The sequence below is a fragment of the Triticum aestivum genome, chromosome 4B (assembly GCF_018294505.1).
Source record: "Triticum aestivum cultivar Chinese Spring chromosome 4B, IWGSC CS RefSeq v2.1, whole genome shotgun sequence".
Taxonomy (NCBI): domain Eukaryota; kingdom Viridiplantae; phylum Streptophyta; class Magnoliopsida; order Poales; family Poaceae; genus Triticum; species Triticum aestivum.
In genome coordinates, this window is record NC_057804.1 from 285,208,211 (window position 1) to 285,270,864 (window position 62,654).

Below are 62,654 nucleotides of genomic sequence, written 5' to 3' on the forward strand. Positions count from 1 at the left end.
AACATACTCCCTCCTCTCCGGTTTATAAGGCTCAATTTTAAAATCTCTTCAATCGAGATAGAAGAGTGGTGAGATAAATTTTGCAGTTTGCACAAGTACTTAATTAGTATGCTAATTTTTTTTAAAAAGTTATGTTTACCGTTGCATTAATTATAGCCAATACATGCATGGCCACTAAATTTTCATGAACTTCTACATGCATTGATGAGTTTTCTCTTGATACTACTTGCATCGGGTGATTTAATGCAGCACAAAATTCAAACATGGGATGGTAGTAGAATTGAGACTTATAAAACGAAAAAACAAATTTTTTAGATGAGCCATATAAACCGGAAAAGAGGAGATATGTATACGACGCAAAGCCGATAGTACTATTAAATAAGAACATACGTGGCCCCACTCCAGAGAACCAGATCACAGATCGCTCTGGCGGCTGGGCCCCTCGTCGCTCGCCGTCTACCCACTGGATCGTCGTGGGCAGGCGACCTGTGGTCCGCCTGTAGGCGAGAGTGAGGGCGTGGACAACCCCTGGAGGCAATGGCGGCGGAGGCCGAGGAGGAGGTGCGGCTGGAGGTGGAGGCGGTGGCGGCGGTGTACGGAGAAGACTGCCGCGTGTACTGCGACTTCCCTCCCCACCTTGTCGTCCACGTTCGCCCCAACACTGCCGACGACTCCTCGCAGCAGGTTCGCCTTCTCCACATCCCCTCCACATCCCCTCCACATCTAGACCGGCTTCACGGCATCCGATCCCTCCGATTGGTCAGTTATTTGCGATTAATTACATGGCCCGTGCGGTTGATCGATTGTGAAGCAGCTGAGTCTGGAAGTCAGCTGTGGTTACTGGCGGTCGCGTTGCTGCTTCAGAACCCTAGCACATAGTAGTTTTTTTTTTCTTTGGCGATGATAGCATATAGTGTTAGTCCTCTCGTTATTAGTTAGTTATAAGCTACTAGTTCTCTAAGGATGTTTAGTGCTTATCGCGTTAGTTCTGATCAACTGCTAGGTTCTTAGTCACCGAGTCGGGATGCCTCTGATCAGTTATTATTATCTATGCCATAATCGCTCTAATGCTTCTGTAGAGAAAATGCAGTTCACATAAAAAAAATCCCCTTACAGAGTTATACTTAGTGCAGTGTGCGCAAAAAGCTTAATCGGTTTATTGTTAATAACCTTTTCATGTAATCCTTGATAATTATTTTTTTAAGATGATAGTATTGTAAGTAGAAATTTAACCGTTTCATCAATGATATTTGCTCTTAATCTATCCAGTAATAATTAATTTGAGCCAACAACCCATGCTACCACTGTAGTGGTAAGTTCATGTTGATACAGACATTCATAGTATTGCACTAGTAAGATGCCTGTACAAATGCACGGAACACTGAAATGCATTGATCCAAGAGTTGTTTATTTGACAAAAGTACGTGGGGGTAATCTCATGTGTACAAATATCAATAAGTTTCTTCGGATATTATTTCTTCTCTAGAGCTCACAAGCATCCGAGTGAATAGTAAATGTAGGCAAAATAGATAAAAAAAAATCTTTTGCAAACAAAAGCATTCAAGTGTTCAACCTGCATCCAAAACTTTTGAAGAAATAACACTTATTGTGCTTTGTAAAAAATGAGCTTTAAGAATAATTTTCTGAGTATCGATTTTGTTTATTTTCTCTAGACCACCATGAATGTAACTCAGGATGATTTGGAAGGGGGCAGAGGAGATGGCGAGGAGGAGCGGGTCGCGGTGGTGGTCGGTAATGCAGCCTGAGAGAAGGGATGAGAGGAGTTGGGGGCAGACGGGCGCCGAAAGCAGCGACCTCTCTAGATCCTTCTTATTTTTTCCTGAGATGGCTAGATGAGGTGAGTGGGAGAGATGGCTGAACGTGAGAGGCAGGGGGTTATCTACAAACGAGGAGTGGAGTACGGGGGTCTTTTTGCAAAACTGACATAGTTTGTCTCAGATGCGTTGGATGTAAATCGAACGGTTGTAAATGAAGGATGGCAGGCACACCATCATCACCAACTCAGTTTTTTATAGGAGTAGAGATATGATACTGAACGAATACATAACTGCCAGCCACACCTACATTACTTCCACCTTGGTGCTGCTAAAGTGGTGGTGGCAGGGATGGGGTGTTTTTGGGAGGCCATAGTGGATGCGATCCACAAAGGGATAAATATAGGTTTTTCTAATGGGAAAAAGGAAGGGTAAGTAGGGGAAATACGGAATAAGGGGAGGTTGCGAGGAGGAAGGGGAGGCAATGGGGTGGCTAGTGAATCCAAAGTGGAAGCGACGTGAAAAGTTGTGGTCCTCGTATGCCAAGTCACAAAGAAGCCCACATTTGTCCTCATATGTATAAGTATTTTGGCTCGTTGAACTTCAATCAATGATATGATAGCCAGTAATTGTCAGCATGTCCATGATTCGGGTTGAACAAGTTAGGTTAAAAGCTGTTCTGTCTTCCTACCATGAGCTTTCAAGTATTAATAATTGTTAGTTGTGGCATTAGTTTGGTTGTACTGTATATTTGATCTTGTTTATATATGAATCATGTGTTCGTGGCATCCAATTGCAAAATTGTACTGTTGACCAATATCACCTTATCTTTTTATTACTTGCCTCTGTTAAAAGGGGTTATACAGATTTATTCGTATATCAATATCCGCTTTCTCCTTTTCAGTTCGTGGAACTCTTTCTTGGAATTAAAGCATCCTCCCAGGTATGAACCTGTATGGGTTACCACCTTTCTAGATTTTGATATATCTCCCATCTAACTTCTTTGTTAATTTGAACTAAAACCAGTGACTCTTATTTTGGAATGGAGGGAGTACCTCTCTATTTTGGAAACAGATCTTCAACTGATTGACTTACATTGTTTTTCTTTATGTCGTGAATTCGAATAGGTTATATTTCCTTTGTTTCTCTTAGAACCTTGTTTCGTTATTTGCCTTGCTCTGTATCCTAAATGTGTGCATCATTACTTGTTAGTCCGTTCATCTTTTTTTTGCTTAGGAATAGCTGTACAATTATTTGGAGTTAAGTTGGTCAGCCATTTGAAAAATAATACATGTGAGTGGTAACTGCTTTTGTACAAGGTACATTATATCCATTTGCTCTACTAAATTTCTTGATGACATGCATACATCTTGCTGTTTTGGAAACTGCTCATTCTTGGGAATAATGCTATATCTTTCCTGAAATGGTTCACTGTATTAATGTCTTGAAATCAGTAAGCCAGTAATAAGGTTGCATTTCATCACATTGAGACAACATTCTAATTTGTGCTATCGTAAGTTCAGAAGAAGGTGGATGAAACCTGAAGGATCAGCACCTCTTGGTTCAAACAACCTTTCACATGTGTTACTTAATTTCTGGAGAAACTGCAAAATTTCATTCCAAGGCTGAATGCCTAAATGTTGATATCTAGCATGCTTGTAAATTTACATCATGAATCATTTTTATGCCGCTACCTTTCTCCCAGGATTTTTATCTCCTTAGTAAGTCTACCTGTTCACAATGGTTATGTATTGTCTCAATACTAATTCATTACATTTTATGGCATTGTACTTGTAGTATCCAAAAGAACCACCTCATGTTTATGCTGTGGAAAGTAAGGGCCTCGATGAGAATAGACAGGCATATCTTATTAGCAGTATCCAAGACAAGGCAAAAGAGCATTCCTACTACCCAATGCTTGTGATTCTGTGTGAGGTATTTCCTTGTTTCTTGCATTCTGTACAGTAGACTAGCAGTGAACAAGACTTGTTCCATATCATAATGTTCAAGAGGATTGCATTTAACTCAAGAGTCAAAGTATTTGATAGTCGCATACGTGTTTGGAGTGCCCCATGTGTGTCGGGCCCAGTGTTGGACTGATTGAAATATTCAGTAGTACACACTCACAACAGCAGGGGATAGCAATGATAGAGGTTGATCGTGAGGAATTTAGATGGATTTCTGTTGAATCGAGGGAGTGGTACCTCCAGACTGGATCAAGCTTTTGTCTGGTGGCTCGCGCGAGTGTGTCACTTGTGTGGTGGCTTGCACGGGACTGGGGAGGGGGGGGGGGTCCTCTCCTAGATCACCCCCTCTCATGGGCTTGGGCCCAAGAGACAGATCTAGATGGGCCAGGGGCCCAGGGCCCATACCGGTTCAACACTCCCCCTCAAGATGGGTGGTAGATATCTATCAATGCCCATCTTGTCACACGCCATGTTACAGTCCTTTGTTCCCAGTCCCTTTGTCAAGCAATCTGCAAACTGCTGCCCAGAGCTGACATGAGTAAGGCTGATGATCCCAGCATCAAGTTTCTCTTTAATGAAGAAGCGATCAATTTCCACATGCTTCCTCCTATCATGTTGAACTGGGTTATTAGCAATGGCTATAGCTGACTGATTGTCACACCACACCCTCAAGGGTCCCTTCCTCAAAAGCTTGAACTCGCACAGTAGGTGCTTCACCCAGAGCATATCACACAACCCTTGAGATAATGCTCTATACTCAGCTTCTGCTGTTGATCTAGACACAACAGTCCGTTTCTTGCTTCTTCATGACACCAAATTTCCTCCCACGAATACACAGTAGCCTGAAGTTGATCTTCTATCATCTTGACAGCTAGCCCAATGAGAGTCACTGTAGCCATCCACCTCAAGATGTCCACTCTTCGCAAACCACAACCCTTTACCCGGAGTCCCCTTCAAATATCTTAGGGTTCTGTGAACAATATCAAGATGCCTACTCCTTGGTTCATGCATGTATTTGCTCACCACCCCCATGGCATACGTAATGTCCTGGTATGACACAAGTACAATAACCTCCCAACCAGCTTTTGATAATCTTCCTTATTCACTAGCTCACCTGATTGTGCTGTTACTTGATGATTTTGTTCAATCGGAGGAGGGGCTGCACGACATCCCATCATGCCCATGTCAGCCAAGAGATCCAAGGTGTATTTTCGTTGGCACAAAGATATCCCCTTCTCTGTCCGAGCCACTTCTATGCCAAGGAAGTACTTTAGATTGCCATGTCTTTTACCTCAAACTCCTTGCTTAGACACCCCTTCACTCTCTTTATTCCCTCCTCATCTCCAGTGATGATGATATCATCAACATACACTGCAAGAATGGTGATCTTCTTATCAGTGTGTCTATAGAACACCGTGTGATCACCATTACGTTGGCCATACCCCATATTCCAAACAGACCGTCTGAACCTATCAAACAATGCCCTCGGCGATTGCTTCAGACCATACAAGGATTTCTTCAGCCTGCATACCTTCCACGTAGTCTGTTCTGTGCCAAAACCTGGTGGTATCTCCATGTGTACCTCTTCTTCAAGTCACCATGTAAGAAGGCATTCTTGACATCTAACTGGTGCAATTTCCACCCAAAGTTTACAGCACACGAGACCAATACCCTTACTGTGTTCATCTTTGCAACTGGAGCAAATGTCTCATCATAGTCAATTCCATAAGTTTGACTATATCCTCTGGCGACCAATCTAGCCTTATACCGTTCCACCTTGACCTCAGGATTCTGCTTCACGGTAAAAATCCACTTACAACTCATTGCTTTCTTTTCTGCCGGCAATGTGGTTAGCAACCATGTCTTGTTTTTTTTCCAGTGCTTCTAACTCCTCTATCATTGATTCACGCCACTTCGAATCTTGCCTCGCAGCCTTCCAATCCTTAGGGATAGTCACAGTTTGTAGAGAGGCAACAAACGCCTTGTATGAAGGTGACAAAGCCTTGTAAGACACAAAATTGTTAATATCAAGGTCATCGCAAGCATCATCTTTTGGCAGAGCCTTCCTTGCTACCTCACCCTTCCTTGCCGCTTCACGTGTAGGTTTTCGCAACGCAATGGGCAGCTCCACTGTGTCAGATGAGCTTGCTTCACTGCCTTGCTGCCCCCCCTGCACTCTTGCCTCATTGCCTTGCTGCTCCCCCTGCACTCTTGCCTCATTGCCTTGCTGCTCCCCTGCACTTGTGGTTGCCGTCGAGAGTACACCAGGGTATTCGTCTGCCATCGATCTCGAACAGGAACATGGAGAGCACCAATCTTAAGTGTATCGACAGTTGGCTCGACATGAGCCTGCACATCATCATCAGTGAGGGTACTAACCGGAATTGTACCCACTTGGTTGAACCTGAGCCCGCACATCATTATCAGTGTTAATGTCCACAGAATCACCATGAGTATGAGACACATCCTTCTCCCTCTCTTGACCATCACGCATAGGGTGTAGGTGGTCAAGCTCTGCAAACAGTAGACTGAGATCAGTCGGCTAACCATACAATGGCTCAGACTCCCTGAAGGTAACATCCATACTAACAAACCTGCGTTTTTCAAAGGGACACCAACATTTATACCCTTGCTGACTAGATGAGTATCCCAGAAAGACACACTTCACTGCCCGAGGATCAAGCTTTCCAACAGAAGGTCGGTGATCACGAACAAAGCAGGTACTGCGAAACAACTTTGGGGGAACAACAAACTTATTATCTCCAACGAGCAACTCAGACGGAGATTTCATGCCTAGTATCCTGGAAGGTGTCCGGTTGATCAAGTATGTGGCTGTCATAACTGCATCATCCCACAAGAACTTAGGCACATTCATGGTAAACATCAACGACCGAGCAACCTTAATAATATGACGATTCTTCCTTTCGGCCACTCCATTCTGAGGGGGGGGGGGGTCCGGACATGAAGTTTGGTGTAGAATCCCTTGGTCAGCCATGAAAGCCCCAAAACTGTTGTTCACATACTTTGTGCCATTGTCAGTCCGGAGCATGTTGACCTGCACCTGAAATTGGTTCGTTACAAGAGCAAAGAGCATGGAAGTTCTGAAAACAGCTAAACACCTCATCCTTGTGACGCATCAAGTAAATCCAAGTCATACGAGAATAGCAGTCAACAAAGGTAGCAAAATACTTCTTCCCATTCATTGACACCACGTGGCTAGTCCATACATCCGAATGAATAAGCATAAAAGGAGATATGCTCATGAGCCCCTTACTCACATATGAGGCTCGTGTGTGTTTTGCATATTCGCAAGCATCACACGTCAGCTTGCTCTTGCCTATGCCACACATAACTTCCAGAAATATTCTACTCATCTTATCAAAAGATACATGCCCCATCCTACAGTGATGGATCATCGCCTGCTTCTCCTTGTCCTCCATGGTCGCAGCACACACCAAGTCCGGCTGCACCTCCTGGTCCATGTACACCAGAGCCCCCTACGCCTGTGCCAGTCCCAACCGTCTGGCTCGTCTGTCGCTCCTGAATCAAGCAACCGAACTTGTCAAGGATCACATGATAGTCTATTTGATCAATGAGAGCTCTGAAAGAGACCAAATTGATAGGAAAGGCTGGCACATGTAAAATTGACGATAGAGAAATGGTCGGAGTGCACTTTGCTGTACCAACCCCTATGGCAGGCTGTTTTGTGCCATCAGCCGTTTGTATGGTGCCCGTGTGAGAGGGAGGATGCTTATTGTAAGACTCGAACACGCAGGATTTACTAGCAACATGCTTAGATGCTCCAGAGTCAAGAACACTCTGGAGCACTCTCATTAGTAGTAAGAGATGCTCTTTCCGGATTACCTTCATCAGTGGAGGCCCAGTGAGCAAAATCTCCATAGACAACATCATCTACATCTTTGTCTTTGGACGTCCCAGTGTCTCCTGCAACGGCCATGTGAGCCCTCTGACCCCCTGAGTGTCCTGAGTAGCCACCTCTGCCTCTAGCAGCTTGGCCCCATGAGGTCTCTGAGTATCCACCTCTGCCTTTAGCACTTCTGTCTCTGCCTTTAGCACTTCTGTCTCTGCCCGTTCCCCCTCTGTTATATCCCCTACCTCTGCCGCGAGTTGGACATTCTATCTTCCAGTGACCTACCTCTCCACAGATATGACATTTGGTGGGATCTCCCCACTCCATGCTTTCAGTGACTGCAAAGGTCGAAGCTGGCACAACCTTCACGTCTGCATGCTCAAGAGATAGGCACACCTCCTCTTGAGTCATCACTGCAATAGCCTTGGGAATGGTAGGCATACTAGGTTGGTGCAACAGGGAAGCCTTCCTGGCATCAAAGACTTTTGAGGCCAGCCAAAAATTTCAGCACACGCCTGCGTGCCATCCACTTGTGCCCTGACTCGATTGAAGCCGCGTCATAGAGTTCCAGGGGATCACAGTTATCCTGGTCAGCCCACAAAGCCTGCAGTTCTGCCACGTATGTCATCACTGATATGCCATCATCTTGGCACAGCAACCTAATCTTGTCCTCAGTCTGAGCAATGAGCATGACTTTGCCCTTGCCAGAGTACTGGGTGGATAGAATCTTCCATATCTCAGCAGGTGTGGATAGCCCCTCCACTGCGTCCAATGGAGGGCACCACGGAGTTCAACAACGACACCATAAGTACAGAGTGGATGACCTTCCACCTCTTGCCCTCTGCACTACTCTTGTCCCCTGGTTCTACAAGGTGCCCAACAAATGTCCATCAAGCTCCTTCTGCTCCACAGCCCACAAAGCCCTCCTGGACCAGCTCAAATAATTGGTGGCCCCCTCTAGCTTCATGTCCAGGGGCGACATTTCGAGCTTTTGAGCCACTTCCTGTCGAGGAACGATGGCCCTAGAGTTGGACTCGGCAAGGATCTTAGCGAGCTTCTCGAAAGCCTCGGCAAGAGCATTTGGTTCAGCCATCGTTTGGCGGGATAATCAACAGCAGCAACCCTCAGGACTACACACTTCAGCTGTAGCAGCTCTCAACAGCAGCAGCAGAACTTAGCCTCAGCAAGTCTTCTTTCCCAAGCAGCAGCACCACCACAACAGCACCAAGCACACAGCAGCAAGTCCACAGAAAAAAAAAATCTTAGTAAAGCACACAGCAGCAGCTCACAGCCCCTCACGAGCAAGCTGCAGAGTCAACAACTCTTGGAGAGTAGGAGCAGTAGCAGCAGCACACTCCAGCAATCCAGCCCAAGCTCTTCCTGTTCCAGATCGAGCACTCTAGCAGCCTGCACCGGGTCACCCCCGCCAGCCGCCTCTCCTCCTAGCGTCCCCGTTGTCCTCCTCCTCCGCCTGGCCACCTGGGCCTCCTGCCTGTCCCGCTCCTGCGGGAGCAGCTCCTCCTCGTGCACCCTCAAGCGCTGCCTCTCCTTTATCCTCCGCCTCTCCTCCTGCTGGTCCCATTCCTCCGCGTCACAGCTCAGCCGCCTCGCGCGCGCGCACACAGCCCCGCATGCAGCCGTCTCTCGTTGCCCCTGGCCCCGACGGACCGTGCCACCTCGCCGGCGAGCAACTACGCCGCCGCCTCCATTGCCTGGTCTGATACCATGTTGAATCGAGGGAGAGGTACCTCCAGACTGGATCGAGCTTCTGTCTGGTGGCTCGCGCGAGTGTGTTACTTGTGTGGCGGCTTGCACGGGACTGGGACAAGGGGGGGCTCCTCTTCTAGGTCACCCACTCTCATGGGCTTGGGCCCAAGAGACAGATCTAGATGGGCTAGGGCCCATACCGGTTCAACAATTTCAGATACACCTAAAGGCCAGCCAGGAACACTGGAGGCTAGGGTTTACCCAATACAACCAGAATGACCCAAAAGTCTCAAGATCCATGGCTTTATAGCCTTATAGATAGCATAATGCAAATGAAAAGTAGAGGGAGCAAGTGAATAGCTCAGTGGAGCGTACCGGAAACTAAACAAAGACGTCTTGGGGCTTGGCTGCCGTCTGACTGAGGATCGATGTCACTAGCATCCTCTTCTTTCGACAAAGTGGTAAGTTGATTAGAGGGACATCAGATGGCAGATGGACGACAACGGACAACTCCCACCAAAGCAAAACGTTATTTAAACTTAACTGAACTTTGATCAAATGTCGACTCTTCAGAGTCCTCATGGCTGAAAGTGTGGAAACACCTTCTGGATAAAAGTTGTATCTTCACAGGTTGCTTCGTTCTCGGACAAATTGCTCCGTTTGACCAGCCATCTCCCCACAGGGATGCTGATTACCCCTCGATGGCGTGGGATCAGCTATCTTTCCATAAGTTTCTCAGGCTCCAACAAGATAGTTCCATCAGGGTGAAGGAGAGGCAGTTGGATGGGATAGCTTGGGGGCCCCAAATGGTTCATCAACTGACTTGTATGAAAAGTATGGTGTACTTGACTATCTTCTGGTAGTCAGAGCTTGTAAGACACATTGCCAATTTCCCGAGAAACCTGAATGGTCCATAATATTCGGAGTGCAATTTCAGACATTTTTGGATACTTAAGGATGTGTGCCTGTAAGAATGGAGTTTTTAATGTACCATGTCCCTTACTTCCAAAGTTCTTAGTCCTCTTCTTATTTGCAAAGTGCTTTACCCCCTCCTGTGCTCTGAGCAAATTGTGTTTGATTTGGGATGCAGTTTGCTCAGAAGTGATAATTGAAGGTAAAATGTCCACACTATCAGAAGAGTAAAGAGCAGCTTCAGCCAGCATGTTTAGAGGCTTGTCGTAGAGAGCTTGAAAAGGTGTCATCTTGATAGCACTGTGCGAACTTGTATTATATACCACCATTCAGCTAATAGGAGCCATCGATGCCATTTCCTTGGTTTCTTCAGTACTATTCTCTTCTGATTATTCAGTAAATATACTAATTCAGCATTGCTTCTTGCAAAGCTTGAGTTTGAGCTTGATTAGCAAGTTTATAAACTTTCTTGTGGCCAGCGAACCACGGTTCTTTGCATTTATAGCATATTCCTTCTATCCTTGCTTGTTGAATGACAGCTGCTATCTTAGTAATGGCAGGTTTCAGTTCTTCTCACAGAAAGAGGTAATTGCTGAACATATCGTCTCTTTGGTTGTTGGGCATGTTCAATTCTTCTAGCAAGCCAAATTGCTCTTTGCAAGTCTGCAGGCTGGTGACACACATAATGATGTATGCTATCATTCTGGTGACACATAATGATGTATGCTATCATTCTGTCCGGAGACAAAGCTATCCGAGTAGTAATCATCACGCAAAGCTGGATTATCCTTCTCATTAGATTCATCAAGTGCTCAAATTTGAGAATATACTACTACACTGGAAGTCTGAATAAGTGAGTGAAAAGCTCTGACATTGTCACACATAGAAATTTCAGAGAATCTGTCACCTATATATATATCTGCAAAATCTGTACTAAGGTAAAGTGGCAGTCACAATCCCTGCACCTCTCCACCATTCAATTGCAGCTCCTTTAGAGCATCTCCAACCATAAACATCAAATTAGGCCCCCATGTCCGTGGACAGCAGTTGGTCGAGCACCATTTGTCCGCTCAGGCAACGGCACCCCCGTTTCCACTCCCCAAATGATATTGGGCAAGCCCTAGGGTGGCCCAATCTTCACAATTTTGAGGTGGAAATGAGGGGAATCTCAAATAGCAGAAAGAAAACAAGAGGAAACACACAAGAACAAGGTTCACAACACAGGTTTACTCAAATCACAAACAAGGAGAGATACACCTCAAGATCCAACATCAACAAAGGTAAAGGTAAAATAGGCAGGGTTCTTTCTTTTAGACGATCAGGGGAGGGGAAAACCCCACCCCCAGTTCCATTGCAAGAATCAAACCAGAGCAAGTCGATACAAAGCATGCCAGGCATGTTCCAAAATAAAACTAGGCAGGGAAAACAACTGAAACTGGACAAGAAAATAAACTGGGAGTGGCAGCTAGAGGGGGTCCCAGCGAGAACAAAAACGACAAGGACTGCACACAGGCAGTGTTTTTCACCATCTCCCTCTGATTACATCATGACTTCCAACAGCGAATCCGTAGACTTCAGTGGTGACGCCTTCTTGATCCTCATCATCGGAGCAGCTCCATGTGAAGGAGACCACACTCCCACCCCAATAACAGAGACAGGGCTCAGGATGGAGTGCTTCCCGGTCAGCTTGCCGCCAGTTGGAGAAACTGGCTCTTCATCGTCAGTTAGGCTGAGATCACCCAGGTCATCAGGCGCGTCCAGGGAACTTAGCCACTTCCTACCAGCAGAGGTTGCTTGAGGAACTCCAGTAGATATGCCAGGAAAGCTTCCATGTATTCCTTCAGTTGTGCCGGCACCAAGATCAGCCATGATCTGAGTGTTTTCAGTATCCTCCATCAAATCTGTTTGATATCAATCCAAGAGAGATAATCAAAATCATGCTGTTTCTATATTTCTTTTTTTTTCGAGAAAACGCAAAAGCCTTGCGTTTCTTTTCATTGAAAAGGGGGAGGTTCAGTTACAGACATCTGAGGATGTGTGGATTACAGCAGGTGGATTAATGCACATCCCAGGTTTGGGGCAGCACAAGTCGGAGACCAGGTGCCCCAGCTGCCGCCCATGAGCGGGCCTCGTCCTGAATGCTATCTAGGAGCGTGTTAAGGGATGGAGTCGTATTGTCGAAGACGCAGCTGTTCCTGTGTTTCCAGACCATCCAAGGCACGAGCAGCGCGACAGATTTCAGGGCCTTGCGAAGGATCGGCGGCGTGTCTTCCTTGGCATGGTTCCACCAATCCGTAAGCGACAGTTCCTGTGTTGGGATCGGGGCCGGTATGCGTAGCCAGGCCAGGGTCTCGTGCCATGCCTGTCGGGCTAGGGGGCATTCCAGCAGCAGATGTCGCATCGTCTCCGGTTGCTGGTCACATAGGAGGCAGCGGGGATGATACTGGAGACCGTGGCGCGCCAGCCTCTCTGCCGTCCAGCAGCGGTCTTGGTTATTTCCAGACACACCAAAGAACAACAGCATTGACCGTGTTTAGAACTAGGCGTTTTTTGTTAGAAGAATTTAGAAACCCACATTCTAGCATAATTGGCGCCCACTGGCTTTTTTAAGAAACTTTGCACAACCTCCCAGATAGCAGAGGAAACCACACAATCAAAGAATAAATGGGTGGTGTTTTCATCACAGCCACAAAAGAGACATTCTCTACCTTTGTCTATATGTCTTTTGAGCAAATTGTTTTTAGTCATTAATTTATTATGTCCTAGCAGCCAGAGAAAAAAATGAATCCTAGGAGGGACAGACAGCTTCCAAACTGCAGGAATGTGAACTGGTTGCACACCCCAGAAATTAATAACTGAATAGAGAGAGCTAGTAGAATAAACACCATTATTCTCCAATTGCCAGATCAAGGCATCTGAATCACCAGAGAAAGTAATGCTCTTAGCTATTTCTACCAATTCATACCACTTCTCCATCATATGGGGAGTAACGGACCTCCTACAGGTAATTTTAAGGTTGTCCCCATCCCACACAGTTTTGATACTAACATTCTTCTCCATGCAAATGAGGTAAAGATTCCAATATTGGACATGAAGGGTAGCTGTACCAATCCAAGTATCTTCCCAAAACCTAATTTTAACCCCATCCCCCACCATCCATCTATAACCAAACTTGATGGCTTTGATTAAAGATGTGACCCCTTTCCAGAAGGTGGAAGCATTGGTGGAGGAGCTCATCAAAATGTTTGGGGAGGTATTTGAGTATTTGTCATCAATTACTTGTTTCTAGAGTTTCCCACCCCCGTGGATATATCTCTTAATCCAGGAGCCTAGGAGACACATATTCACTTGGTTTGGGATCCCTAAACCCCCAAATTCCTTTTCATGCAAATCATCCCCGAATTGGCTAGGTGAAGCTTCTTGTTCCCCTCAAAATCACTCCACAGGCAATAGGTAGGGTTCTTCCCAAATCTCTAAGTGAGATGAGGGCCTTGAGATATAGTCTTCTCAAATCCAAAGGACATGGAGGTCTTGATCCTCTAGGACAAGATAAGATGAGCAAAGCTCTCTCAAGATCTAGTTTTGCTTTGCTAAGCCTAGAAAACGGGAGAAGTATGAAATATATAGGTGCTTGAGGTGGGGGAGGAAGTTTCCCGCTCACTGCTCGCATGCAAGCACATGCGCACGGGGTGTCCAGAGAGTTAGCGAGGGACCCCGTGCGCACGAGATGTCTAGAGAGTTTCTGGGTTAGCCCGTGCGCACAGGGGTGCAGGGCTGTGTGGGCACGGGGTATGTAGAGAGCTTCTACTCGTCTTCAATCTTTGGGCATCTTCTTCAACGCCTCCTTGCTCCTCCTCGTGGACCTGGCGTACTTTCTCGCTTCCCTGTGGTGGTCTTCATCGTACCTAATCACACATAGAGTTCCACTTTGAGGTAGTAGCCAAGTCTCATCCAAATGTAAAGGGAGCTCAAGTAGGAGAGAATTCACCTCAGTCTATGGCACGTGAGCGAGCTCTAGTCATTGACCCATTTGGAGCTTGTGGGGTTGACGGTGATGTCTGTAGGGTGCTCCGCACCACCAAATCCATGCAAACGATGTTTGTAGATCATTCAACAATAAATATAGCACAACAGTTAAACAATTCAAACAAGGCGACATGATCAGCACCACCAAATCCATGCGAACAATGTTTGTAGATCATTCAACAATAAATATAGCACAACAGTTAAACGATTCAAACAAGTCAACGTGATCCACGACAAATAAAATTCAACAATACAAAGATAACAAATAAAACAAATGAATCAGGCACTTTTGTTGCGCTCGTTGATGTCTTTGTGCATGTTGGTGAACATCTTGGCCTCATCATCCATGAGGCTAGTGTCGGCTAACATGATCCTTGACTCCTCGGTGATCCACGCAGGCCTCACATTCTCTCTATCAATCTCAATTCTCCCCCTCGCCTTTGCCTTCTGGAGCTCTATATGCTCCCATGCCTTCATCTTCTTGATATCCATCTTCTCCTGACCCTCTCCTTATGGAACTCCATCCTATCCCTCTGAACATCCAAGTAGAGTTGCATCTCTCCTTGATGCCCTTTTTTTTCAATTTGACGCCTTTGTTGGAAAGGAGTTCTTTCCATGTGGCCGACATTTTGCTCGCCACTCTGCCACCCGGGACCCTATTCTTCTCCCACTTCTTCCCCACCATGATCCTACTCTGCGGTTCGGTCCCAAGTCTAGTTGCCGCTCGACTTGTTTCATCCTCTTCATCTACCCCAATATATTGGTGGGAGCTTGAGCCATCATTGTTTCCTTCTTCTTGTCAGGGTTCTTGAGATCTTGAAAGAGGGTTGCCCACTTAGGTTTCCCTTCCAATTCCAACCAACAATGCGACATAGTGAACGACTTCTTCTCAATTTGATTGTACAATGTGTCTGCCAACCTCAAACTATAAAAGCCCACATGTCAACATATTGCAAGATATGGAACAAGCAAGAAAGATGATGACCATTGAGCAAACAAAGCGTACATGGCTTCCAACTCTAATGCCACTTTGGCTCCTATTCACCACTAGAGCATAGGCACCACAAAACTCTTAAGAAATTATTCCATCGAACGTACTCCCCTAGGTACGGGTTTGCTATCCCTGTTTCTATTCTATTGCATTCCATCTCATCGTATCACTATTCTATGACTCCTCTTGTTCGTCGACTCTTGGATGGTGGCCCATCTATGCTGGAGAGAGCTTGCACTGTGATCACTATGGATTGGATGTGGTTCCATGTAGTGCTTGTGTTCGTGGAAGTACTTGTGGATTTTCCCCATAGTTCTGAATAGAGGGCTATGCCAAATAGAGGCAGTTCCCCAAATAAGCTATAGCGGGGCTATAGCCTGCTATTTTATAACTTTATTGGACAATTGTACATGAATACCATTTAGTGACACCCTGCTCAAACTTTAGCCGGCTATTTAAAACTTCTTTTCCCAATATTTTTGAGCCCTTTTGCTTGCTTCCACATATTGGATCCATGCTAGTATGCAACCAAGTGTGACACACCAAATGATATAGAGCAAACCGAAGAGGTGGCCCGATCGTGAATTGGAGGTGGATTTGAGGAAAGAACATGAAGAACACAAGGTAAATCATGAGAAAATCAAGGGAAAACACAAGAGAAACACATGGATAACTAGTGATGCCAATGCGTACCCTCTTGTAAACGTAGATCCACACCACACGGTTCATGTGGCCTCTTACAAATCCAAGGAAGAGCAAGAACAAGGTGGGAGGTTCTTCCCAAGTCCTAAGAAAAGGAGCTCTTGAATTCCATTCCATGGAGGAATCTACTCCCTTAGGAGGTCTTCTACTCCTATATGGAGTCTTCGCCATGAAGATGGCCTCGATCCCACTAGGGGAGGTAGACCCCACAAGGGGAGATAGATGAGCTAACTCTAATGTCTCAAATCTTAGCTAGCCCTAAATCTAGGAGGGGGAGGAGTATATATAGGTTACCCATGAAGGGGTAAGTGGGTGAAGGGAGATACACGGGCGATGGCCCTTAAGTTGCACGTAGGCAGTTACTTGGTTATATCATGTTGACTTGGCCGGTATAACGGGTTGTTGGGCGAGGCGCGAGATGGAGGAAACGGTGGTGGCGCAAACTTTAGGGGGCCGGTGTAACCGAGGTAGAAGGCCAGTGTAACCAGGCCCGGTACAATCGGGAGAACTACCGGGGGGCCTCAGGCTCCAACCGATGTAACTGGGCGGGCTGAGCCGGTTAATACCGATCACATGGTATGGGTTATCCTTAGCCATCTTGCGCCATGTGAGTGTCTTGGCATTTCTTCCTTTGCTTCCAGGCTTACCCTGCGGATGGTGTGGGCGCTTTCCTATGCATGATCTCCTCCATTGCGTGTTCGTCATTCAACTCAAGCCTATTGGTGCAAAGGGAAGGAAGGCAAATAGTATTCCATCCATGAGAGAACCAAGTAGACACTCATAAAGGATAGAATTAACCTTTGTATATGACTTGTGCGTGTCCCTTGGCCGTGGATCCATAACCATGGTGATGACCCTAGGTTGCCCCGTATCGACAAAGTATCTTGTTTGTTGTGCACACAATTCTTCTCTTGTCATGTTCTTTGCTTGTCCCGCTGCTTGTGCAACCTCAAAGGTCAATGAATTTTGATCATCATAATTTGAAGGCTCTTGACCATCATTAATCATGTCTATCATAAAATCGTCCTAAACATGCATGGCAATGAGCCTAGCATCTTAAATTTGCTCCTAAAAATGCATATGAGATGAAAAAAATAACGTGAGTTGGGGGCGCCATATCCCCGAACAGTTGGTGGGCGTGTCCGTCTTCGAAGCTTGTTGTCATTGTCAGCGTCCGTTGGAGCTGCGCCAACTCGCAACCCGTGTCCGCGGAGGATGTGGAGGCCTCCGCGTCTTGGGTGAACCCATCCGGGATGCCCCCACCCCACTGCGAAGACATGGTGATGTTAAACCACAAGCGCCGGCGAGGGCGTGGACACCGGCATCCTTGCGGGTGTGGTCGAGGATGACACCAGTACGAACACGGCCATGTCCATGTCCAGGTCGACGATCTTCTTCACCGCAGCCGCCTTCTCGGCTAGCAAGTGGGCGTGCTGGCGTATATGGCGGTCCTTGCGGGTGACGCTCTCCACGTTCGGCGCCGGCGCATTGGGCATTGGGCAGCCCCACTGACTCCGCTGACCCAAGATCCATGCGGGTGGGTGGATGGCGAGGCGGCTATGAGGGAGGCGAACGACGGCTACGACAGGAGCAGACCCCCCTTGGAGATGCTCTTCAGATATACCACTACTATTCCAGTTTTCTACTCTGGGGGAGTTCTCGCATCACATTTGGGGATATTCATGTTGGTACGTTTCACTAGAGCATGTTGTCTTCTATTGTCAAACTGTTGCTCTCTAGGCACTTGCTCTCATATTCTAATGATCATGATGTTTGTCCACTTGGTTCATGTTTGTTAGTAGTTTTAGGGAGAGCCAACTGATTTTGTATCCCGTTGGGATTTTTGTTTTCAGCTACAGGAGGTGGTGGTCTGGATTGAGCAAATTCGTGGTGTCTATAGGTTTTTTTTGCTACTGCGATCCAGCTGAAGTTCTCTCCCTGTTTGCACATCATGTAGGACTGCAGAACCAACAGTTATAGGTGTTGGCAGACCATATTGGCTTTTTATTTAGGTAGATCAAATTCACCGGAGAGGTGCAGCAACACACGTACGTGTAAGCTAGCTCAAAGAAGCAACCAAAGCTAGTAGCTTAATTGATCTATAGGGAACTAGTTGTACGTGCGTCTAGCTGTAGCCTCTCGTACGCGAGTATGCATGGAGCAGGTCTAGCTGGATCGAATCAATCTACTCTTTTCTGAACACTTGCAGCGACTTTCGTAACTTGCGAACGATAAAACTGATTGATGGCCAAAGGCTCATATCAAGCCTTTCTTTGCTTTATTGCTTTTCTCTTTTGCGTTGTATATCGTGGGGTTGCATGGGTATATAAAGTAGCTAAACAGCCCAAGCTAACCTAGTCGGTTCCTACTTAGGAGTTACTCGGATACGTACATAGATGTGTACTTGGACGTCAGGTTTATCCCACTATTCATCCCTGTTGGTGTATTAGAGTAGGGGTACCCTAGTATCCCGAACTTGTGCACGGGCAGTTGCAGCGCCCCGCGGCAAGGCTTACCGGGTGACCGCCAAGGTCCATTCAAGAACAAAGTATTTAGGCCAAGAAGACAAGGCCTCGGCAAGAGGAGCTTGCCAGGAAGGCCAACCAAGGCATCTCAAGGAACTTGCCGTGATGCGCCACGAGTCCCGGCAAGGCCCGGTGAGCGACAAGCTTCCGGACGCGACAAGACAACGACCGCGGCAAGGCGCTTGCCGCGGCAAGCGACCACTCTGTACCCACGCTCCAGCACATCCATCAACGTGTCGCCCTAGGGCCTTTTCAGGCGCGCGTGGCGAGAGGCTGTGCAGCCAGCGGTGTGCGGTGGCATGCGACGCTGACAAGATTGCCATCGTGGCAAGCGGTGGTGCCCCTGACGGTCTTTTTCTGCAGTGTTTGGGCGACACGGACGGGCATTTAATGCCCTTGTCCCCTGCCGTCAGGGTTAGGTAGGATGTACTGTGCAAGTAACTGTACCAACCACCCCTTTTTTTCCATTTTTACCCTTGCCTACGTTGCCACCTGTCGGTGACCTCTTGAGCATATAAAAAGAGGCCCATGCGCAACGTAGAAGGGGGTTCGAAAACCAGAAAACACTCACGCTCGGTCTCGTGTGTACTGTAGCACTCAGTGCACCCGAGCAAGAACTCAATACAGTCAGACAAGCAGCAGTAGGAGTGTTATCTCTCCGGAGAGCTCTGAAGCTGGGTAAACTGCTCGTGTGCTTCGCCTCGATCCGCTCTTCGTGCGATCTCCGCCCCCCGCCGAACCGAAAGGGGCTCGATCCGCCGGTCCCATAGGTGTTCGTGGATCAGTTTCCCCGACATCTTTGGCGCACCAGGTAGGGGGCGTCGAGGTTGTGTGAACCTGATCCGGCGTTCACACGAGCCAGATCTTCTTCTTCATCGACATGCCACCGAAGAAGAAGACTTCGGCGGCAGCTGCTCCGTCCACGTCGATCCCACCACCACCGGAGCAAACGAGTGGTGGGGTAGACGCTGGCGGAAGAACGTACATCGACGAGGGAGCTCACGGCGCTACCAGGTCCAAGGACAAGGCTGCGCAGACCTCGGCGTCCGTACATGTTCCGCGCCCATCTTAGGAGGCGCAGGACCGACATCGTCATGGTACTCGCAGTACCATACGTTTGTTGGGCCAAGATCAAGCTGGTGGATCTCGGGGTGCTCAAGACAAGCATGCACGCCAACATGCTGGCACGAGCGAGGCACGGTCGCCTGGACAGGATACTGCTCCTTCTAACATAGTTAGGAGTCCGAGCATATCCCGCTCCTCGTACTGTTCGCCACTGCCACCCACTACTCCAGCAGAAGTTTTGGCGCGAGCTCAACTGCTCCTGGATTACCCTCCAACGGAAGACAAGATTGACGGATGGAGGGCCACCATTCAAAGTCTCATCGGCTTTGCCAACGGCGACACTCCGCGGCAGCCAAGTACATCGAGGCCGAGGCAGGACTGCCACGCGCGAGCCGATGGCGACGAAACCTGTAAGGGTGCAACCACCATGCACTCTCCACCCCGAAGGCCAAGATCGCCGACTCGCCGGATCCACCTCGACAATGACTCCACTGCATCATCGGATCCACGAGCTCGTCGCGATCAGCGCCAAGTTCTTCACGAACGACAGCAAGAAGACGCTCGCACTCGCATCGAGCGCCGAAGAGAAGCGCGACGTCAATCCGACCAGCGCGCTGGGCCCTTTGTCGACATGCGTGCGCCAGGGGAACCAGGCGACTTGCCGTACGCGGTAGGTTGTCCTGCGTTCACTCGTGAGCTGCGGCAAGTCCAGTGACCCAGCACGAAGAATTTCAAGCCAGACGTACCAGAGAAGTATGACGGCAAGTCGCATCCGTCGGAGTTCCTCAACATCTACACCATCGCGGTGCAAGCTGCCGGGGGACGGGACGACAAGATCCTTGCCAACTATTTTCCGCTGGTGCTCAAACCCAACGTCAGATCCTGACTCATGCACTTGCCGGACAACTTCATATCCTCTTGGGCAGATCTATGCCATCAGTTTGTCGGCGCCTTTACAGGCAGCCACAAGCCTCATGGCCAAGAGAGCGATCTTCATCTGCTCGCCCAGAAGGAAGGAGAGCCCTTGCGCAAGTACATTCAGAGATTCAGCCGCGTGCAGCACAACATCCCAGATGTCCACCCTGCCGCGGTAATCAGCGCGTTCCATCAGAACGTGCGAAACCGCAGGATGCGGGAGGAGATGGCGATGTGCAAGATCAGAGACGTCAGTGAGCTATACGCCCTGGCCGACAAGTGTGCACGTGCTGAGGAAGGAAGGAAACTTCCCGGAGAGAATATAGGAGCGGGGGGATCTGATTGTGAGGAGACTGCCCCGGCAAGGAAAAACCGGCGGCGGAACAACAGGAAGAAGAAAGGCAAAGAGGTGCTAGTCGTTGAGCAGTCCGGCAAGAAAGCCAAAGCTTGTGGCTCTGACAAGGAGATTGCCGCGGGCACCAACCACCAGGCTGTGGCGGTCACCGACAAGCAGGACAGCACCAACAAGCAGTACTGCAAGATCCACCGCACCAAGGTCCATGACCTCCAGAGCTGCAAGAAGGTCGAGCAGCTTGTCGAGCAGCAAAAGGCTGAATACGAGCGATGCGACAAGGAGAAAGCCCAGGAAGGTGCTGGAGGAGCCGGCAAGAAACGTCCCGGCCGAGGAGGACGCCGCGACAAGGCCAAGCAGCGGCAAGGAGACAGACCTCCCCGCGGCCGCGACAAGGATGAAGATGACGACGACAATGAAGATGTGGATGATGACGAGACCGATGAGCAGGAGTTGCAGAAAGCCACAGAGGTCCTGTGCGTTGATGGTGGTGCTTCTCTGCATACTTCACACCGCCAGCTCAAGTAGTGGGTGCGAGAAGTCAATGCAGCAGAACCACCCGTCGAGTCACGCAAGCCTCTGAAATGGTCCAAGACGCCTATCATCTTTGATATTGAGGACCACCCTGATCGCATAACTGCGGTCGGGTGCTTGCCGATGTTGGTTTCACCAACTATCCGCAACCTCAAAGTCACTAAGATGCTAGTTGACGGCGGGGCCGGCTTGAACCTGATCTCCTCCCCGGTGCTCCAGAAACTCCAAATCCCTGATAGCGAGCTCGAAGAGACCGGCACATTTCAAGGAATCAATCCGGGAAGGAGCAGGCCGAAGGGAAAGATCACGTTGCCGGTAACATTTGGCAGCGAGTTGAACTTCAGGACTGAGAGGGTCACTTTTGACGTTGCTGATTTTCCATTACCTTACAATGGGATACTCGGCCGTCCAGCACTCGCCAAATTCATGGCAGCCTCTCACTATGCATACAACGTACTGAAGATGCCAGGCCCGATAAGTGTCATCTCTGTCCCTGGCGACAAGAAGGATGCTCTTATCTGCGCCGACAAGATCTACCGGGAAGCAGCAGCAACAACAGATCGCAAATCACTTGCCGTTGAAGCTCCCGGGGCGAAGAAGAAGACCAAGTCCGGCAAGAGTTCTGATGCCCACTCCGGCAAGCGCACCTCTTCGGAATGCTGCGCTACCGTCGAGGACGCACCATCGAGCTCCACCGGCAAGTGTAAGAAGACAATGGCAGCTTCACCAGAGACCAAGGTGTCCGCCAAGGAGGATGGCACTGGTGGTACCTTCACCATCAGCGCCACTCTCGACCCTAAATAGGAAAGCGCGCTCATTGCTTTCCTGCGGGCAAACGTCGACGTGTTTGCCTGGCAACCGTCTGACATCCCCGGTGTTCCCAGGAAAGTAATCGAGCACCATCTTGCCGTCTGTCCTCATGCGCGGCCCGTCAAGCAGAAAGTCAGGAAACAGGCAGTGAAGCGCCAAGAATTCATTGCAGAAGAGATCAAGAAATTGAAAGCAGCAGGCCTTGTCAGAGGAGTGCTCCATCCTACGTGGTTGGCCAATCCTGTAGTCGTGCGTAAGGCAAACGGGAAATGGAGGCTTTGTATCGACTTTACCGATGTTAATAAAGCTTGTCCCAAAGACCCATTTCCCTTGCCGCGCATCGACCAGATTGTTGACTCCACAGCCGGATGTGACTTGCTTTCATTTCTTGATGCATACTCAGGATACCATCAAATCTTCATGGCAGAAGAGGATGAGGAGAAGACCGCATTCATCACCCCATGTGGCACATACTGTTTCGTACGGATGCCTTTCGGTTTAAAAAATGCTGGTTCAACATTTGCAAGGGTAGTCCATGATGCTTTTGAGCCGCAAATGCACAGAAATGTGGAAGCCTACATGGATGACATAGTGGTCAAGAGCAAGGACAAGGCGACTCTGATTCAAGATTTAGACGAAACCTTTGCAAGTCTGTGCAAGATCAACCTCAAGTTTAACCCCGAGAAGTGTGTGTTTGGAGTCCCTTCCGGCAAGCTTCTCGGGTTCTTCATGTCTCAGCGGGGAATTGAAGCCAATCCCGACAAGATCAAGGCCATTGAGCAGATTGAAGCACCAAAGCGCGTCAAGGATGTACGAAGACTTGCCGGTTGCGTAGCTGCTCTCAGCAGGTTTATCTCTAGGTCTGCTGAGCGCGCCCTGCCATTTTTCAAAATTTTGAAAAAGGCAGGTCCAATGAAATGGACTCCGGAGGCGGAGGCTGCGCTGCAGGACTTGAAGAGATACCTGTCCTCCACTCCAACAATTGTCGCACCTAAGCCACAAGAGAAGTTGATGCTATATATAGCGGCAACCAATCAAGTGGTTAGTGCTGCGTTAGTAGCGGAGAGGGAGGCAGATGATGAGCCAGCAACCACGGCAGATGCATCCAGCGACAAGCAGGGGACTTCGCCGGCAAGCTCTGGTCCCGACAAAGATGGATCTGTGCAGGAGCATGAGAAGATGCAGAAAAGAATGGTGCAGCGCCCAGTTTACTTTGTCAGTTCCCTTCTGCAGGGGGCTAGGTCAAGGTACTCTGGTGTGCAGAAATTGCTTTTCGGCCTTCTCATGGCCTCGAGAAAGCTGCGCCATTACTTCTAAGCACATGAGATCACAGTCGTCACTCGTTTTCCGCTGAAGAGGATACTGCAGAATCCAGAAGCGACAGGCAGGATTGTCAAGTGGGCACTGGAACTGTCAAGCTTTGGCCTCAAGTTTGAGAGCACTTCAACCATCCAAAGCAGAGCATTGGCAGAGTTCATAGCAGAATGGACGCCAACACAAGATGAAGAAATTCCAGAGACGAGCATCCTCGTCAAGGAAGCAAGCAAAGAGTGGCTGATGTACTTTGATGGTGCTTTCTCGCTGCAAGGCGCCGGTGCGGGCGTACTGCTTGTCGCACCCACCGTAGAGCACCTCAAGTACGTAGTCCAGATGCACTTTCCCAAGGAGCAAGCAACGAACAATACTGCAGAGTATGAAGGTTTGCTTGCCGGTTTCAGGATCGCAGCAGACCTTGGGATCAAGAAGCTCATTGTCAGGGGTGACTCACAGCTTGTCGTCCGCCAAGTGAACAAGAATTATCAGAGTCCGTTGATGGAAGCTTACGTTGATGAAGTGAGAAAGCTAGAAGAGCGCTTTGACGGCCTACAGATGGAACATGTTTCAAGAGCTCAGAATGACATCGCCGATGGCCTGTCGAAGTGCGCTGCACTTAAGTTACCTGTGGAACCAGGGATCTTTGTGCTCAAGCTGACTCAACCATCCGTAACGCCATCAACTGGACAGAGCAAGAAGAGAAAGTTGATTACTGATGACTATTTTCCTGCAGAGCTCCCCGAAGCCGCCGCCAAGAAGGTCATCAAAATCAACACCAAGGGTGCTGAGGAGCAGTCTGCTCCGGCGAGCCCTAGGGTTTGTTCCGTTGAAGCAGACGCTCCCGACAAGTTTTGCTCCGGCAAGCTTGCCGGGGAACATCAAGCTCCGGCTGAGCCACAGGTTCTCGCCGTAGAAGCGGATGTTCCCGCAGCAGCAGATGTGCCTTTAGTTCTAGTTGTCGAGCCGCAAGCTCCAGCATGGGCATAGCAGATTGTCCGTTTCCTTCAGACAGGAGAACTTCTCGATGAGCAAGAAGAAGCGGAAAGAGTAGCCCGGCAGTCAAGTATGTACCAGTTTGTCGACAGCACACTGTATAGAAGAAGACTCAACGGCGTGAAATTGAAGTGTATTCGCCGGGAAGAAGGACAAGAGCTGTTGGCAGAGATACATGGAGGCATATGTGGTCACCACATTAGCGCAAGAGCACTTGCCGGCAAAGCGTTCCGGCAAGGTTTTTTTTGGCCGACAGCCCTCCAGGATGCGACTGCACAAGTAACCAAGTGTGAAGCGTGCCAGTTCCATTCCAAGCAGATACACCAGCCAGCTCAAGCTCTCCAGACGATCCCTTTATCTGGCCATTTTCGGTCTGGGGGCTCGACATCCTCGGCCCCTTTCCCCGAGCTGTTGGGGGCTTTGAGTACTTGTACGTTGCAATCGACAAGTTCACAAAGTGGCCAGAAGTGGAAGCAGTGAGGAAGGTGACAGCACAGTCAGCAGTCAAGTTCTTCAGGTCGATTGTTTGCCGCTTCGGGATCCCTAACAGGATCATTACCGACAATGGCACGCAATTGACGAGCCGCACCTTCGTGCAGTACGTCCAAGATCTTGGCGCCAAGGTCTGCTTCGCTTCTGTTGCTCATCCGAGAAGCAACGGTCAAGCGGAGAGGGCAAATGCTGAAGTGCTGCGCGGGCTCAAGACCAGAACTTTCGACAGGCTGCACAAGTGCGGAAAGAACTGGATCGAGGAGCTGCCGGTGGTTCTTTGGTCGATCAGGACGACGCCAAATCGAGCCACTGGCCAGACACCTTTCGCTCTAGTCTATGAAGCAGAGGCAATTCTCCCCACGGAACTCGTATACGGGTCACCTCGAGTGCTCGCTTATGATGAGCTCGAGCAAGAGCAGCTGCGACAAGATGACGCGCTGCTCCTTGAGGGGGACCGTCTTCAGGCTGCTGTACGAGCTGCTCGATACCAGCAAGCTTTGCGCCGCTACCATAGCCGCAAAGTTAGTGCCAGAAGTCTCGAGGAAGGCGACCTTGTTCTTCGGCGCGTTCAGTCCGCCAAGAATTCCAACAAGTTGACGCCGAAGTGGGAAGGCCCTTATCGGGTGAAACGAGTCACTAGGCCTGGCGCTGTCCGCCTTGAGGCCGAAGATGGCAGTCCGGTGAGCAACTCCTGGAACATTGAGCATCTTCGTAAGTTTTACCCGTAAGGCGCGGTTGCCGGCAACCACCTTTTGTACAAGTCTTGCCGATGTTGCACGTAATCCTTTGTACAAAGCCGGGCGCAGACCCCGTGCATAAGTAAAGCTCATGTGCTCCGCACATCTTGTCAATTTTATGCTTTTTATTTTGCATGCGTTATCTGACACTTTGTGCAGCACCTACCCCCGGTAAGCAATAACGAGCCGTAAGGCTCCATATCTTTATTTTCTCTTCTTTCTTTTTCTCAAAAAAGAAAGGAAGGTTCCCTCGCACACAAGTTTGCCCGAGGGAAAGGAGAAGATAATGGTGTGGACCAGGCGTCGTTCAAGCAAGTTTTCGCCTTACCGGAAAGCAAGTGACAGAAAAGCTAAGTTGCCAAAGTTTGAGCAATCAGTTTTTAAATTTTTAAGTTATCTTCCTCGAACGACCGTACTTTCTATGGGAAACCTGTGCGCGGAGGAACCAACTCGTAGCTAGTTGCGCCCTTACTTTGTTTCGAGTCCGCTCAACAACTTAAGTGAGCTGCGACTAGTTGCGACAAGGTTTCTTGTCGGAAGCGGCACCGCCAGCAGGCTGCTGACGTCCCGCTCAGCGCTCGCGGCTCAGGTGCCTGCGCCGACAAGTTCCCTAAAAGCGTAGGGCAAAAACATACAAAGGAAGGAATCAAGTAAAGGAAATAACACAGCAATCTCTACCCAAAATAAAGTTATATTACAAGATAACTTGTCGCAGCTCTAACAGATTGTTCTCATGACATGACCAACAGCGACAAGGAAAAAAGAGAAAACGGGCGGCCTAGTCTACGCGATCGCCCTCAACCCTCTTGATTTCGCTCACCTTGTCCACAATGGGTGCGACAAGGGCCTTGAGCGCCTCCAGATCAGCATCCGGCGGCAAGGACCTGAGGACGTTGGTGAGGTTGAGGCTTGGGTTGCGGAAGGCCACCTTCACCAACACCTTCTGAAGAACTCCCGCACAGATCTTGCGCGACTCGTCGGCCAGTTGCTTTGGGATCTTCTCCCGGAGTCGCTGGAGGGCCGTCGCCACGCCTTTGAAGAACAAGCTAGGCTTGGCGCTGGGTTGGAGGTGCTCGTCGGAGGAGTACCCGAGCTCCTCCATCCCCAACTGCGCCAACTCTCCGTCGATGGCTGCGGCAAGATCCACAAGACCCTCGGTCCAGTGCTCCACGGTCTCCCTGAAAGCGCCGTGGGCGGCAGCGGCACTCGCCAACAGCGCCTCGTCGGCCTTGATCTTCTCCGACAAGGCCACCTCCCGCTCCCTGGCGCCGTCCAGCGTCTGAGTCAAAGTAGCCAACTTCAACTCGAGATCTGCATTGGAATCCTTGGCGGCGTTGAGCTCCTTGCTCCTCTCAGCGAGAAGACCCTGCAGCTCACCATGACCGGCAGCGTCCTTCTCGCGCTCACGCTTGAGCGCGGCAAGCTCCTCGCCGCTCGCCCTGAGATCGGCTTCCAGCTGCGCCACCCTCGTCTCCAGCTCCTTCTTGGCGGCCTCGGCAGCTGCGGTAGCATCCCTTGCTTCCTTGAGAGCCCCGCCGATTGCTTGCTCGCGCGCGACAAGCTCCTCCTCGTGGCTGTCAAGGTTCACCTTGCGCTGCGCCAACTCTCCTTCCTGCGCAAATAGATTTTCGGCGACAACCCGTTGCTTCTCTTCAACTTCAGCCTTCTCGAGGAGGAAGGCTTTCCGCTCCTTGAGAAGTTGCTCCCGCTCCTCCGCCAGGGACCGGAGAGCTTCCTGCCTAAGACCCCGGAGCTCCTCCGCACGCTTCTCGATATCCATTCCCGCCTTCGCGACAAGTGCTTCTCGGGATGCCAGCTTTGCTTGTCGGGCGCGGTAGAGCGACAGCAGCTTCCGCAGCAGCGGCTCCTCCTCAGGCTCGTCACTGCTGCTGCTTGGCGCGTCAACCAGCGTCAGCCCAGCGGAGGCGAGCACTTCTCCATCCAAAGTCTCTCCTTCGACAGGCGCCCTGGAGCTTGACGCCCAGGGGAGCTTGATGAAGATGCCATCGCCGGCCTTCAAGTAGGCGCCGGGCTGGGTCTCCTTGGAGCCTGGCTCTGCAGCAGCGGCGGAGGGATCGGCGGTCGGCGCAGCGTCTGGCGCTCCTGCGGCCTCGGGGCCGTCAGTGCGATCGCCGGACCCCTCGCCAGCTTCTGCGGCGGCAGCCTTGGCGGCCTCTTCGCCGGCGGGATCATCAGCACCGGCCTCCCCTTCGGTGGCAACGGCGTCGTCGGCGTTGCTGCGCGCGTTCTCCTCAGCGTTCTCCTCGCCAGCGGCCTCGGTATCCATTGGCTCCGCGGCAGATGGATCTGACGAACGGAAAAAGGAAGAGAAATCAAGCAATTATTTAAAAAGAAAATCAGAAGAAGAAGAACCCAAGGGAACTTCTCAAGCAAAAGGGGTACCTGTGCTAGGATCTGCGGTCGTGGCCTCAATCACCGGAGGGTCGCTGGTGCTGTCCCTTGCCGGAGAACTGTCCCTTGCCGGAGAACGCTTCCTTGCCGGGGAAGCCTCCCTTGGCGGTGTAGTCGAAGCAGAAGGCATTTCAGGAGCGGCTTCCGGGCACTCCTGGTGAGGCTGCTCTGCTCCTACACCAACCAACAATCAGATATCAGCAAAGAGAGAGCACCCATGCGCGCCTGACAGAATGAAGTAAACCATATACTTATGTGGAGGGCTGCGCTGGGGGCTGCTTTCAGGAATGGTTGCCGGGTCCGACAAGATGGTCTCGGACATGTCCTCTGCCGTCGCGGTGGGGTCGTCCTCGATGACAATCACCGGGGCCTTGGCTCTCTTCGCCGCTCTCTGGGCCAGTGTCCTGAAAAGGAGTAGGTTCAGAATGAAGTAAGTCAGATACAAGACAAAGCAACAAAATTGAAGAACTACAAGAATAGCAAGGAATCTTACTCTTCTTCTTCCTCGTCGGAGCTGAGCGCGGAGAGATCGAAGTCCGGCTCGCCTCCGGTGCGATGAGGCAGAGGAGTAGGTTCCCTTGCCCGCTTCGCAGGAGCAGTAGCGGCGGACCGGGAAGACCCCACTCCAGTTGCCGCAGCGGCGTGAGGCGCTCCCGCGGCAATGGTGCTTGCCGCGGTAGAGCGTGTCGCGCGGCTCGGCGGCTGTTGGCTCGTCTCCCGCCCCGCTACGTCCGCGGCCTTGCGGAGACGCCTTCTTGGCGGGGCTGGGGGCTCCGCCTGCGGCAGGCTGTCTGAAGGTTCGGGCCCGACGAGCTCTCCCTCACCGGGCTCGCTCGGCTCAGCTTCAGGCCCGGCAAGCTCTTCCTCGCCGGCGAACTCCTCGCGCTCGGCAAGGCTTGCCGCCTCTGCTGCCTCTGCCTCCTCCACGGTGAACCCAAACTCACCCGCGGCAGCGGCTGCAGCCGCCTCCTCCAGCCTGGTGGCGATGCGCTGCATCTCATCATCGGTGGTGTCGCGGGTGAGGCTCTTCTGTTCATCAGCGCGGACCGGCACTTCTACCAAGCCGTCAAAGAAATCCCGCACGACGTCATCTGCAGGCTCTTGCCAAGTCGGGACGATGCCGTGCGAGTCGCATAGCGGTATCATTGCGCGGATGCGGTCGAGCGAAGAGTTATTGCACAACGGAACGACCCTCCTCGGCAACATGAATGGATGTTGAGGATCGCGCTTGAACAGCTCCAGGAGCATCGCATCCAGCTCCAGAACGGTGAAGTTGAAGTTGAGGCCCGGGCGCAGCCTCATGATATCCGCCGAGTTCTGAAACTCCCAGGCGGGTCTCCTCCTCTTCTGCAGGGGGGCGATGCGACGACGAAGAAAATCTGCGCCAACAGCGCCTACGTGAGCCCGGCAAGCCTGAGGCGTAGGATCCGGGTGACGGCAATCTTCAGTCTGTCGTCTTCCGGGGCCACGTTGCACCAGTCATTGCCACGCACTATTGGGGCTTGGCGCAGGGCAATAAATGGCTGCGGATTCTCCTCGACAATCCAACACCACTCTGCTCTCCATTTCTCCCACTTGCTGCGGAGCTCTCCCTCCAGATAAGCTTCCTTCTTGCCGACTCTCGAGATCCAGGCGATCCCGCCGGTAAGAGGCTCTCCTCTCTCGACTCGGGGCATAAAGAAGTGGCGAAAAAGGGCTACGTTTGGATGGACTCCGACAAAGTTTTCGCAGAGATGTGCGAAAACTGCCATGGTCAGAACGACGTTGGGGGTGAAGTCAAGGAGGCGGAATCAGTAGGTGTTCATGATGTCGCAGAAGAATTCAGAGAAGGGCGGGCAGAGCCCGCAGTAGAAGAACAACGCGAAGAAGGGGTACCCGTTTGGAGCTAGTTCTGAAGCAGCGGCCGGGAGTACCCTCGTGCGCGGATGCGCTCGCGTCTCCGTCGACCAGAAGAGGTAGTAGTACTCCCTCAGCTCCTTCGCGCCAAGCTGAGGGGGGAAGATGGCCCGCTCCTTCCGCAGCGCCGCGAGCCGCTGCGCCTCGACCGATTTCACGCCCTTTCCCTTGTCGGCTTTCGGAGCCATGGCAAAGGTGGTGGGGGAGATCGGCGGCGTTGGTGGTGCTGGTGGCAATGGGGGGCGGAGCGCTGCTCCCTTTCAGCTTCGGGAAGAAGGGGGGAGCGGCGGAGATTTGTGAAGTTGGAGTAACAACCGGCGAGATGGGCGAACTGCCTCTGTTTCCCCTGCTTATAAAGAGGGAGGGGGCGGATGTTTCGTCCTTCCGAATAAAGAAACCACCCACGATCTCTCCCACGACGCTGCATTCGCCGCATGTCGTTGGGGGAGGGCGCGGCGGATACGGAGTAAGATACGGCATAAACCAGGCCGCGCGTGCTCGTGCCCTGTTTTGGGCCTGGCCCAACAGCGCTCGGCACCGTGTGTGGCCCAGGCCCGGGGGCTCCTGTCGGTGTACTAGAGTAGGGGTACCCTAGTATCCCGAACTTGTGCACGAGCAGTTGCAGCGCCCCGCGACAAGGCTTGCCGGGTGACCGCCAAGGTCCTCCGTGGCTCCTTTGGAGCCATTCAAGAACAAAGTATTTAGGCCAAGAAGACAAGGCCCCGGCAAGAGGAGCTTGCCAGGAAGGCCAACCAAGGCATCTCAAGGAACTTGCCGTGATGCGCCACGAGTCCCGGCAAGGCCCGGTGAGCGACAAGCTTCCGGACGCGACAAGACAACGACCGCGGCAAGGCGCTTGCCGCGGCAAGCGACCACTCTGTACCCACGCTCCAGCACATCCACCAACGTGTCGCCCTGGGGCCTTTCCAGGCGCGCGTGGCGAGAGGCTGTGCAGCCAGCGGTGCGCGGTGGCATGCGACGCTGACAAGATTGCCATCGTGGCAAGCGGTGGCGCCCCTGACGGTCCTTTTCTGCACTGTTTGGGCGACGCGGACGGGCATTTAATGCCCTTGTCCCCTGCCGTCAGGGTTAGGTAGGATGTACTGTGCAAGTAACTGTACCAACCACCCCTCTTTTTCCATTTTTACCCTTGCCTACGTTGCTACCTGTCGGTGACCCCTTGAGCATATAAAAGGAGGCCCATGCGCAACGTAGAAGGGGGTTCAAAAACCAGAAAACACTCACGCTCGGTCTCGTGTGTACTGTAGCACTCAGTGCACCCGAGCAAGAACTCAATACAGTCAGACAAGCAGCAGTAGGAGTGTTATCTCTCCGGAGAGCTCCGAAGCTGGGTAAACTGCTCGTGTGCTTCGCCTCGATCCGCTCTTCGTGCGATCTCCGCCCCCCGCCGAACCGAAAGGGGCTCGGTCCGCCGGTCCCATAGGTGTTCGTGGATCAGTTTCCCCGACAACCCCCTAAACATGACGTCCTTGTCCTCGGTGCGACCTGGATCCCAAACGCGACTACTACTACTACCCATAGGCATTATCTTTGGCAGTGCTTTTGCCGTTCTTTGTAGCATTTCAAGGACCGTCGTCTTTACTATCGTCGGCTCGTTCAATCCTTGGTGCCAACGCTCTTTGGTTGCGTCTTCAACCTTCACCTGTTCTTTGGTGCTTGGATCCTTGAGGGAACATCCTTTGAATCCAAGCGAGACTAAACTTTGGTCTAACTTTGAGTTCCAAGCTCTTGGCGCTTGCTTCAGCCCGTGAAGTGCCCTCTTGAGCTTGTTAACTTTCCTTTCTTTGTCTTTCTTCTCGTAGCCGAGGGGTTGTTCCACGTACACTTCTTCTGTGAGGTCGCTGTTGAGGAAAGCGGATTTAACATCCATATGATGAACCTTCCAATCTTCTTGTGTTGCCAAAGCTAGGAGCACCCTCACCGTCTCGAGTCGAGCAACCGGCGCTCCTAGTCAACTCCTTGACATTGTACGTAGCCCTTTGCAACAAGTCTTACCTTGTACTTCACAATGGCACCCTTTGTGTCTTTCTTCAACTTGTAAACCCACTTCAAACCTTATGGTCTTTTGGTTCGGAGGTCGGGTTACCAAAGTCCATATGCCATTGCTCTCGATCACCTTCATCTCCTCATCCATGGCATGCATCCAACCTGAACTTTTGCTTGCCTCTACGAAGTTCGCTGGCTCCTCAACTCCGAGCAAACATAGTCTGGAGTACTCGAGCGTAACTGGCTTTGCGTACTTGTAGACTTTCTCGAGGGGCTTGTAGCGACGAGGCCCGGAAGAATCCGTTGTGGCTTGCGAAGGAGGCGACACAAATTGTGTCGGCGTCGATGCACTTGAGGAAGACGGCCGAGTCCCGAGTGTGGTAGATACCGGATCGTTGGCATCCGCGTTGTTGACATCCGCGTCATCGGCTTAGTCGTTGTGACCGTGACTATCATCTTGATTGTCGTCGTCACTACGTGCCTCGTTATCGATGTTGTTGCCGAGATGTCCACTCGTTTCGTGCACGTCGTTGTTGCTATCACCTTGCGACCCATGCGTGTTGTTGTCGGTGTCGGCACCATGGTGATCACTGTCGTTGCGGTCACCTTGGTTGGGCGTCTTGCCAACCACCTGGACGTCATCAGTTGGAAATTCAACTGTGAATATATTACCATTTGGAGCATCGGCGGCTGTTGCGCTCCAATTCCACGCTTGGTTTTCTTTAAATACAACGTCGCGTGAAATTCGTAGACGCTTGTTTTGTGGATCGTAGAAGCGGTAGGCCTTGGTGCCGGAACTCCTCTCGTATCCGATGAACACCATCTTGGTGCTACGATCGGCAAGCTTTGAGAGATGCGGCTCCGCTATCTTCACGTGGGCCACACACCCGAACGTCCGTAGATGAGACACATTCGGCTTACGTCTGTAAATTGCTTCATACGGAGTCTTGCCGATCACCGCCTTCGTTGGAGCCCTGTTGAGAAGATAGACATCCGTCGAGACAGCTTCTTCCCAAAAAGTCCTCGGCAAGTTCTTGCTCTTGAGTAAACTCCTTGCCATGTCAACGATGGTTCGATTGCGCCTTTCAACAACCCCGTTCTGCCGCGCTGCGGCGTATAAGGTGCTATGAGGAACCTCTTTATGCCAATCTTCTCGCAGTAGTCGTTGAACTCGTTTGACGTAAACTCTCCGCCGCGATCTGTCTGTAGAGCGCGAACCTTCAGCTTGTGTTTCATCTCCGCTGCAGCCTTCAGCTTCTTGAACGCTTCAAACGCCTCATCTTTAGATAGTAGAACAACCCACATGTATCTCGAGTAGTCATCTACCACAAGGAAGAAGTACTTCTTTCCTCCGTGAGTTGCTGGGGTGATAGGGCCACATAGATCACCATGGAGCAGCTCGAGTGCATCACTTGCACGATAGGTAGACTGAGCAGGGAACGGCCTGCAGTGATGTTCTCCAACCAAGCACCCGTCACATACTCGATCAACATGGTCGATAAACGGCATTCCAGATATCATCTTCATCTTCGACATCTTCTTCGAGGCGTAGAAGTTAACGTGTCCAAATCTAGCATGCCATAACCACGAATCATCATCACTCTTGGCGAGCCAACACTCTGGTTGAGATTGATCAAGGTTGAGGATATGGAGCCTGTTCCGCGTGCGACTTACACACGCTTGCACGTTTCGGAGGTTGTCGAAGATCGTCATCACTCCGTTCCCAATATCCACCTTGCATCCATTCTCGTCAAGTTTCCTGACAGAGATGATGCTATTGCGAAGCTGTGGGATGTAGTATACTTCGGTGAGTATGCGATGTTCTCCCGTGAGACCCTCGAAGAGGACAAAACCTTGCCTGCAAATCTCGACATTTGAACCATCACCGAACTTGACCGAGCCTTGAACATCATATTCCAGCTCGAGGAACTTCTCTTTGCACCCTGTCATGTGGTTACTGGCACCCGTGTCTAGATACCATGACACATTATGGTTTCCGGATAACTTCGGTATTACTTTCTTCTCATGAAGTAGCACCTTCCGACTTGGTTTCACAACCATCGTTTGGATGAGATCACAAACTTCGGCCATCAGAAGACCTGGATGATCGCCTCCCGCTTGTTAGGCTCCGGACAATCCTTCGCAAAGTGACCCATCTCGTTGCAGTTATAGCACTTGACGTTCCTTGGCTTTCGCTCTTTAGATCGGTGTTGCTTACCACGACCTTGTGGCTTGCCTTTTCCTTTGCCTTCTTTGGTTTGTCCGCCGCGCTTCGCTTTGCTTGAGCCTTCACCACCTCACGCCTTCCTTTGCTACTTGGGGCCTCCCAATCAGCGCGCGAGTACATGAGTTGGTCACCACCTCCTCCTTTGCCTTTCCGACAACCACGAGCATTCTCTTCCCATGTCTGCAAGCGTTTGATCGCCTCCGTTATGGTCATTGTCGTCGATGTCGTAAAGCTGCTCGAGCGTGCCGATGATGTGCGTGAATTTATCAGTCACCGAACTGAAAAATTTCTCTGCGATCTCGGCTTCCTCGAGCTTCGCACCAAGCGCACGGATCTCTCCCGCCAAAGTACTCAGACGCATGGCATAGTCGTTCACCGATTCAGTTTCCCCCTTCTGCAACTTCTGAAATTGGCGCTTCAACACTTGTGCCCGAGCCTTCATGACACGATCTTCTCCAATCCTTCTCTCCTTGAGTGCGTTCCACGCCTCTCTTGCCGTCTCGAACTCCGCCAATGTCATCAGCACGGAATCCGGCACAGACTGGGCCATGGTACCTTCGTCGAACTCCTTGTCGACGTCGTCGTCCGTGATGGCCTCCCACACTCGAAGGGTTCGGAGAATAATCTTCATCTTGACCGCCCACACGCCGTAGTTGGCGTCGGTGAGCATCGGGTACTGGATGGGGATGTTGTGATGCGCCAGTATGTTGACACCTCCTGTTCCTCCACCATTGGTCGCTGACTTGCCGTCCTTCTTCACCTTGGAACCACCGTTGCCGGACTTGTTCACCTTGGAACCGCCATTGCTGGATTTGACTGACTCAGCGTTGCTGTCCCCCATCATAGATCGTAGATCGTCGAGGCTCTAGATACCAATTGTTGGCTTTTGATCTCGGTAGATCAAATTCACCGGAGAGGTGCAGCAACACGTACGTGTAAGCTAGCTCAAAGAAGCAACCAAAACTAGTAGCTTAATTGATCTACTGGGAACTAGTTGTATGTGTGTCTAGCCGTAGCCTCTCGTACGTGAGTCTGCGTGGAGCAGCTCTAGCTGGATCGGATCGATCTACTCTCTTCAGAACACTTGCGGCGACTTCCGTAACTTGCGAACGATAAAACTGATCGATGGCCAAAGGCTCGCCTTGCTTTTCTCTTCTGCGTTGTACATCGTGGGGTTACATGGGTATATAAAGGAGCTAAACAGCCCAAGCTAACCTAGTCGGTTCCTACTTAGGAGTATTACTCGGATACGTACACAGATGTGTACTCGGACGTCAGGTTTATCCCAATAGACCACCTACATGATTCCTCGGGGGGCTTGTGGAGTGTGATTTTGGACACTTGTTTGGCCACCCTTACGAGTAGTGGGCGAGTTTTCTCTGGGTTTGGGGAAAGTGGTAACAAACCGAGTCAGAGAAGTTGGCAAATCAGTGAGGGTTTTCTGCATGTGCTGAAAGTTTTTGGTGACATGCTCACTGAACTCTAGGAACTCTTTCCTGTCAAGCTCTCAGTTTGTTTGCAAGGTTTTGACATCCAGTTGGAGATTGCAACTCTAGATGCTCAGTACTGCCAGAATCTGCATCACCACCCATTGTAAACCAACAAGATCAACTGGAGGCCTGCAAGATACCTTGTAACCTCACTGCTGGTATGATCTGCACCGCTAAGGAAGGAATTTGACAACAGCCTAAGTTTGTGTAGCAGATCTTGCCACCGCCGATCCCTGCCTCCTGGGCCGCCCGCTACCAAGGTACACCAGAGTGGGAGGCGGGTGTGATTTTACCACTAAAGCAGTAAGCTTAAGTAACAGTACTCCCTGACCAAATCTACACCTGAAAGAATCGCCGCCGCCGGACCAGGGACCAAAGAAGAGGATTTACAGGAACCCTAACTCCTCTCTGTCTCCAGATCCAGCTTGCTGCCAAAGATTTACCTAGCTTTGAATACCAATTGTCAGGTCCAGTGTTGGTTGGACCGAAATATTCGGTAGACAGTCACAGCAGCAAGGGAATAACAATTTCAGAGGTTGATTGTGAGGATTTAGATGGATTTCAGATAGGCCAGCCAGAAACTCCGGGTCTGGGGTTTAACCCGATTGGTAGGTACGAAAAGCTTGATGGGTGGGATTAGTGGCTTGTTAGTGCGCTCAACATTGGGAGGTTTTGGATCTTTAGATTTCGTACTGACGGTTGAGATGGTTTGGATCAGCCCCTTTGGTTCTTTTATAGGGGTAGTATATTAACTGAACTTTGATCAAGTTTTGATTCTTCAGATAACACTGTCAGGGTCCTGACATGTGCTATGATGGTGGTATTACGTGCAGTTCACATCACTTCTTGCACAATATATAGTAAAGGAAGGGGTAAGATGAGGTGCCATCAAAATAATACTAGTCTGCTCTGCAAACTATGATGTCTTGTATCTTTAGGAAGTTTCAGTTGATATTTGCAGCTGTTAGATATTTTCAAAACTCAAACCAGGGTTGTGTATACAGATTTTGTAATACACAAGAGCATACCTTCTGTAATTCCCATGTGCCCAGTTCCACTGCTCGATGGGTATTACGGTATTACCGGACTCTGTTGCAAAAAACTCTGCATAATATGATTGTTGTTGTCGAAGAGGCTGCATAATGTTCTGTTTTCACATGATGGAAGTAACTTCATGTGCAGGAAGCTGGAGAGATCCTCTCGAATATGAATCATCCAGCGGGGGATTGTCCAATGTGTCTGTATCCTTTAGTCTCAGAGAATAATCATGATTCTGCTTTGCCATTTATGAAGTTGATGTCATGCTACCACTGTTTTCACAGGTCTGATGCCATTCCTTTTGCTACAGATATGTACAAGTAGCTTATTCTCTGCCCTACCAAGAAAAGTGCTCCCTCCGATCCATATTAATTGTCGGAGGAAGTAGCTTATTCGCTGATGATTGATTGATATTTTGCCACTGCAGTGACTGCATTATGAGATGGTGGGGCTGGCTCCAGCATGATGATGCCAATTCTAAGAAGATAGACACAACAGTATCTACCGGAGGTGCGAGAAGGATTATTTTTAGCCTTTTTCCTTTCTTTAAAAAACACTTGTTCTTTGTGCATATTGCCTGGATCAGTTTCGCGCACTTCAGAACTAGTACTCTACAGATATGTTAGGTCCAGTGATTAATATTTGAATCACACATTGTAAGACAATAGGTTTAGGGAACTGGCTCAACCCTCTAGGGGTGGCCTATCTCATATATATATAACAAGGGGGTACAACGTTACATCGTACGTATTCATATACGTACACATATACAGGAGCTATACAGTCTAACACCCTCCCTCAATCTTAGCCACTTCCTAAAGAATCTAGAAGGGTAAGATTGCGCCGACAATGCTCAAACTGTGGAAGAGGTAACGGCTTGGTGAAGATGTCTGCAAGTTGATCTTTGGAGGAGATGAACTTGATCTGTAGTTGCTTCTGAGATACCCGTTCCCGTACAAAATGATAGTCCACTTCGATGTGTTTCCTTCGGGCATGAAATACTGGATTGGCAGATAGGTATGTAGCACCGATGTTATCACACCAAAGAATAGGAGACTGTGATTGAGATATACCCAACTCCTGAAGTAAAGACTGCACCCAGATAATCTCTGCAGTTGCATTAGCCACTGCCTTATACTCAGCTTCAGTACTGCTACGTGAAACAGTAGCTTGTTTCCGAGCACTCCAGGCGATCAAAGTAGAGCCAAAGAACACAGCATAGCCCCCCGTGGATCGCCTGTCATCCGGACTGCCAGCCCAATCCGCATCAGAATATGCTGAAATGATCCCAGAGGGATTCGGCCGAATGTGTAATCCATAGGACAATGTGAAACGAATGTAACGCAAGATGCGCTTAACTGCAGACCAATGAGCATCACGTGGTGCATGGAGATACTGACATACTCTGTTGACAACAAATGAAATATCTGGACGGGTGATCGTCAAGTACTGCAACCCACCAACAATACTTCTGTACTGTGTCGCATCAGCAGAGGGAAGGAGCTCACCATCTATAGCAGTAATCCTGTCAGTAGCAGACATAGGTGTAGTAGTTGGTTTGCACTTAAGCATTCCATCTCGCTGCAGCAAGTCCAAACAGTACTTCTTTTGTGTCATAACAAGACCATCAGAGAGAGAAGCGACTTCCACACCAAGAAAGTAGTGAAGCTTCCCAAGATCTTTGATTGCAAAATCAGCACCAAGGGACCGAACAAGAGCAGAAGCAGCCGACTGAGAAGAACTGACAAGTATAATATCATCCACATAGACCAGCAGATACATGATAACTTGGGGCCGTTGGAGAAGAAATAACGAAGAGTCAGCAGCCGAGGATGCAAAACCATGAGCACGGAGAGCTGTCGCAAGACGAGCATGCCAAGCACGGGGAGCCTGCTTCAGACCATAGAGTGCTTTCGTAAGACGACACAGATAATCAGGACGATCAGGATCAGAGAACCCTGGTGGCTGCCGCATATAGACCTCCTCCTCCAGGACACCATGCAGAAAAGCATTCTGCACATCAAGCTGACGAAGAAACCATCCCCGAGTAACTGCAAGAGAGAGAAGAAGCCTGATGGTAGTCGGTTTAACAACTGGGCTGAAGGTGTCATCATAATCAAGACCATAACGCTGCCGAAATCCTCGAGCAACCAGCCGCGCCTTGTAGCGCTCAATAGAACCATCAGAATGCTTCTTCACTTTGAAAACCCATTTGGAATCGATGACATTAACTCGGGGTGGTGGAGGAACAAGAGTCCATGTCTTGTTACGAAGAAGAGCATGATACTCCTGTTCCATAGCCTCTCGCCAATGAGGTATGCTGAGAGCAGCTTGATACGTACGAGGCTCAGAGGTAGGATCACGGATGGCAGCCAGGCATGCAGCCAACCAGGCAACCGTACCATCAGTACGCTGTTTGGGCTGAAATACTCCACTGCGACTCCGTGTATGTGGTCGTTGAGGAGCCACAGGAGGCACAGGTGGCGGTGATGGCGACGCCTCAGAGTGTACAGACGGCGAAGCAGGCGATGACGATGATGGAGAGGCCTCGACCACCGATGGGGATGCCTCAAGGAGCAACGGCGACTGGACTCCAGGGGCAGGTGAGCTCAGGCCAGGCGAGCACGGCCCAGGCGAGCACGGCCCAGCCGCACCAGACCGAGTGGGTGACGAGGTCGGCGTGATGGTGGGCCGAGAGAACGGCGAGGCCTCCTGGCGAAGCGGCGAGGCCGGCTCAGCAGACGTGGTGACAGGCCGAGACGACGAAACCTCCTGGCGAAACAACGAGGCCGGCGCAGAAACTGACTCCGGGCCCATGGGCGACGAAGATGGCCCGGTGATCAAGGGCGCCGGTCCAGAGGCCGGGGGCGCTGAAGCAGTCAGCGTAGGCGGAGGTTCGGCCCGATGTGCATGAGCACGATCGCCGAGGCCATGCAGGGACACCTCACGATCATCAGGAGGAGACGATGGCTCCTCCAAAATCTCCAACCGAGCCCCACGTCCAGTGCCTGCACCATGGTTAGGCAGCAAAATAGGAGAGTATGCAATATCATCAAATTGGTCAGATGCAACGGAGGATGAATGCAAAGGCAATGGTTCAGCAGTGGACATAGGAAGCTTCGCAAAAGGAAAGACTTGCTCATCAAACACAACATCCCGAGATATGTAGACACGATTTGTGGGAACATGAAGACATTTGTAACCTTTATGAAGAGAGCTATAACCAAGAAAAACACACTTCTTGGAACGAAACTCAAGCTTGCGTTTGTTATAAGGACGGAGATGTGGCCAACAAGCACACCCAAAAACCTTAAAGAAGGTATAATCAGGTTGTTCGTTAAGGAGAACTTCGAGTGGAGTCTTCATATTCAGAACACGAGTGGGAGTGCGGTTTATGAGAAAACATGCAGTGGTAAGGGCATCACTCCAGAACCGAAACGGAACCGATGCATGGGCCAAAAGAGTAAGACCAGTTTCAACAATGTGACGATGCTTACGTTCCACAGAACCGTTCTGTTGATGTGTATGTGGACATGCTAAACGGTGAGCGATCCCAAGCGACTGAAAGAAGGAGTTGAGGTTGCGATACTCACCCCCCCAGTCCGACTGGACATGAACAATTTTGTGCTTGAGAAGGCGTTCAACATGTTTTTGGAACTGAACAACAATGTCAAACACATCAGATTTGCGTTTAATAAGGTAAAGCCAGGTAAAGCGACTATAAGCATCAACGAAACTGATATAATAATTGTGACCACTGACAGAAGTCTGAGCAGGACCCCATACATCAGAGAAAACAAGTTCTAAAGGATGTTTAACCTCACGACTGGACTCTGAAAAAGGAAGTTGATGACTTTTCCCTTGCTGACAAGCATCACACACTGCTACATCTTTATTACTAGACATGCTAGGAAGCTCATGACGACGCAAAACATGACGAACGATAGGTGTGGCCGGGTGACCAAGACGAGCATGCCACTGTGACGGAGATACCCGAACTCCACTGAACACGCGAGCGACACCAGGATGCTCCAAACGATAGAGGCCCTGGCACAACCGCCCGCTAAGAAGAATGTCCCTCGTGCCCCGATCCTTAATAAAAAGATCAAAAGGATGAAATTCACAAAGCACATTATTATCACGTGTGAGTTTAGGAACAGAAAGAAGATTACGTGTCACAGAGGGAACTCTAAGCACATTACGAAGCTGAAGACTCCTATTTGCATGCCTAGTAAGAATAGATGCTTGACCAATATGAGATATATGCATACCTGCTCCATTGGCGGTGTGGATTTTGTCGGAGCCATGGTAGGGTTCGCGAGTATGGAGCTTGCCCATCTCACTCGTCAGATGCTCCGTTGCCCCGGAGTCCATGTACCAGTGAGGATCAACAGAGTAGGACTGAGTGTGCCCTTGCTGCTTTGTGGCCGTCGGTTTTTCTGCCATGGCCACTTGGCGCGCAAAGTTGCGTGTGTCCTTGCCATCATTGCCGAGGCCCAGCAAACTCTTCTGAAAGCGCTTGTGACACTTAGAGGCCCAGTGTCCATCACGACCACAAAGCTGACACACACGAGGACCGCCAGCCCCCGGTAATGTTGCAGTAGGAGGGGGGGCCGAAGTGGGCGGTGGTGGCAGCCCCGAAGGGGCCCGAGATGATGAAGATGCGCGGCCACCCTTCGTGGCGGTGTTGGCCGAGAGGGAGCCGCTGCTCCTGGAGCGACGCGTCTCAACCCGTTGCTCAGTGAGAAGGAGACGGGAAAAGACCTCGTGCGCCATCATGGGTGTGGAGTTGCCCCGCTCGTTAATGATCTCGACTAAGGCATCATACTCCTCATCAAGACCATTGACAATAAACGAGTTGAACTCGGAGTCAGTAAGGGGCTGTCCAATAGAAGCCAGCGTGTCGGCGAGGCCCTTGACCTTGTTGTAGAACTCGGTGGCAGTGGAGTCAAGTTTCTGACACTCCCCAAGTTGACGACGGAGCGAAGAAACACGAGCCTGCGACTGTGCTGCAAAGGAGCGCTCAAGGATGGTCCAAGCCTCATGAGACGTCTTGGCGAAGACAACAAGACCGGCAACGGCCGGAGTGAGCGACCCCTGGATGGAGGAGAGGTTCGCTTGGTCCTGCCCCATCCAAACACGGTGCGCCGGATTGTAGACCGGGCCGTGCACGCTGTCAATAAGCGCAGGAGGACAGGGGAGAGAACCGTCGACGTAGCCAAGCAGGTAATGACTCCCAAGAAGCGGGAGGACCTGCGCACGCCAGAAGATGTAGTTGTCCGCCGACAACTTGATGGTGATAAGGTTTCCGAAGTGAAACGGCGGCGGCGATAGAGAACCCGTGGAGACTGCCGGAGGCAAAGGCGCCAATAGGGGCAGTGGCGACAGGCACAGCCGCGGAGATCGATGGCGCAGGAGCCGCGCCCGACGCGGCGAGACCGGCCATCAGGGCCGAGTCAGAGGCCTCCATCGAGGCAGCAGCGTTGGCGCTGGCGAAGGCGGGCAGGGAGTCGTCCGTCGTGGCGCTGGAAGTGCGGACCACCGGGAGAAGGAGCCGACGCTCCTCGTCCCGATCGGGAGTGAAGCAGCCGCGGCGGAGTCGAGGGGCCGGGAGAGGAGGGCCACCAGGGAGGCCGGCAGGTAGCTGGCCGTGGAGGAGCCCAAGGCGGCGGATCCCGACATGGTGGCGGCGGCGCGATCGAAGATGGCGACGGCGCGACGTGGGGCGGCGGCGGCTTGGGGTGTAGCGGAAGCGTAGACCTAGTTTGATACCATGTAAGACAATAGGTTTAGGGAACTGGCTCAACCCTCTAGGGGTGGCCTATCTCATATATATATAACAAGGGGGTACAACGTTACATCGTACGTATTCATATACGTACACATATACAGGAGCTATACAGTCTAACACACATGAGTTGTTCATTCAGTAGTTTCTTATAGAAAGTTGTTAGTATGGTCAGTTTGTGTGTACGTGTGCACGGTTGCTGCACACATTTTCCCCTTGTACGTGCTCTGCCCAGTGCGTGAGTGGGCATCGTGCTTGATATGGTAGTGGCACACGGTCAGCCCTGGTTGAGGCCTGCAACTGTACACATATACTCCAGAGAGCTAATACATATCAGACGCTGAGGACCTTTATCACTTCACGCTCGATCCTTCTGCCGCTGCCATGGATTTCAACCCCATCTACTCTCCTGCTTCCTCCCGTAACGGTGACGATGCCGACGGTGTCCTCCCTGCCGACCCGCCTCCACCCAAGGTCGCTGCTCCTCCAGTGCTCCGCATTGCGCCGGCTGCTGCTGTTGGTGTAGCTCTGCTCACTCCCGCCTCTGTTCTTCAAATGGTTGACATCCGGCTGCTGCTGCTGGCTTAGCTCCGCTCACTTCTGCCATTGTTCTTCAAATGGTTGACATCTGACACCACCGACCTCAATGCTGGCAACTACGCTCAATGGCACCAACACTTCGATGCCATCCTTGGCATGTTTGGCCTGCGCGACCATGTTTCCACTACTCTTCCCCGCACGGATGATCATGAGTGGCTGATGACCGATCACGCGATTGTGCACGGGTTGTATACGACCGTCTCTCGGGACTCCTTGATGTTGGCATGCAGCTTGGGGACTCTGCACTCGTTGTTTGGACCACCTTGTTCATGCTCTTCACTGCCAATCAGTTGTGCCACGCCGTCTACATCGGTGTCGTCTCTTCACTGCCAATCAGTTGTCCCACGCCGTCTATATTGGTGCTGAGTACGACACCGTTGAGCAGGGCGACATTCCACCATGCAGTACTACAAGCTGAAGCTTTACACCGGTGAACTGCCCGATCTCGGCCAACCGGTCACTGAGACCCTCCATGCCTTCCACCTGCTGCATGGTCTCGGTTGTCAGTACCACAATGCCATCCATCACATCACCTTGCCTGTGAGCGCTCCTTCATCCTGCTCGAGGAGCACCATGTCGACTAGTCCGCACACGCCTTATCGCCGGTCGCGGCGGTACCGCTTCTCCAACACCTACTAGCGCTGACACCTCGTCTGCTGTTGGCCGTGGGTGCGGGAAGAAACAAGTCCGCGTCAACCGGGGGTGGGGGCTCCCTCGTCAGCTCCATCACCAGCACGGGCGCCGTGGTATCCCGCTCCTGCCCTTCACTCTAGCTCTTGGATGGGACTTGTGCAGGCATGGCCTTGCGCGTTCCGAGCGCCGGCGTGCTTGAACCTCGGCCTGGTACCCTGCACCAACACGCCATGCTGGCCTTGGCTCCACCCATGGCGCATGTCATGTATGGCTACCACAGCTTCTACCCTGCTAGGGACCCTCTGACGTCGCTCCTGCTAGCCCTAGTGCCCTGCACCCACACCGACATTGGACATGGCCTCTCTGCAAGCCACCCTCCAGAGTGTCAAAGCAGGGCCCTCGTCATCGAGCAGCATGCCAGGTTGGTACCTCGACACTGGCGCATTCTCGCACATGTCCTCGTGCCTGGTAGTCTTGAACACTTCTGTCCCTCCTTTTCCTCCATCATCGATGGTAACGGTAATCACCTCCCCATCATTAACATTGGTGCCGACTCTGTTGCCACCACTTCCTCCCCTTTTTGTCTTTACAATGTGCTTCTTTCTCCCTTCTTTAGTACTCCCTCCGTTTTTATTTACTCTGCATATTAGAGTTGACTGAAGTCAAACTTCGTAAAGTTTGACCAAGTTTATAGAAAATAATGTAGACATTTATCATAATAAATCTATACGATGTGAAAGTATATTCAACAATAAATCTAATGTTGTTGATTTGTTATTGTATATCATAATATTTTTGTCTATAAACTTGGTCAAAGTTTGTAAAGCTTGACTTTGAGACCAAAGCTAATATGCGAACTAAATAAAAACGGAGGGAGTAAGAATCTTCTTTTTGTTCATCAGCTTCCTCTCGAGATAATCCTATCATTGTTGAGTTTGAGGAATTGTTTTTTTTTCTGTTAAGGACTGCCGCACTCGAACGGTGATTCTGCGCAGCAACTGCACCATCAACCTTTACCTGTTGCTAGCATGCCCATGGCTCGCTCCTGTCCTGCTTTGGTCATCATGGATCTCTGGCACTAGCGTCTTGGGCATTTGAATGTTGCCTCCCTCTTTTAGTACCCGATTAGCCGCAACAGCTCTGTCACACACCTGCCACACTTGTCGCTGTGGCAAACACACGCCTGCGTTTCAGCCGTCTTTTTGGCGTGTAGTTTCATTCCATTTCAGTTGTTCCACGTAGATATTTGAACTTCTCCAGTTGTAAGTGTACCAGGCTATGAATCGTACCTTGTTACCCTTGATGATTTTACACATTATATATGGACATCTCCTCTTCAATGCAAATTTGATTTACTTTCAGTTATGATCTCCTTTTTGCCTATGTTCAAAGACAGTTCCAACGTCCCATTCTCGCTCTGCAAACCGACACCGGCTATGAGTTTGATAACGCTACCGTGCGCTCCCTGCTCGCCACCAATGGTACCGTGCTCGTCTCCTACCCGTACACTAGCCAACAGAATGGCATAGCTGAGAGTATCCTTTGTACCCTCAATGACGGTGTGTGCTCGCTCCTCTTCCATTCCTCCATGCCACTGTGGTTCTGAGCCCAAGCACTCAGCATTGCCACTTTCCTCCAAAATTGCAGGTTGTGCCGCTCGAGCTTCTCCTCGGCATCGCACCTGACTGCTCTCTCCTGTTTGCTTTTGAGTGTTTATGCTTCCCCAACATAGCGTCCACTCCCCGGCACAAGCTCACGCTTTGCTCTGCCGTAGTGCCGTGTGTGTGTTCCAGGCAATCACCGTGGCTACCGCTGCTTTGATCCGATTACCCTTCCCGTGCTCACCTGTCGGCATCTCCGCTTCGACGAAACGAGCTTCCCGTTTGCTAGTACTAACCCAGCTTCCGCTCCTGCCCCACCTGTTATGCAGGTGCTTTCGTACTCTGGTGTTGCTCCGGCTCCTTTGCACATGGCACGTAGGCGCATATACAAGCGCCACCGCTTGTGGCGGCTCGCGTGCGCCATCGCCTGACGAAATCCCTCTACAGCCTGAAGCAGGCGCCACACGCTTGGTTCCTGTTCGTCGTCAGGTTCCTGCGCACCATCGGCTTCACTGCAACACACTCCGAGACCTTACTGTTCGTCTACAACCGTGACGGCGGCGTTGCGTACCTGCTGCTGTATGTTGACGACATCGTCCTCACCGCCTCCAGTACGTCGCTTCTCCGATTTGTTGTCACCGAGCTCATCGGTGAGTTTGGCATGAAGGACCACAACCCGCTCCATTTTCTTCCTCGGCATCAGTGTTACTCGATCGTCCACGGGCTTCTTCCTCTCCCAAGGACAGTATGCCAGTCCCATCGTGGAGCACCCACCATGGACAACTGCAAACCGTCTACCACACTGGTGAACACGAAGGCCAAGCTGCCCTATGTCGATCAGGGAGAATATCTGGTGCACCAAGCCTTGTGGTGCTACCGGGGCACCAAACTCGCGTAGCACATTTTAAAATGTTTGAAAATTTCTGTTTTTTTATCAGATTCACACAATATCAATGTATGTTGTCCTAAGATTTCAAACCAAAATGCGGAACATAGTGTGGAATACAAAAATTGAAAAATTCGACACTAAATAGTACATAACATAAGTTGGGCTTTAGATATGGCCCATTATCACATTGATGTCAAATTTGTCATTTTTGTATCCTGAACAATGCTTTGAATTTTGATCTGAAATTTGTGACAACCTACATTGATTGTGCCAATGCGCTAGATTTTTTTACATTTTTAAAAGAGTTTTAAAATATGTTGTGACATCTGGTGCACCGGTAGCACCACAAGGACGGGTGCACCAGATACATTCCCCTGTCGATGGTCCCCGTGTAGCCGATCCCACTTCCTACGGTAGTCTTGCTGACACCTTGCAGTACCTGACAATTACGCGGCTCGAGCTCGCCTAGATCTGCCTCCACATGCATGATTCGCGCGAGTTCCACCTCGCGCTCCTCAAGCATGTGTTGTGCCCACGTCCGTGTCACCATTGCTCCTGGTCTTCACCTCCATGCTTCATCGACGCTTTATCTGCGCACCTACATCAATGCTGACTGGCCGCTGCCCGGACACGTGCTGGTCTACCTCTAGGTTCTGCATCTACCTGGGCAACGCACTTGTGTGTTGGTCGTTGAAATGGCAGTCGACTGGCTCTCGTTCGTCCGCCGAGGCTGAATACCGAGGTGTGGCCAATGTGGTCGCCGAATGTGTGTGGCTGTGCCAGCACCTTGGTGAGCTTCTCTGTTCAGTGCGCTCTGCCACGCTGGTTTTTTGCGACAACATATCGGCCATCTACCTCTCCAGCAACCCCGTGCATCATCTGCGTACAAAACATATTGAGCTGGATGCTCACGTGAGCCGTCTTCTCTTTGGCGCATTTTGTCCCTCTCCCTTGTCAGACGCCGGCCTTTGTGTAGCCCGTGCGCATGACCAGCTACACGCGTCTGGTCATGGCCGCTGCACCCTCCCGTTGCAGCACAACTCACGCTTCATGGTCGAAGCAAGTGTCCTCATGGCCTCGCAGCTCTCCTGCAGAGCCGGTCGCAGCTAGGCACACTGCCTGCCACAACACACCATGTAGCTGGTTCCAGCATCCAGCGTGCAGCGTCCGCGGTGGTGGCATCACCGTCGGCCGGTTCCAGCATGTGGCGACTGCGGTCGAAGCATTGCAGCCGATCAGTTGCAGCACATGGCGGGTGAGGTCGCAGCATCACTATTGTCTGTTTTCGGTAACACCGTCCGCTCGCTGCAAGAACCCCATCGCAGCCCCTGACGGTTGCAGCTTTTGCCGTCGGGGTTGCAACTTTGCCGCCGGCCTGTTCCAGCATGTGGTCACCATGGTCACGGCATCCCCATGTTGTCATCTTTGGTGTTGGTGTTGTCATCTTTGGTGTTGGTGTTGCCGGTTGCAGGACGAGTGGCCGTCATCTCCAGCACCACCGGGTGCCGGTTGTAGCTGCGTCGAGCGCAGGTTGAAGCTCGCCGCAGTGCCGGATGCAGCTATGTGGGACACCGATTGTCGCTCGTCGCCTTGCCGGATGCAGCTCGTCAGGCGTCGGTTTGTAGCTAGCCGTCGTGCCGCACGACCCTTGCAGCACCGTCCCCGCCCCCCGAACGTCTCCTCCGTCGCACGGCGGGGTTCCGTGTCTTGCTGTAGTGGTCGTTACCAGGGAGGGGGGATTGAAGCAGATTTAAAGGATTAAATTCCCTCCGACATTGGGGGGGGGGGGGGGTGCTGGGGCAATGGATTTGGTGTGAGGGAAAAAAGATGTGGCAAAGGGGGAGGTGGTGCTTTGTGTGGGGGCCCATGACACGATGTGGCGAGTGTGGGAGCAACTGGCCCGAGATGTGGCCGGTCTGCGATTGTAAACGTTTTCCAATGAACAATAGTCATTGTCAATCTCTGTCCACGAAGGGAGGTGAGTTCGGTTATTGGATAATTTGGGTCCGGAAAATCTTTGGTTTGCAGTAATGCTTCGCCATGTTCCAAATTTCAGGCCATTCATTCAATAAGGTTATTATCTTAAATAAAACAAATGTAGTTTCGACTTCCAGTGATTGCTTTACATTCCTGATCCCTATTTCTTGATGACCACGTTACATGACATCTTTTCAGCGTATCAATTATTGGCCATACATGCTGTTACCATTTTGTCCGTTGGTTACATGTCACTACTGGTTAATCTTCTCTGTTGCTACTTGTTATTGATTCTTCAGAAGGATTGAGATTGTCCAACTCAGACAAGCTATATAATGCAAATCATCACAAAGGATTTTGTCCAGTTTGCCGCAAAGTGTTTGATGAAAAGGACATTGAGCATGTTCGTGATCTGTTGGATGCAAACACTTCTCAGCTGATGGTATGTGGTGGATATGATTCAAATACAAGTGAACCATCTAAACATTTCCAGGCATTATCAGTTTCTTATTTAGAGATAAAATCCCTTGCACTCCATCATATTTGCATCGTTGTTTTGGAATAATTAGTAAATTTATCATTTATCATAGGGATATAATTTCCTTCAGTGACTTGTTAGTTCTTACAGTTGCATGATTCTTAGTGCAGTTTATTTATTTCTAATTTATTTCATCCTTTAGAGATATGCTACACCTAAGGGCGTGATTGGATTGTCGTTTCAGGGACGATTACAGGCGTAAAACATCCAGCCGGAAAATCAATACGTGCTTTTCGAAACAGCTGCTTGGTTGGTTGTTTAGATCCGAAAAAAACGGCCAGTCAGTGCCTTCCGCCTGGAAAACTAATACACAGCTCCCACGCTCCGTTTTCTTTCCGCCCGGTTTTTACGGGTGGCCAGTTTAATACGGGTGTAAGAGGTTACAGGTGGAAAATAAATTCGGCGGAGAAACGACGAACCAAGCGCGGCCTAAGTGGAATCCATCATAAATATCCTTTTATCCGTTCACATGTAGGCATGTTTAACAGTTGACCTGGGAGTAGATGATAAAGAGTTGCTCCATTCCGAGGCAGAGAAGAAGAGGAGAGAGAAATTTGGGTCATTGTTTAGTCTGCAACAAGAACGGAATGGTTTAATTGAACCAAAGAAAGACCTTGCCATACAGCCCGGAATGTATGTTCTTCTTCCTGCTAGTGAGCCAACCACAAGTGCAGGAGACAGCACCAATTCTTGGGAAGCAACCGCAAGCTCAACTTCAGAAACAGATCCACCCGGCATGGCAAACATCAGCGGCGGCAGCAAGAAGGAAAACAATTCAGGTCTTCCAAGGAGAAACCGAGCTTATGCTCCCAGAAGACAGCCTCATGGCCAACCTGCTGGAAAACAGTGGCAGAGAAGCCAGCCCGATAGGCAACAGTGGCAGAAGAAAGACGCAGAAACTTGTCAATAGCATTTTTGCAGCTCTATTTTATCGAACATGTATATTGACGGAGAGTACGGTGGTCAAACAAAAGTGTGACAACTCATTAGAAAGCAGAGTGAGTTCGTGCCACTTAGTCGAAGCCACATTCTGATGCAGAGGCAGAACATGTCCCTCTCTCGCGACCCGGTAGCCAACCAGCCCCCTGCTGCCGCCGCAATGGCGTCGTTGTTCAGCCTGTTGAGCCAGTCCCAGCCCGCCTTCCTTGCCTCCCCGCCGGCCCTGGCGCCCGGGGTGGATCTTGATTTGGTGATGCCGTCGGGGCACCCTGCTCGTTGTGCGGGTGAGGTTGACATTCCTTCCGGAGATGCATCCCAAGCTGCCTTTGAGGCGCTCGCCGGCCAGTTCTTTTTGATGCCTTTTTTTTTGTCTTCTAAAATAAGCTCCCCTACCTAGTTAGCTTATTCTAGGAGCCCAATCAACTTTTTTTTAAGCCTAATGAGCTTGGTAGGGGCAGCTTATTCCAGTTTATTCTAAAAGTCATCAAAAGAACTGGCCGTAAAAGCGTCCCCATTGCCGGTGACATAGCGTGACGGACAACTAAGAGGGGGCCAATTTTTCCTTAAGCTAAAAGGGCAATAATAGGTATTGGTCGGCCGGCCGTCGTGCAGCTGTCTGATTTCCCCCCTCCAAACCGTCCTATGCAACCCTCAATTTCGTCTAACTCCTTTCTTTCTTGCCCGCACATGCGCGCGAGAAAAAAACAGAGGATCCTCGTGCTAGCTGGCCGCCTCGCACTTGTCCTTGGCCGCCCCATGCTCGTAGGCCACCTGCACTGTTTGTGCTCACCCTCGGCCGCCTTACTCGCTGCCGCCATGGTATCAATTTTTGATGCTATTTGTAGCGAAAACAAAAACATTTCAGCAAAAAAATGGTACGGTTCCAACAAAAAGATTGCGCAGTTTCAGCAAAAATGAGATGTTTTCCAGCAAAACATGGATATGCTTGTCGCAAAAATATGCATGGTTCCAGCATCGGTGGACGCTGGTTCCAGCTTTGCAACACACGGGTTGCAGCTGCAGAAAAAGAAGTTGATGCAGCAAACCAGCAAAAAATACAGTAGCAGAAAAAGAAGTAAATGCAACAAAAAACCTAGCAAGTTCCAGCAACAAATAATGGTGGTTCCAGCAAAAAAACACATCGGCGGCGAGAGGTGCGTCTGTTCTCGACGCTAGTTCCACCTTTGCAATACACCGGTTGCAGCTCTGCCGACAAAGATTGCAGCAATCTGCCCGGTCGGCAGTGGCAAGACATGGCACCAGTGCTCCCCCATGGTTCCAACACCACCCTCCAATGGTTGCAACTCCATTAGGTGTGGGTTGTAGCACCGCCATCCCCGCCGTGTGTTCCCCCATCGCTGCCCATATGCATCACCATCACATCTTTCATGCCGGCCGCCTTGTGCACCATGAGTCGCAACGCTTGTGTGTACGGGGTTGTTAGCAGGGGGATCTACACGAGCTGCGGGTGACCATCATTGGTGACGAGAGAGATGAGTAGTGGGCAGCTAGGAGTGATGCGGTGGAGGGGCGCGAGGCAGCTATATGGCTCGCTGGTGAGATTGCAGCGAGGGATTGGGGGAAAATGAGTCCACGAGTAGATAAGGTAGAGGAGATAAGAATGGTTGGAAGGGAGAGTTGGCGCATGGGCCCTGGTAGGCATGTGGCTGCGTGGGGATGTTTCCTTGAGCGAGCGAGTTGAGCATGTGGCTGCGTGGGGATGTTTCCTTGATCGAGCGAGTCGAGGTGACCGGCCCAATGCGGACCGGCTCGCAACGTTGTCCAAACTAAAATCAAAATATACGTGAAAACACGTGTGATTAATATAGTACTCACTGTAATAGAATGTATCCGCATGCCGAATAAGAAATGATAACTGAATTTATGGCAATCGAAATTACAGTAAAGAGTTTTGCTCATGCCCCGGGGGGGGGGGGGGGGGGGACATCCCTATTCACTCTCTGCCTCACATTGGAATTTTTTGCCTCAGATCTAGCAGCCATGTAGCTTGTGTAGGGAAAAATGGATCCATGCTGGCAAGCAATAGAGGAATTTGAAGGCGATGGCCCATTCGTGATGGCTACCTAGGGACTCAAATAATAATTGGAAGGCTCTATGGAACCAACGGAGTCCACTAGGGTATGTTTGGTTCATGCGATAGCTTTGAGTGGCTATGAGTATCACCTATCACATGGTTAGGGATAGCCATTTTTTCTGGGATGTCAAATGGTTAGAGATAACAGGAGTAAATTGCTGAAAGCCACCACATTTGTGGCGCGGATACTCTAAAACCACCACTTTTGCCAGAAATTTTAAAAAACCACCACTTCCGTGGCAAGTGAATAACAGATTGCACTAAACAAGCTGTGAACCGCGACTAACAGCAAACCTGACAAGTTGGGCCCACTTACGGGTCCAGGGGCGTGGATGCACAGAGACGGACACTAGCGGCGTTTGCAAACAGGTTCGGGCCCACGCACACACCGACCAACAGCCGCTGGTTCCGCCCCCACAGTAGATCTCGCCATGGCCGCCGCCGGAGCTCTCTGCTCCTCGCCGCCGTGGGAGCCTTCCCTCCTGCAGGCTGCCTCCGAGTTGGGGGCGCTGCCGTCGGAGATGCGAGTGGAGCCAAAGGATCCCAGCGGGCCCGATGAGCCTGACCCCAGGGACGATTCATACAGCCTCACCCTCTCCCGCCCAGATGCGCCGGCGCTGTTCCACCACCGACGACGCTCCACAGGGGGAGAAGTAGGGAGCTCCGATGGAGAACGCGCGGACGAGCTCCCTTGCAGTTGTCCCTGGTGTCGTCGTCGGGCTTGGTTCATGGCCGACGCCAGCCGGAGCTCGCCGTTGAGCGCGTGTGCGGGTACGGGAACTCGGCTCCGACCAAATCAACGGCGACGGCCATGGGCAGGAGCTCGGCTCCGGCCAAATCGACGACCACGACCATGGGCGGGAGCTCGGCTCCGGCCAAAATCGACGACCACGGCCAAGGGCGGGAGCTCGGCTCCGGCCAAAATCGACGACCACGGCCACGGGCGGGAGCTCGGCCCCGACCGAATCGACGGCTACAGCCATGGGCGGGAGCTTGGCTCCGACCAAATCAATGGCTATGGCCTAGGACGCCGCCGCCCCGCACCCTGTGCTGCGACTGTCCCTCTTCCCGCCCCGAGTCGTGGCGCCGTCACCGTCCCTTGCGCCACCGCCAGTGTTGTTCCTCCTCCGGTCGCCGCTGCACAACAGGTGGGCCACATACCACGCCCTCCCTCCGGCTAACGTCCGTCTCCTCGCCCCCATTTGCAAATGCCACGTGGCCCCGGCAGGTGGGCCTGAACGGTCAGTTTTGCTGTTAAAGGCAGCTCAATTTCGAATCAGTGCAATCTGTTATTCACTTGCCGCGGAAGTGATGGTTTTTTGAAACTTCTGGCAAAAGTGGTGGTTTTGGAGTATGCGTGCCACAAATGTGGTGGCTTTCAGCAATTTACTCGAGATAACAGTATATCCGTTTGGTTCGAGGGACAAGTAGTGGATAGGTTGTTGCGATAACCTCTTTTTTCGGGTGATGAGATTACCCTTTATCCGAGCAATTTGAGCAAAAAATATGCCTGTGAGTATTCATGTAATTAAACTAACCTTCAACATCATATACATATTCTGTAAAATCAATTTTTTTTCTTTCAAAACCACCCATTTGACAATATTATCTACAACAATCTAGAAATCATTTAAACTAGAAAAAAAACTGCTATGGCCCTGAAGCATTTTCACTGAAGAATTATAATCAAAGACGTGCACAACGCATCACCCCTATAAATTTTGCTGATACTTGCTTGCGTATTCAGTGCAGTATATTAATGAGTGCTATCTCTTGTCACAATAGATAATTATTTGGTACATGACTACCTCATACAAATTAAGATCCCAAATGATAAGTGTCACACGTGTGGCACGAATCTTCATTACCATCCATTTTGTCGCATCAAACAGATGACATCAGCGAAACTTTTTTGATGTTTGGATTTAAAAAATATTTCATCGCTTAAGTAAAACATCTAATTAAAAATCCGCTTTCATCGTTAAACCGGTCTCGAAGAGAACTTCAAAACTATATCCCATATTGATATGTTTCAATGACCTTTTTTTGGGCCAAAAGCTGCCATGATGTTACAATGAAGTTACCTAGTGTTTACAATAAAGTTGCTATGATATGTTTCATTTATTTTTTTCTTCTAGATTTAAAGCTACCATTGCATTTCAACTACTTTTCATGGCAAATTTTATTAATTGACTATGGCAATTTTTAGTAATTAACCACGCCAAATTTAATTCATGGATCATGGCAAATTTAGTTTATAGATCACGGCAATTTTAGTATTTTGACCATGGCAATTCTAGTATTTTGAGCATGGAATTTTTTTGTATGAATCCTGGCAAATTGTAGTGCATGTATCATGGAAAATTTAAGTAATTCACCATGTCAATTTTAGTTTCTGATTCATGGCAAATTTGAGTCACTGACTATGCATTTTTAAAGTAATTGACGACGAATTTATTTTTAATTATGAACCATGTCAAAATTATTTCATGGATCATGGCAAATTTTAGTAATTCTTCATGGCAAGTTTAGTTTATTAATTATCCTTTTTATAACATGTCAAAATTTACTTTTAGAAGAAAAAGTTTTTGAAACATATCATGGCATTTTTAGTGTAAACACCATGACAATTTATGCGCTGTATACATGGCAACTTTTTACCACCAAAAAATATCGTCAAAACATATCGATATGGGATCTACTTTCGATGACGTTGTCACGGCGGATTTAATGGTGAAAACATATTTTTAATCAGATTTTCTATTTAAGAGATAAAATATTTTAAAGTTTGGAAAACGTAAAAGATTCTTACTGCTATCATCTGTTTTTGTCCTTGTTTGCGTGCATGTGTGAAAGAAATAAAAAAACCGACGTCTCACAATGGGTGGCTAGAAGAGCGTTTAGCCTGACCTCCTTCAGCCCTCACACGTGTGGGCGAAATTGCTTCATGCCACACGTGTGACATTTATCAGGGTCCATTAAGATTTGTTCGTTGAAGGCGTAGTAGAGCTTGAGGTCGTGCCTGAAACATATAAGGCACAAAGAGACATATCAAGACCGGACAAAATCGGCATCGTGAACCCACAAAAGAGCTCTTGTGCGCCATGAGGCCACCGTCGGCGCAATCAGGTCTGCACCATAAGTCATCGCCCACCCATAAGCGAGCCCCCCCACGCCTAAGAGAGGAGAGGGTGCGTACGTGCATGGATCCATTCGCCGCCGTCGGCGCCGCCGACGACGACTCTGTTGTTGGTCCGGCTGCTGCTTGCCGATCTGGCAACGCCATCACTAAGAAGAGAAACGAGGGGAGAGAGAGTATAATTTTTCTGCTCGACCAGGGGTGGGAGGAGAGAAAAACGATTCGGGGTGAGACTAAAAAAAGGTGGTTGGCGACGACCGTGACTTTTCTGCGGCTGGCCATAGCCATTCATTTTGACGAATATTCCAGGAATCTTGGCTATCCCCAACAACCCTCATCATTCCTGATCCTTGAACCAAACGGGTGGCATCCACCCTAAAACAAGGCTATCTTTGTCTCACAAGGGACATCCAATGAACCAAACGCACCCTAGTCTTACTAGTAGTCGCCAGTATGTAGCCACTCCTGGACGGCTTGGTGCTGAGGTAGCTCTTTTGGCGACTAGTATACTCTTTTTTGATAGCTAGTATACCTAGTAAAAATATTATTTACACTTTTAGAGGAGGGTGGGGGTGGTGACCCCCTTTGGCCTCCATGAAGCTCCGCCACTGCCCACTACAGCAAAGGACGGTCGAGTTAATGTTGACACTCACATTCATCTACTTGAACGCCACATATTCATCACCTATTAGGCTCGAGATGACGGAGGGTGACGCGGCTAGGTCCAGTCCCGTCGAACATGCCTGCTTCATCCTTTCTTAAAGCCTCCCTCACCTCACACTTCTGGATTCGCCGCACAAATGTCTGCTGGTATCATAAAATGAGTTATCAAGTTCAATGGTACAACTCTCATTCTCTTCATTGAACAATTTGTCAAAGTACTCCCGCCGTCTATGCTTAATGTCTTTGTCCTTCAACAGGAGTTGATCTGTTCGGTCCTTGATGCATTTGACTTGGTCGACATCGCTAGTCTTCCTCTCTCGGATCTTAGCCATCTTATAGATGTTCCTTTTGCCTTCCTTCGTGTCTAAGCATTGGTAAAGGTCCTCATACGCCCGACCCCTTGTGTTGTAAGGTGGAACCCTAGTTCATGATCTTTTCGCACTTGGAGGGGGAAAAGGGAAGAACAACAAGAACAAAAAGAGGAACCACTCAAACAAACCCAAATCCCTCGTCCACTAGAATAGTATACATGAGATCCACAAGTATAACATGAACAATCAAGGGAAAATAGCACAAGGTAAAGGTTCTTCTCAAATCCAAAGGAGATGAGGTCTTAATGATAGTCTTCTCCGAGACGAGGTCTTGATATCCACTTGGGGATCTTCTCCTAAGAGGTCTTGATCTCCAAGAGGAGTGGTAGATGAGCAAAGCTCCCTATAGATCATATCATACACTTTGCTAATCCTAACAAATGGTCTAAGAGCGAGGTATATAGGTGGCTGGAGGTGAGGGACGAAGAGAGGGGCAAAACAGTCAACTTCAGCCATGTCCGCTGGAAGGCCCGTGTGCACGGTACACGCCCGTGGGTACGGGGTGCCCAGGAAGCTACAACGAAGGGGCCCGTGGACATGGAGTCCTGGAGGCCCATGCGCACGGCGTCCTGGAGGCCCATGCGCACGGCTTCCTGGAGGCCCGTGCGCATGACGTATGTCTAGTATCTCTTCGGATGGTCCGTGTGCACATGGTCCAACAAGGGCCATGCGCACGGGCTCGCCTGAGCGCGTCTCCTTCTTGATACTGGTCTTCATCTTCCATGCAGCCTTCCCGTGCTTCTTCGTGGACTTGGTGAGGTTCCTTAGCTCCATGTTGGGGGTTGTCCTAGTGCCTAATGATACACAATGTTCCATGATGAGGTAGCAACCAAGTTCCATCTATATTCATGTGAAGCTCGAAGAGGAGTGAGTTCACCACGCTTTCGATGGCACGTACACGAGCTCTTGTTATGGGTCTACTTGGTGCTTGATGAGTTAGTGTGGTGTCCATGGGGATGATTGAAGGATGCTCTGCATCATCCCCCCCCCCCCCCCCCCCCCCCGGGAAAGATTCACGCTCAGATCGGTAACTTCATCACCATGGTAGGTACATAGGTCCTTGACATTGAAGATGTCGCTCACGTTGTACTTATCGCGTGGGATGTCGATCATGTAGGCATTGTCATTGTAGCGTGCTAGCACCTTGAATGGTCCATTAGCACGAGGTAGTAGCTTTGACTTGCGTTCATTGGGGAAACCGTATTTTGAAGGTGTAGCCACATAAGATCTTAGGGGTTGAACACCATAGGATGCTTGGTGGATTTGAGCTTGGTGGCGAGGCATTGTACTTGGCGTTCAATCGTGTGCCTTGTATCTTCTTGCATCTTCTTGATGTAAGTAGCTCTTGCGCTCATGTCCAAGTTCGTTCGCTCTTATAGTGGTAGCGAGAGGATGTCCAATGGCGGCAATGGGTTGAAGCCATAGACCACCTTGAAGGGGGACTTACCGGTATTGGAGTGTTGTACTCGATTGTAGGCGTACTCGATGATGGGCAAGCATTCTTCCCACTCCGTGAGTTTTTTCTTGATCAACACACGAAGGAGTATAAATAGTGTCCGGTTGGTGACCTTTGTTTGGTCATAGGTTTGTAGGTGATATGACGAAGAGAATAAGAGCTTGATTTTGAGCTTGGTTCATAGTGTCTTCCAAAAGTAGATTAGGAACTTGACATCGCGGTCCGATACAATAGTCTTGGGCACTCCATGTAATCGCAAGATTTCCCTACAAAAGAGATTGACAACATGTGAAGTATCGTCTATCTTGTTTCAAGGAATGGAATGAGCCATCTTAGAGAAATGGTCCACAACAAAAAAGCACCAAATCTTTGCCATTTGGAGTTTGAGTCAAACCAAGCACAAATTCCATACTAATGTTTTCCCATGGATGATACGGAATAGGAAGTGGCATATGCAGAGCATGAGATTGAGTTGAGACTTAGCTCTGCGGCATGTGGAGCACCGGTTGGTATATCACGCGATGTCACAAAACATCTTTGGCCAATAGTACTTGTTGGAGAGCGCCACAAAGGTCTTGTCGCTTCTAAAATGTCCCATAAGTTCTTCGCCGCGAGCCTCTTGCAAAAGTAACAAGCGAAGAGAAGACTCGGGTACACAAAGTTTGTTAGCTCGCATAAGATAGCCATCCTTGAGATAATATCGCTCCCAAGAAGTGTTAGTTTGAAATTTAGCACATGGAATCGCAAATAACGTGTCATGCGCATACAAGTCTTTAATGTGGTCAAAGCCAACAACTTTCAATTCATGTTGAGTTAGTAATATGCACTTGTGGGAAAGAGCATCTGCCACTACATTCTCTTTGCCCTTAATGTACTTGATGACATAGGGAAAATACTCAATGAAATCACTCCATTTGGCATGTCTTTCATTCAACTTGGTTTGACCTTTAAGGCATTGAAGCGTCTCATGATCGGCATGTATGACAAACTCATCTGGTCTAAGGTAATGCTCCCAAACATGCAAGACTCTTAGCAAGGGATATAATTCTTTGTCATAGATGGGGTAATTAAGTTGTGCGCCGGAAAGTTTCTCACTAAAGTATGCAATGGGTCATTTTTCTTGCATCAACACGCCACCTATGCCATTACCACTAGCGTCACAATGCATTTCAAATGTTTTGTCAAAATTGGTAAGGCAAGTAATGGAGCATGTGTGATCAAGGTTTTAAGTTCATTAAATGCGGCATCTTGGGAGGGTCCCCAAATAAAAGGTGCATTTTTCTTACTCAAGGTATGCAAAGGTGATGCAATAGTGCTAAATTCCTTAACAAAACGATGATAGAAACCGGCTACGCCAAGGAAGCTACCCACTTGTTGCAAATTTGTTGGTTGTGGCCAAGTTTTAATTGCGTCAATTTTATAATCATTAACCTAAACACCCTTAGAGGAGATAACAAATCCCGAGAAAACAAGCTTGTCTACGCCAAAAGTACACTTTTCCATGTTCACATATAGTTGTTCATTTCGCAAAACTTGCAAGACTTCTCTAAGGTGGTGCACATGTTCCTTAAGAGATTTGCTAAAAACAAGGATATCATCAAAGTAGACAACGACACAAATGCTAATGATTTTTCGAAGAACAAGATGCATGACTCGCATAAATTCATAGAGGCCAAATTTTATTTTAAAAGCAGTTTTCCATTCATCACCTTCTTGCATGTGAATTTGATAATAGCCACTTTTAAGATCAATTTTTGAGAAAACGGTGGCTCCACTAAGTTCATCTAGCATGTCATCTAGGCATGTGCAAACATTCCCGAAGGAAGGGCCAACTGACCGTGTCGTATGCTTTGTGGAAGTCCAGTTTTAGGAAAATTGCCTTGAGGTGTTTGGAGTGCACCTCATGGAGTGCGTCCTGAAACAATAGGACTCCATCAAGGATATACCGGCCCCTGGATGAATGCCGACTGATCTGGGTGTGTGATCCGGTCTGCTATTGGGGCCACCCTAATGGTGTACCCCTTCGCAAGGATGCGTAAGATGACATTGATCACCGTAATCGGGCAGAATTAGCGGATATCCGATGCTCCCGTTACTTTGGGGATGAGGGTGATAATCCCAAAGTTCGGTCTGGTAAGGTCTATGGAGCCTACATAGAACTCCTCAAAGAGGGCCATCACCTCCGGTTTAATAGCCTCCCAGAAGGTCTGGAAGAACTACACAGGGAGGCCATCCGGGCCAGGGGCCGATGATGGATTCATGCCCTTAATGGCCGCCCAAACTTCTGCCTTGAAGAACGGAGCCGTAAGGGCCACATTGTCCGCAGGCGAGACACGCCTGTGGGCCGGCCAAATGTCGTGAGCGAGGGCTAACCCTCCCCGAGGGGAGGCAGAGAATAGGTCTGTGTAAAAGCCGTCTACATGGGCCCGGATGTCCTCTGGCTGCTGCAGGAGGGTCTCTCCATCCCATAGGAGAGGGATGGAGTTACGGCGTCGTCGGCCGTTGGCGATGGCCTGGAAGTAAGCGGTATTGGCATCCCCCTTGAGGACCCAATTCTGAGTACCCCGCAAGCACCAGTAAGCCTCCTCATATGTGTAGATGACCAAGTCATATCTAAGCATCCATTCCTCGGCTGATAGTCCCGCGCCATCCGCGCGGAGATCAAGGATCTGGATGGCCTCTAGGAGGACTTTCTTGCGCTCCCGAATATCTCGGCCCACGTTAGCACCCCATCCTTTCATGAATTGCCATGACTGCTTTGCACAGAAGTGCCAGGAGTCAACGGGCGAGAGGGAACGATGGGGGGCTTCGCGCGCCTCTCGCCATCGAGCGACCACCGCAACGGCGAAACTAGGATGGCGTAACCAGAATGTTTCAAAGCGGAAGTGGGGCGGTCGGGGCGGACGCTCGTTCTCCGAAGAGAGGAGGGGGCGTGATCGGAACCAATCCGAGTAGTCTCTCGAAGCAAAGCTAGGGGGCAACGAATGTCCCACTCAGGAGATGCGAAGACCCTGTCAAGGACAGAGCGGGTCTCGGCAAGACGACCATCAAGGATCTCGCAAGCGCGGATCGCCTCAGTCTGAACTAACGGAGGGGCTATCTAACGGAGGGGCTATCTCTCCCCTGAACACGATGGCCGAGTCCGCAGCCACCTTAGCGAGGTAGCCGAGTAGAGCCAACTCTAGAGCAGAGAACGAGCAAGTAGCAGGAGTGGCAGGGATGGACGGAGTACCTGGCTCAAGGTTCCGGGCGGCGGCCCGAAGCTCTGCCCGCTCAGGGATAGGCAGAGCGGGGCTACCCTCCGGCATGGACGCCTCAATCCGAGCACTGTGGCGTGAAGACATCACCGGGGTCGAGGTCGATCTGCCCCGCCTGGAGTAGGCCGGCATCCGAGGTGGGAGTGGGAAGGCGGCCACAGGGGTGGTCACCACCGCGGACGTTCCACCTAGGATGGAGCACGAGGAGGCCAGGGGGAGGGTCGACGAAGACACAAGCGTGACGATGTAGAGAGCCAGCGAGGACGGTGTCAGGTCGGAACCAGGGGGATCAATCACCCCTAGGTCTAACAAGACCGGCACGACATGAGAAGGGAAGGGGGCGGGTCCCGGTCACTCCCCTCCTTCTCGGGCGGTGCAGGAGCAGTCAGAGGAGGCTGGGTGGCAGGCGACAGGTCGGCCCCAGCTAAGACCACAGTGGGGAGGCCGAGAGGAGTATCGTCGGGGAAGCGCGGGGACGAAGCCGGAAGGACCTGGAGGCTCGCGTCAGAAGCGTCGCTGCTATCTGCGGGGGGCGGGGGGCGGAGGGGCCGAGTAGTGGGATCGGCCAGCTCCTGCGCCACCCCTGGCAGCCGAGGCGGGAGGGTGCTTGTGGCGGGGACTGTCCTCATACTCCTCATCGTCGTCCTCCGAGTCGGAGTTGTGGCCATGGTGGGGGCCACGGTCGCTGCGATGGTCCCCCATGCCCCCACCAGCGGGGCCGCCCCTCAAGAGGCTGTCCTCGGGGATGCGGGGGCGACCAACATGGTTGGGCGGCTCGGGAGAGATCCGGAGGTCGAAACCCTGGTCGTTGAAGAAGACCCGGATCGTGGCACGGAGCTTGGATGAGTCAAGGGATTTGACCTTGACCCACACCTCCTCCTCCTTGTGGAGGGAGAGCTCGTCCACCACGACCACCTTGTCGAGGATGTGGGACATGTTCCGAATGACCCTCTTCGAGCGCGCGGTGTCGGGGAGGCCGCCGATGAGGATCCATGTCGTGTCCAGGACGACCACTGCCAAGGGGTCCCGGACAAGCACCGAGATGTCCACCACGAGCTTGTTGAGTGCGAGGGTGATGTCGCCGTTGTGGGTGCCGTAGTCGTGGCTGACCACATCGGGGAACACCATCGAGAACTGGCCACCAGCCAGCAGGGTGACCTGCCAGTCCAAGGTGAAGTGGTAGAGGTGGTTGAGCTCCACCTCGGTCATCTCAGGGGACGCCACCCCATCCCGCACGGTAACAATCGCCAGGAGCGAGTGTGAAGGCTGAGGGATGTCCGGGACCTCGATGTGGAAATAGTCGAGGCCCTCAATCCCATGCCCATACATCATCAACTCCTCCGACACCAGGCGGCCGGGACAAAAGCAGCCAGATGGTCAAGGTCCAAGCACACAATGCAGCACTGCGGGCGCGTGCAGGCGACCTGGGAGTGACCAGCGAGGCCGCAGTTGAAGCACTTGACGAGGTCGTCGACTTGGTCATCGAGGAGCAACGCGGTCGAAGCGGAAGCAGCCGAGTCACGAGGGGGAGCAGCGGGCATGGCCGGGCCATTGCCACGGCCCAGCCCTCTCTTCTTGCGCTTGGACCCCTGCTTGCCCCGGCCATCTCCATTTGCGCCCGGCGAGAAGCTCGGCTCGCCGCGAGGAGGCTGGTAGCGGCGCGTGTCGGAGCTGGGGGGCGGGAGTTGGGGGCGCGCAGGCGAGCGGGATCGGCCGCCGCGGGCTGGAGAGCGCTCACCGTCCTGACAACGAGGACGCGAGGGGAGCGGCAGCGCTGAGATCTCCAGTCAGAGGCCGGCACAGGCGAGCGGGACCGGGAGCTGTCCCGGCGGCTAGCCCGAGCCGGGGAGCAACGAGCCGGAGAGCGGCAGTCTGAGCGAGCAGGGGAACGCCGGCCGTCGCGCGACGACACCTGCCGGCGAAGGTCGGCTTCGTGCCGCACAGCGTCGG

General features: G+C 50.7%; 1 protein-coding gene and 1 long non-coding RNA gene across 2 annotated transcripts; one reads left to right on the forward strand and one right to left on the reverse strand.

The window, feature by feature from the left end:
* The first annotated feature begins 510 nt into the window (after positions 1–510).
* On the forward strand, positions 511–49,927 carry LOC123091999 (E3 ubiquitin-protein ligase RNF25). The gene is made up of 7 exons (XM_044513636.1): positions 511–684; positions 2,680–2,718; positions 3,573–3,710; positions 36,903–37,042; positions 37,186–37,268; positions 48,546–48,688; positions 49,260–49,927. Exons 1-7 carry the CDS (start codon positions 538–540, stop codon positions 49,692–49,694), a joined length of 1,125 nt encoding a protein of 374 aa, XP_044369571.1. The 5' UTR covers positions 511–537; the 3' UTR covers positions 49,695–49,927.
* Positions 49,928–53,373: 3,446 nt separating this feature from the next.
* LOC123092000 (uncharacterized) lies at positions 53,374–55,280 on the reverse strand. The gene is made up of 2 exons (XR_006444023.1): positions 55,018–55,280; positions 53,374–54,840 (listed from the first exon to the last, which is right to left on the reverse strand). It is a non-coding gene; the product is annotated as an uncharacterized lncRNA (long non-coding RNA).
* Positions 55,281–62,654: the final 7,374 nt, after the last annotated feature.

What these genes read in the sequence shown, in the direction of transcription:
- LOC123091999 (XM_044513636.1), top strand. Translation starts at nt 538, where the DNA reads ATGGCGGCGGAGGCCGAGGAGGAGGTGCGGCTGGAGGTGGAGGCGGTG. An exon ending in CCGACGACTCCTCGCAGCAG is followed by an intron (nt 685 to 2,679) that starts GTTCGCCTTCTC and finishes TCTCCTTTTCAG; the next exon opens with TTCGTGGAACTCTTTCTTGG. An exon ending in CACAACAGTATCTACCGGAG is followed by an intron (nt 37,269 to 48,545) that starts GTGCGAGAAGGA and finishes TTGATTCTTCAG; the next exon opens with AAGGATTGAGATTGTCCAAC.